Genomic DNA, 72,089 nt, shown 5'->3' with positions numbered 1-72,089 from the left:
TCCTGGCTAACAAAATATAATTTTTGAAATTAAATCTTTTAACATTTTTTCTCTGGTGTGAACGATAATGGGTATTGAATATTTGGTAACTGGATTTTGTGCTTAGAAAATAATACCAGGGAATAATGAAGTTTTTTTTCTACTTAAATTAAGTTTGTGGTCTAAAAAAAATGTTGTTCGCTCAATCATCTTTATCCCATGTTTTCTTCGGTCAGAACGTTTTCCCTCCATTTCTTTGCTTCTGTTATTCCCCGAAAAATTAATTACACCACTTAATGTAGTAGTGTATAAATGAGTTGTATAGATTTAATCGTCACGTCAGATATTATCTATTATTCATGCCGCATATGACTCAAAATCATATTTTGTATCCTTTTTTGCGGTGGTAGAGCTGATCCTTGAAAATATTTCCCCAGGACGCAAAAGTGGTTGCCGGGAAATAATCTCTCCTCACCAATGTTTATCTATCATAATATCATGGGATATATTTTTCATGTCTTCTCAGAATGTGACAGCATTAGGGATTAAGATCCGGGTTCATCTTACTCGCAATGAGCGGCGATGTTTTTTTCGAAATGAAAATCTGAAACTTCAAAAGAGGTGATCGAGGTTAGGCGTATTTTTCCTGTGTTATACCTTATTTACATTCTCAGAAAGGAAACTACCCTCGCTTGCATAACCACCAATAGCTTGTGGTGGCGTTCGGTAAAACTTCTCTCAGGTGTCACCTGTTGATTTAATGTTCACCTGTGAAGGCTGAGACCGAATGAACAACGATGGGGACAGGTCTCTTACCTACATTAGTCCATAGAGCCTTTTAAATCGTTTGAGAGATGTATGGTGGTTGTTTTATTTTAAGAGATACTTTAATTTTAAAACATTATTGACCAAATATTAAATATATTTTCGCAATTTTATAATACTGCTCAACTACTTGATAAAATATTCATCAATCGACTTTCAATTATTTATATTCCGGTATTATATTTTTCATTAAGAAATCATGAATGCCTGCTGCACAGCTTTGGACTTCACAAACCGGTACAATGGTTATAATGAAACAAAAATAAATGGCGCTCATTAGAGAAAACGATGGCTTTGACCGGTTTGACCAAGATTCCAATCTGGTGTTCAGATTGTAGGAATCGCACCACCTAGCTGTCATTCTTAAAAGCTGAGCGTTCGTGAAATCATGAAGCACCAAGTCTGTCAAGAGTTTTGGGATTTAATTTGTGCAACGTAGCTCCGTTGAAGTGCCTGCTCTAATTTCGATCGTTAAACATGGTTATTTGTTGGATATGAGGGTAGGCTTTAGCGAAAAAGCACGTATGGATAAGGAAAGGGCATATTTGTAAATACCAATGCGCCAACGGTCTTCTGGAGAGCTCTCTTCCGACGGAGTGTCTGGAACAAATTGCATTTCCTCCCTTTCTACCATGAAAAAAAAACATTCGATCTTATCACCCCTAACCTTCCATAAACCTCGTCCTGTTTTCCAGCCATTTTGCCTAAAGTCTTGGAGTCTTTTCGGGATGAGCTAATTCTAGTGATATAATTTGAGCTGGGAATTGAGTGCAGGGCGAAAGGGGAATATGCATCCGCCCGGAGGTGGGGAGGTAGCGGTGAATAAATTTGGAAGTAGACATGAGATGGGGTTTAAAATCAAATGAGAAATACGCCATTTCAGGACATTTGGTAAGATTGGTTTTGTTTCTTATGTGTACACGAAGTGTTAATTTCAGGTACCCCCAAGCATTAAAAACCATCAAATGTAATGCATGCGAGAAATTCTGTGATTCTTCTGGACCTCACATTTTGACAATCCACCCGTTAGATTTTTCTAGCGCTTAGCATTTGATTTAGAATTTAGGTTTCTTAGGAAGAGTCCAACTGTCTACGTCTTTGGGGTTTCAAGATTTCCTTTATTTTAAGTGAAAGCCTATTTAAAGGTCATCTGTTGGACCTATACAGCCGATTGTTATTAGTATTGATCTTGTGTATCTCATATATTAACTGGTGCAATACTTGCAGTAAACATGATCTTTTGGTCAGATGTGTAATGGGCATTCAAGATTTACCATTACCGTGCGGGAAATGGATATTTACATTTGTTGAAAATTTTTTTTCACCGCATTCCACGAAGTGAACTTGCTCCTTGGTTCACTACGTGGGAAGAGTAAAAAGAGCAAGTGAAAAAATACGCGGAGATTATAATGAAGAAATTTGATTTTCTTATCCTTACATCCTTTACACCCATATTCGTTCTAAGTAAAAATTGGGCATGACTAGCGGGGGCTATGGGTCATGGGTTGGAGATTGATGAAGGGCATAATGGGGGGGGGGAGGGCTATTGCCTCGTGATGGCGGGGAAGGGACGGAAGAGGCTTCGGACGGACGAAAGGGAGCCCCAGGTTTCAAAGGTTTCGACGCAACCTCCCCTGGGGAGAGGGAGGTTGGCAATAGGCTGACATCATTTTGGTTTACCAGAACTCCTCTGGGACTGTCCTTGGATGAGTCGTCCTGAAGGGGATATCGTATGGGACGAGGTGAAGAGGAGAGGATCAGGCTCGGGGATATACCTGGAGAGATACGAGAAGGTCCGTGAAGGCAGATAGTTCTCACTCAAGCTATTACTTCTTTTGAACTCCTTCCTCCCACTCTATTGTGTGTGTGACGTTAAAAGTTTCTTTCCACGCCCGAGTTTCTAATCTCAGGGCTACACTCATTAGGGCCGGGGTTAAGTATATAGAAACTTCGAATCTCAATATATTTTAATATATATTCGGTCAATTAATATAAACTAATATTTAATAATTGACTGAATATTTTGAAAGGAAACTCTTTCCCTCTGTGGACAAGATAGGTAGGCGACGAGGAAAGGCCGCGTCTCAGTTTCAAAATATACTTGCATCCGTCCATTTTTTATGGAACCAAATAACGAAATAAACTCCAAAAAATGTTACTTTTAGACTTGTTATTAATCCTTATCTTTCTTAAGCGGGAAATCATACAAGCTTCACCTTCATTTACACTCATTTACCTTGTTAAATTTGTTGTTTCCATTTTCTCCGGCGCGGGCGGAAAGAACATCAACAGTCACTTCAACTGGTAAAACGCTGGACCTTATGCCCTATATTATTTTCCCGTCAGATTGAGGTATATTAGTTGCAGATGCCTTAAATGTTGCTTGATATTTAAATGACTCAGCCGAAATCATAAAAAAATATTTTGGTTTTTTGAATACTGTACCTACTTTGGCAGGGAACATTTAACGCTGCTTATAAATTATCGTTTGCGTATATGAAAAATTATCTGTGCTGTAAGCATTAATGGTTCTTTAGTAGAACTAGGTAGCCATTTCGTCTGTCTTTTTTTCAGTGACAGCAGTGTTCTGGATTAGTAGGTGCCTACTTATTTAAGGGGCTATTAATTTTTCCATCACGTCATTTAACCATGATACCGATTTTGTCTTACTTGATTAGTTGATTACTAGATAGTTTATTAACTTATTTGTATGATATATATCAAAGACTAGCTGACCCGGCGAACTTCGTATCGCCTAACAATCAATGAACTTAAAGTTTACTTACACCATTTATAAATCAAGAGCGGCTGTATCGTTTTTAATCATGTTTAATTTATTATAATGAAATAAGGATACAAATTCAATAAAACTACGTAAATGAGTACCAAAATTGCTTGTCAGAAGGACATTTTCTTTATTGAATCTATATAGGGTGGATCGGAGCACGTCTACGCGGATATTTTTCAGCAAATTTATTACGTTTTAGCTTAAGAAATGTTGGGCATTGTGGTTTAATAAAGCAGTTCATGAAATAAAAATTATACGCATTCAGTTGTTGGCTATTTGCGTTATTAGCTGTAAAAAAAAATGTTTTTAGGTCCAAGTCTGTTGCATACACTTGGCCCATTCAGGGGGGAGGTTGACACAACCCCAGACCGACGCTTGACTGATGCTCAAAATCGTGCAAGAAGAGCCCCTATGAGGCAGCATTCGCATTAAATGACTTAAGGCGCGCCAGTTTTAGTATTTCTGTTTGAAAAAAATGCACTGCGTAAACGTACTGCATGTGTAAACGCACCACGGTGAGCTCTACACATTCGGGTTTAATTTCTTGCGTCAAGCACCTTCTGAGAAACAACAGTTTTTGTTTTGTTATCAGGCGCAAGATGAAGCGGATGAAGCTAAATAAATATAGCGAAGCAAAGCAGTGACGCAGCGAGGGGAGGTTTTGGGGGATAAACCCCCCCCCCAAGAGCTTAGAGAATTTTTTTATGAAAGATTTTGTTATTAATATTAGGGGGACGGATGACTAACAAACAAAACATATTTAACTATTCACACAGACGCAAAACCCACTATTTTGAACCATTTATTTTAAACAATGTCTGGGGGAAGTGCCCCCACACTTCCCGCTTACCTTAGCGAGTTTTCTATACCCTACAGACCCGTGGTATTAGCTGCGCCCAAAACCCCCTATCCTAGCTACGCACTTGAAGCGAAGGAAGAAATACAGAGGATGGTTTATCGACTCGTGAGCATAGCACGCTAAATTAACCATGAGAAAATCATGGGTTTTCATTAGCACATGAGCACAAACAACACAAAAACTGAAAGACTGACCATGCGATTTTTTAATCGTTATCACGAATGCAACACGAATTGGAAATTGAATACGTTTAATCTCAAAAGGGCATATGAGTTGAGATAATGGAATCTACGGAATAAGGACTTCCTCACCTTTGAATTTTCCTTTGAGTGAAGTTGCGTGAATCACATTCATTACCAATTATTTAAACACCAAACACGTTCCGTTGGATAGTTATGGTTGGTTTAGGCTTCGAAAGATCATGAACACAGAAACTACATTTTTCTGTAAATCGTGCCTTGGTAAGCTAGGTATGTCCAAGGACTTAAAATATTCAGATAGATAGTTGGTGATTTCGTCTTCGTTTGTTACACATTTAAAAGATTCGAATTCATGCAGAGTACGAACTATTTGAATTTACCTTGTTTTAGTCATCCGCATCTTCGTTCTTGCTCGCTAAATCAACCATCTTTGATTCTTTTGGTGATCAATCATATTCTGGAACTCTTTGTTGATGAGCTCACTGAAACTTATTTGCAATCATTCCAAGGAAATGAGTTAAAACTACTCGATTCCTCGACAGGAACACGGACATTACCGTTTGTCAACAATTGCTTGGAGATTTGTTTACAAACACGGTAGTGAAGTGTCAACTCGAGCTTGGCCACGGCTGGGCTTACAATTAGCTCGAATTAAATTTTTTAAATGTAATTTCAATTTAATTAATATTTTGAATATATTTAGTAATTAAAATGTTATAATGTTACTAAATTCAGTTATTAAAGTGGTAAAAACAAAACAAAATATTTAATTTGTAGTTTTGACCGACTTATCAATTGTTGTGTTACTATAACTCCTAAAAGCATGTCCATAAGAAAGAGATGAATTTTTTTTGTGAAATTATCCTTTTTTTAATAGCCTATATGTTAACCCCGCCTGAGACGAATCCAAAGAATCAAATCTCATTGAAATCGGTGCAGCCGTTCTCGAGTTATAAGTGTTCTAACTAACACGATTTTCGACTTTCTTTTATATATATAGATTTACTATTTTGGGACTGGAATGAACTATTTGTGCGTTTTCTCTCTCTTACATTTAGCTTATTATTGTAGAAATTACTCCGCCATATATGAGAAATATATTTTATTTTTTGCCCCATGTTACGTGCTATCTTTTATAAATGCGTATGATAATTACCTCTTTTTGTATTAGAATCATTATTATCTTCTTCGGTAGACAATTCGTATCTAAGGATGCATTTTGCATAATGCTTTTCTTTATGTACTAACTATCCATCTCTTTTCACTGCTCCATCTCTTTCTTCCTCAATTATACGTTGATTTTTCTTTGAATACATTTTCATACACCCTCATTGCGCTTCAGTCAGTCATCCATTTTTCTCTCTCCTTTGAATACTCTTTTATTATTCCTGTCGCAAGTGATTGATGTTTATTTTCTTCTTCTTTTACCCTCACATCTCTATCCCTGGGCTATTTCGTGGTCCCATCTTGGCTGTGACCACGTTCGTAAACTTTTGCGTTTTATTTGTAGTCGTAAAAAGGAATTTATGGCACCGTTATCCTTTAGAAATGGGAAGGTCTGAGACAAATTTATTTCTCAAATTTAATGGAAACCTGAATTTCGGCATTATTTATTCCTGGAAATTTAATGGAAACTTATTGTTTATTCCTGTATTTTTTCGACTGTCTCTCTGCCTATCAACGGTCAAATCTTAAAGTTTGATGCATGGCCTTGCTTCGAAAAATGCCTGCCGCAATGATGCCACTCAAGTATTTACATATGTAATTTATTTCCATAGGCATATGAAAGGCATTATTTTGTTGTTTTCCGATTGTAAACAGTTTAATGCCTTTCTTGATTTTTGCAAATCTTAAAATTCAATGTAGGCAAAGCATTTGATTTTGTACTAAACTAATGCTAGAAGCGCATAAAACAAAATGTTGCTGTGACAATGTACCTGCTTTCAGCAGACTCAGATGTGGTAATAATGAAAGAAAATCTGTTTCAATTACTGCTTAAAATTGCTTAAAATACTTAATTCTAGTCCGATAGCATGAAATGACTCATCCAAAGTTAGCATACTTTTATGCCACTATCGCATATTAAAAAAAAGAGTTGAATATGAGATGAGTTAAGATGCATTCTGGATCCAGAAGTAAATGCACGTAGTTCCGTGGTTACATTTTTTATTCTGGTTCACCAAGGTTAACTTATGTTTCAAACGAATTTTCAGTGATAAAATTCTCGTGTTTCATTCCCTGACCGTCCTCTTCGCAGATTGAATCTATACCAAACTCTCATCCCATCCGTTCCAATCAAAATCAGGGATTTAGTGACTCTCTTCCAAATCCCTTTTTTTCTACAGCCCCTTCAGATCGGACTGCCCTTTCATGGCCCCTTCTCTCCGCGTGCCACGCCTTCACATATCCTACCCTAACCCCAAATTTTTCCCTCTCCAAGTCATTTCTCCTGAATTCTTCCCTTCTTCTCCATGTTTCCTACTTTCCACAGGCCTGATCCCCTCGTTCCCCTGTTCTTACACCATAGGAATCTACGAGTGACCATTTCCCATGGAATCACAGGGCCTCCTGGTGTTCTGGGGGTAATTGGAGTTGCCTAGATCTCACTAGATACAATCATGTATGAAGGTTAAACTCAGAAGATATTCGCCTCTGTCTCTCATCTGGAACAGGTTTGGTGACGATCACGCATGTGTGCTAATTTATGAAAAATGTCTGAATTAATGCCAGTACCAAAATCTGCCCATCTTTGGGGAATTCCACCTTACGGTTGAGATAGAGAAGATAATTGAGGTGAAATCAAAAATTCACAACATATTGTGGAAGAGAAAAGTAGCAAGATGCGGCCGCGGGAGCAAATTTGTAGGATGATAAAGGGTAAAGGTTAGGGAAGGAGGATTGGGAATGGAGTGTGATTGGGTTAAAGTTTTTGGATGAAATGAGATGGGGAAGTCATAAACACGAATAAATATTGACAAAATATTTAATATATGGATTCTGAAGGCACGAATTTCTAGACTTATTGTTTTATGGGCCTCATTGGTAGCCGCGTTGCTAGATATATCTTAGCTTCATGTCCGAAAGACCTCCCTATAGATACTTGGATGTGTTGTGGCCAAGATGACACGCAGACTAACATTTTTATTGTTATTTTCTCGTCTGTTAAAGGGCAAAGTGAACAGCATAGCCCTGGGGTTGAGGGAAAGGGGGAGGGAGAGCAGCCGGCCGCATCAGTTTCTGCTTAGGAGCTGGGGATAAGGGATTTAAGGCGGAAATGGAGGAGTCGGAAAGGGGAGACTGGGCTGGAAATGGGTGTAGGTCGTGACCAAAGAGGACAATGAGACGTTCGGAATAACCGTATGTCCGGTATATTGGCTTCTGTATTTTCTGGCGGTTGGCTTCTCTAAGCTGCAACGGCCGTTCTCCGCATCTGATTCATGTGCGATTGCGCGCAAAACGAGGTATACTCTAAATTATTTGTAAGATTTGCTGATTCATTATCATCCCCGGAGATGTATTCGCTCCAGTTAAATTGTGTTAAAGAGTCACGTGAAAGTTTTAACGCCATTGTTCTAATTTGGCAGAAATATGACTTTTAATAGAATTGTTCGCAGCGGCCGATACTTTTATTGGGTAATTTGTTTCTACCCTTTTTGGGCCCCGCTTACTTTCGAGAACTAAATTCATGTATGTTGAAAATCTCATTCTAAGTAGAATTACCTTCACATCAACATATATTTCTGCTGGCTTCATAAGAATTCCATCCATTCCTCTAGTTATGGCTCGCGATGGCGCTAATACGATTAGCATTTTATATATTTCCATGGCGATGAAGCAGATTTTAAAACAATTAAGTTAATAAAATTTGTGGTGACGAAAAAAATACAAATAAGTTAATGCTTAGGTATCTCATTTACCTATCCACATTTTATGATCATTTGTTATTACTATTCGTTAGTCATTAAACTCGGGCTGGATGCCTTTCTTTCCTCCGGTTCTCTCCTCCCGTGACTCTGGATTCCTATGATCACCTCTTCTATTCTCCCATCATCTTTTTTCTATAACCATATCAGTTTCTGAACTCCTCCAGCCCTCCATCGCCATCTCCATGGTCTGCTGCCTCTCGTTTCCGCCCTCTGCATTCTACACGCTTCTCTCACATGCAACCAAAAAACTACCACGGTTATTCATTCTGATGAATTTACCCATCCCTTTTTATTTCTCTTTCTTTATGCTCTTGATACAGATCCATCACTTGTCACTAGCCTCTCGTTCTCTTGCTAGCATCTCAGTGCAGCCTCGGTGAAAACTTTTTTTTTTACTTCCAATCAAGGTCCGCATGGCTATTCATATTACGTAACTTGATTTCTTTTCCTCAACTTCCTTCCATACTTAATCTTCCCTACTTTTATTTTTTAATTTTAATACACATTTTTACTGCAGAACTCATTCCTCCAGGTTAATTGGCTCGAATTCAATAAATTAAGCCTGAGACTTCACCGAGATGTCTACACATTACCCACCTGGAATTCGTTACATTTCTCCATTCAAAATTATGTTCCTATCCTATTAAATTTTATCGCTACCTGCATCGCTATCTTTCATGCTAGGTGTCTTCATTCCCCCATCAATCACCTCATTATTTTCCTCAAATGAGTTCTACCTTGCTCTTTCTATTTGTTCATCTGTAACTACGTCGCCTTTTCTTTTACCTCTGACTTTTTCCCGTACGCGCAATGGAAATGCCCTCACCCGGGAGCTCTCCCTTGTCTATTTCTTTTTCCGGCTTGCTCAGAGTGTATTACTCTAATCATGACCGTTAAATATCTTCTGTTTTGTTTGCTTCCTTGAGTGGTTTCCCTCAGCTAACCATTTTTTTCCTTCACATCCTTGCCTATTTCAAAATATTTCCCTGTGCTTAGTGCATATGCCGCTTCTCCTACTCCCTGCTGCCTTGTCCGTAGTGGCATCACCACGTGCCTACAATAACCGAAAACATATATAAATCACTTCTTTACTTAAGTGATAAGGATTCTGCAGCTGTAAAGGGACCTTACTCATCAACTATATTATATTTGAGTTGCTTGTAAAAGATGCTTTTATTAATTACTAAAAAAATGGGATTCTTATGCATTTACTTGACTGTATTATGATATTGGTAGTATAATTGGTCCATTATGCTAGATGTATTTAGTAAGTTTTGCCATGAAGAAAAATACTAATGCATGCCAAAATTTTCTCAAAGGAAGGGAGCCCATATTAATAGTTAGATTTATGATTGAAGTATATGAATTATGGAATGTACAACTAGTGCTGCACTAACAGTAGATTTGTTTTAGTTGATACTAATGCCTACTACTTGAAATTGGATAATATAAAGAAATTAGGCAACAGTATAAAGAATGAAAATTGATTTTATCTATGGAATATGTGTTCCTTGAAATGTGTATGCAAAATCTGTGCTGGTAGTACGAATATATTTCTCAGTCTCAGCATTGATTTTTTCCACGCCTCTTGATCAAAAGTTCCAAGCAAGGGTAACGGCAAAGTTTCTTGCATATTTTGCACCGTGAGTTATGCAACCTTCGCAAGCCACCCGCATTTATTCTCTCTGCATGATATTACTCCATTGCGATGCCTTGCAATTGAATACATACATTTCCCCATGAAGGCCTCGCGGGAGAGGCTTATGGCAGGCAAAATGGACCCTATTTTCCTTCAATTTCCTCATCCCATTATTTACAAATATCCCTAAAGGGTTCTCATACACTCGGGTACAGTAAAAGTTCTTGTCACTCGTACGTGCCGCTGCGATGTCATTATCCTCTCTTCCTGTCCCTTCCTCCCCTGCCTCTCTCCTGATGCCGCATACCAAGTTATTGAGGGGAACAAATATACATTTAACCGTTTTAAAACTTCCTCGCTCCTTCACCTTGCCAAAATAATTTGTCTTATACTCATTCGAACTCTCATTTTTCATTGACATTTACGTAGAATTCGTATGTTCAATACATATAACCATGAATCGTTGTCCGATGGATTATTTTTTCGGGTTCAAAAACCTGGGAAATAGTCATGTAAACGCCGCCGCAAATGCTTCAAATCTCACTTTAATGGAAGGAAAATTTTGATACTCAATTTTTTCAGCATTTTAACACACTCGGCAAGCGGAGATTAATTTTTTTATGTGCACGTTATGGTAGGCTGTTTCCCAATCACCTTCTATCATCTTCATAACACTTTTTTTCTTGAAATTCTTTCTTGATATAATACACAGCGTAATATTGCTTTTGGTTAGTTGTTCCATCTTTCTACGTTGATATGATTCATCGGAAAAGACTCCCTTATATTGGCTTCCATCGTTCACACTATCCGATGTATTTTCTTCGGATGCACCTCACAGGTCGCACTTTCTTGTTCATCTTCGCTCCATCCATCAAGTGGATACCACATACTTCTTATATGACCCTCTCATTTCCAATCATTGCGATGACTCTTATTGCTCCCTCTTGACCTGATTTCCCATGCCTTCGTTCGACCTCTCGTATCCCATCGTCTTCTTGATCTCTTCCTCCACGCCTCGCTGTTCTTCATCCAGCTGAAAAATTTCCACCTTCATAGTGCAAGTTTATCTACTCGTTCAAAACTTTTTTTTCCAAATGCCTGAACAATTTAATTTTTATCATTTCTAAATAGGCAATTTTATTTTTGCCGAAACCCAAATATTGAATATTCGATCGAAAAGATTGTAATATTGTTACAGATACTTAGTAAATATATGAATAGAAATTATTTAGTAAATGAATGATTTTTAGTTTAAATTAACATTCACGGGTAATATTTATCTTGTTTTGATATCTCTCTATTCATTTGAATCTTGACAACTTGGGCTTTTTTAATTCTATTTTCTATTCACATTTATCTGTATTTCCTTGTCACATCTTCCTACAGGCCTCATCATTCCTTTATTTGGCGCTCTCATCCACCTCTCTATAGCTAAGGTTGGAGGCCGGTCATCCTTTGATATTTTCACTTTTGGTTACCATTGATCGAATCACGTTTATTTTTCGGGGCGGATTTTCCATTGCTTTAATATTTTTCTACTCATTTAAATCCTCACAAATAAGGCCTTTATGTAAATCCTCGTTTCTTTTCTACGAGCCATTTCTCGTTCCATCATTCCTTTATTAGGTACTCTCGTCCACCTCTTTTTAACTGAGATCGGAGGCAGGTCATCCCTCAATCTCTTCGTGCAGGTGTCACGCTCCATAGACCTTTGAATAGTGTTGGCTAAATATTCACCCAATATGCCGTGGGAAATCTAGTAAGAGGGATTGGCGAAGCAGGCGGACCGGGGAAAGATTTATTCGGATGAAATTGACACCATTAACTTCCCTTCCTCATCTTCCGTGACTCACACGGAAAGCGGGAAAGAAGATGAAACCATCGGGCGTGAACATTTCCGCCATTGGTGTGGGGTTTGTTGAGAAGACGCAAGCATGTGCTAGCACACACCATAGGGTCTCCAGGGTGGGGGATGAGAATAGACTGTAATATTAGGCAGTAATAGGGTATCAGTGAGGCGTCGCGTCGTAGAGAGGTGATGATCTCGGGACTGAGAATCTAGATTAAAAGTACGGTCACTAGATATGGAGTCTTAGGCTATTAAAGGGTGCGTTGCTGAGGGCGCATACCACGACATACGTGCATAGGCGTGTAGACGGAGGCATGAGGGTTGGTAACAGCTCGAATTGATGGAAGCTAATAATGTCGCCTGTACGACGAGAAGAGATAATGAAAGTGATGCCGAGCGTGGCATTTAGTGTACTGATGAGGGAGCGATGTGGTAGAGAGTGTGCCAGTGTCTTGCTTGCCTATAGAGGATGTTAGCTGCAAGGGGTGCTTCTAGAGAAATATTGATGGGAGAAAATATTTACTGAACCGAAAGATAATAATTATTATTTGACAGCCTATTTATTTGAAATTTAAATATTCAGGTTCAATTCAAGTAATATTATAACAAATAATTCCAGTTTCACGGCAAGGAGAATAATACCTAAGTTATGGAATTACCGAGTGCGCTTTTAACTAGGATTAGAAGGTCATAGCTCTGCCTACGGATTTGTGCTTTCCTGAATGGTATGCCATTGAGACAAATTACAAGGCGTAGTAGCTGCATGTTAGTCAAGGAGAAAATTAGATGAAATCTTTAATCTCATGTTGCCGAAAGGTCATATAATTTTTTGCTATTATATTTTCTGCAGTGGCAAATGATTTTGGATTCACCAATATGAGAGTTCCCTATATTGACAGAATTTTTTAGAAATAAAAATGTGGTGCAATGCATTCTTTTGGTTCACATTTGGTTCAGTTCACATTATTAAAGACCATTTTAGTAACGGTTTTAATTTCAGCTTGAAAAACCCGTTTTACTCATTAAATATTCTGTCTAATTTTATTATTCTCAAATTTGGAGAAAATAAAATGCTTTTTTCCCTCAGTCTTGAATATTATTCGAAAAATATATATAAAACTCTGATTGTAAGCATAAGTGTGCCGCATATTCTTTCCGTAAATTATTCTCCATGCTCGTTTCATGGAACCATTGCGCAAATATTGCCATAATTACGATCTTTATTTCCATTTGAGGAAACGGGGACGTGGAGCTATATACGCCTTCTGAATATGCATTCATCATCCTTGTGCCACAGGACCAACAGATGGTGAATAAGTGACGCCACTTCTTGGAAGAAAAGGGGACTGGAGGCTCTTAAATCCAAGCGTTCAAGTAAACAGTATTTCACGTCACGAGTTTTGTGCATGCGGCCTGGCACCCATGACTTTTGGTCCGAGATATGTGAACAACGTTAAATGGCATGAAAATGTAAATCTCGTAATGAGGACTTAGCGACCTCTTTATGTGATTCACAACTTCAATATCGGTTGCCAATAAATCTTACTGACTGCATTTAAAACAAGAATTGACTGAATTGAAGGAATCCACTTTTGTCCTAAATTAAATTACCGACTTAAATTTTTAGATATTCCACTATATTTTTGCTGATAATTTATAAATATAGTCATTTAAATGCAACAAGAAGTCAAATAATTTTTAAGAGCTATTGTAATTCAAATGTTGGCTCTTATAACAAATGCTTCGGTGAGGTAGAATTAGAGAAGGTGGTTGTTATAGGATATAATCTACAATAGAAACGAAACGAAATTGTTCGTTATAAATCTTACTGACCATATAAAAATGACAAATTGCTTGATTGAAGTTACCCAATTTTGTTCTTCATTAAGTTATTGACTTTAATTTATAGAAATGACACTGTTTTTTTGCTGATAATTTATAATTGTAATAATTTAAATATAATAATTGATGAAGGATCATTCTTCTGCCTTTATCAAATGCATTTTTTGTTTTATCTCATAAATTTTAGATTTTACATTCCTTTCATTCTTGAGAAAATTTCCAAGATGTGGCTCATTCTCCTATGAACTTTTTCATTTTGTTTATATTTATTCCACGAAAACGGTTCTTATTTTCTTTACATTGGCCCTCATTTTCAGAATTTGGAAAGCTTATGTTTTTTCTAGTCCCAAAAAGATGAAAATGAAGTATATATTCACGTGTTTAAATTTAATTACTTCAAATTACAGGAATCCGGGATCATCGGGGTAGATTTATTTTCAGCCAAAAATAATGATTTTGGGTCTTTCGTACAAAGGGACTTTGGGGATCGATTTCCTATTATGATAAAGAATAAAATTTTCACGCGTGAGTATAATTCATATCAGTAAATCAAATAACAGGGAAAGAAAAATTTTTAAAAGCTTGAAAAATTAGACCCAGCCTATTGTGTACTATATTCGTCATGGTAAGGTTTTAGCTATACCGATGCTATTGGTGATCTTCTGTGATACCTTTAGTGACAAAAAGTATCTTAAAGTTTGGACCAAGGGGTGTGAGACGATAGATTGTTTCATGAAGCTCTCAGGGTTCGTGTTTTCCATCTGGATGTGCTTGTCCCACTCCTTCTATCGCCTCTAGTCTTTGGCCCCGTGTCTCCCCCACTCTCATTCACTTGTCTTCATTCCTTTGGATTTTATTCGGGCGCGGAGCGCATAAAGTTTATCGCATGTGTGCCTATGCTGCTTTTTTCGTGTTTTATGGTTTTGTTCCTCTGTAACCGTTTCTTGAACGGCATAAGTCTTCCCTTCAGTGTTCTCTTCGCGCCGTTATTCGTCCATATAATCTTATAGTGCTCATTGACTCTCTCACTCGTATGTCCTCATCGTATAAGTGATTTCCCGGCCAAGCGGGCTTCCTTTTTCTTGCTCTTCCCTCTTTCTCTGTTATTCGTAAACACATTCGCATACGGACGCTTCCTAAGGCCTCTTACGACTCGTTCAATTCCAAGAAGGACTCGTGGTTTACGACTTTGAACGTCAGGAAAGGTATAAAGATTGATGAAACGTGAACTCTACCATCCGCCCTCCTTTCTATGCCATTACCACTGAGATAGTCTTCTCTGCCTCCGCGACCCTTTCTTCTGTCTCCTTTTTCTCACAAACCCCACCTCTTACTCCACCTACACATATAATGCATAGCGTGCTTTCGGTGTTTATTGAGCCACGCTTAAACTTCAATGGGAAGTTTCAATTTGACGGGGAATTTAATTAACGTTTGGCGTTTCAAAATATTATTCTTAATCTTCATTCAATTATCATCTGGAAATTTCATTGTTAATTATCATTCCTTTTATAATTCTTGATTATAGAAATAATTTTAAGGATTTGATTCTTGTGAATTTTTTAACGTAATGGTGTGACTTGCTAATAATTTCATGTCTTTGGGACGCCATATTTATAATATTGTTAAAAAATTGAATTTAGTCCTTGAAATACAGTGTAATTGTTGTCAGCTATCAGATTTTGGTATTTTTATCTGGTTACTCCTTTTTATTTTATAGGCATATTAGGGCTTATTTACTTTTCTGGTTTCATTCAAATATAATTTAGTGTTCTTGTCTACAGGTTTATTCATTACAGATAATAACAAGACCTTAAAATTTCGGGTAAAATTCTCCTAATAAACCGTCGTATTTAGGCATAGAAATAAGATAATACGGACTTAAAATGAAAACGTTTACATTTGTGGCTGAATTTGGGTTTCTTGGTAAATTATGTTGATTGATTCATGAGAAATACGTAGATTTCTTATGAGGTACTTTAAAATTGCTGGCACTAAACTATGCAGTTAGTTGTTCCTAATAAAAGATACCATATAATAAAGAAGAGGATCCACTATATTATTGTGGTAAAGGTATCAATTTCTAGACCGATGGTAATGAAGTGCTCATAGTTTTAGCGTATTATCGGCAAAAATATGCCATTCTTGTTTTAGGATGGTTTATGAATGGATGCCATTATGAATAAACATAGCATATTCCGTTTATGCTCAATTTTAATGCCTATTACTACAAAAACATCAATTTTTTAGTGCGCCTACCAGCCACGTTTGTATTCTTATTGGCGTTTACCCATGACTATTTCGTATTGCCGGTAAAAGCGAATACGGTATATTGAAGATCGCAGTATTAAGCAAATGATGGCTAAGTATAGGTTGCCATTTGAGGGAGGAAGTTTCCCTTTGATATTTCGTTCTTCCAACTTTCTCAGGTTACTCCCCAAGAAAGCCTCAGTGCTTATATTTTCATTGGAGAACTCACCTTCCTCTTAGCGTTTGCAGTCCCTGCCTCCAATTTTATTTCAAATGGAAGTCGTTCTGTGAACGTAATTTTCAGCAAATTACAAATCTCTTCTCATGCCTTATCCAGGGCTCTCATTAGAATAACATTATTTTTCCACCCCTTTTTCGAGGAAAAGCGCCCCTAGCTGGTGTACCCAAAAATTATGGCCCACCCGTACTTCTTAAAATGGTAATAACACAGATTTAAACTCTATTTTTCCATTTTCTTACCTAAGGGCAACTTTTTTCATTATGATAATTATTATAGTAAATTTAATTCTAATTAACCTCTTCATTTAATAAATGATTGTTGTCACACTAGGCCTAAGCCATTTAGGTTCTTCAAAATCAGCTTGGAAACGTCAATTATAGGGATATAATAGATACGCTAGTTTACTTTTCAGAACTAAAATCTAAAAATAAAGAGGCCGTAAAAACCAGCTTTAAAGTTCCTCCAAGACCTTCCTTTTTATTTGAGAGGTAAGCATTTAGGAATCCAACAATTCTCAACGCACATATTATTTAATAGCCTCAGTTTCCTTCACAGTAGGCTATATTCACATATACCACAGAAAAAGCTTGATGTGATGGCCTGATGGATTTCAAATAGGTATTCTTGGCCACCAAATCTTTTACTCTTCATTTTCCTCCGTGAATTTCATGTACTTACCTATTGTTTTCCTAACATTAACCAAGGCAGCTTTGAAAGAACCTAAAACTCCAAATCAACAGTTCCCTCAAAAAAGCGTTAAGCCTGCTTCTCAAAGCCCTTTGCGGGTAATATTTAAATTTCCACTTCATTGTAACCGGTTATCATTTTTAAAACCTTTTGCTCTGTTTTTTTTTCATTGTGTTTCTTACGCCCAAATGAGTGAATGAAAAATAGGAGGTCGAGTATATTAGGATGGGAAAAAGAAGCCAAAAACTAAATCGGCAGAATTGGAAATGTCTGCCTGCGTACGTTTGTTCCTCTCCTTCAATCCCATCTTTACGGCGCTCGAGGCAGGGGTTGAGAAGTAGAGTGGATCGAGAAGATGACTGGCCTGATCATCAGAGGATGGGCAACGGAAAGTATTTGGGCGATAGTGGCATTACGGAAGGAGAAGGGAGGGGTTCGGGCTGAGAATGTGTGGGGGGTTCCGAGGGAGGTTTTCGAATGAGATGGCATGGCCGTGCACTCGTGGATCAGATTCGCGCTCGTTTGCGGACGACGCAAAGCTGCAGAGTTACCTATGCAGTTCCAACATCAGGTTACCTGATAATAAAGTATAAAATTTGTTGTATTCCTCGTAGTAGTTATCGAAACCCAACCGGTTTCGACCTTTTCAGATCATTATCTAGAGGTGAATTAATAGATGCATAGACAGGACGGAATATATACTTATATAGGGTCTAAAAACAATTGGAGGGGGGGAGGAGAGAATTTAACAGACAGTGAGGGTATAGTGATTGGGAAGCTATAAAAATGGGATGTAAAAATACCGACCAATCCGTATATCTTTTTGTTCACCTCTTGTTAATGACCTGAAAATGTCGAAACCGGTGGGGTTTTTTAAAAAGTACTGTGGGAACATAGGCGGATCAAGGGGGGGAGTCACGGGGGCACGTGCCCCCCCCCCAGACCCTTAAAAAATATGGAAGATTTTAATACGGTCCCATTATGATTGCATTCGTTTTGTATTACGAGGTCTCCTTGTGCCCCCCCAGAATAAAATCCTGGATACAGCCTTGCTTGTGCCCCCACAGAAAGAAATCTTGGATCCACTCCTGGTGTGGAATGCAACAAAGTTTACTTTTTTCATCCATCATTGCAAGATTCCACGAAGAAAACTCGCAAATCATAGATTTCATCGGATTATCTGACCTATTATCCTAGGAACCTGAATTAAAACTTTAATTTTTGGACTTAAAGTCCGCATAAAGTAGCGTTTTGCCGCACTGTGCGACGGTTGAAGGCATCAGTCGGGATTCTTCGATCAGGGCGCGTGACGACGCGACACTGGTAACAACTCCGCCCTTTCTTCTCTAGCGGTCTCCTCTTCACCCTCGCATTTGCCCGTCTCTTTTTATCACTGCCTCCGACTCGCCGCACCCGCGCTCTTAACTCCTTTGCTTCAATATCGCACGTCTCACTTCCCTTGTAGCCCCCATTTCCCATATTTTTACCTCCCCCTATCCCTCAGTTACGTCTCCTCTTGCGTCTCAACATCATTCATCTCCTGAAGCTCTCCTCTCATTTTTTTCTCGTCACTCTTTCTCGTAGAAAACCTTTCCTTCTTTCGGCCATCTATAGGCTTTTCTGCGCTTCATCGGTTCTTTCTCATTCCGTAGACGATTAAATGCTTTTTCATTCTTTCGTTGAAAATGTTTACATTCTACTCAATGTCTCCGTCGTCTTTTTCTTGCACTCTTTAACCAGTCGCAGACTTCATTGAATCTACATTCATCTATCAGGAAACTTTGTGTTAAGAGCTCTTATGCTGCCTAAGAGCTGACTGCTATTTATGCATATTGCTTCATAAAGTATCCTTAAATCTAAATAAGAAAAAACACACAAATAGTTACGCTGGAGATTTTTAGGTCTCTACAAGCGCGCTGCTAGTCGTTTTGGACAACTCTATGATTTCACTACAGTACACGACTAGTTTTCGGGAATGAAGCGTTCAAAGCATCTGGCTCGCAAGATATTCAGCACTCAAACTGAGCGGTAACGTAGTGATTGCATTTTGAAGATATTCCTAGGCTATACGCGAAAAATTTTTATCAAAATCACCTTTGAGCGTGCCCAGTTTCTCACACTTGTTCAAGATTTTAAAGTACGGTTTCAATTAAATGTTTATTTTAATAGACTTTGCTTTGATTTTTCTTTCCTCAAACGCAATTTGCGAACAGCATATAGCATGCATGCGATCTGCATGTACCATTCATAGTTCATGTCAGCGTATATGCTGTTGACGTGCTTGTTCCGCATAAGCAAGATTAGCGTCTGCATCCTCGATTTTATTTCTTTCCCTAAGCCTTAGCTCGACATTGACCCAGTTTCTGCGTGAAGCGACGTGGGATGTTTGCACATCCTACTGCGAGACGTGGTCGTCACTTGTCGATTTGGAACTCGATTCTTCCCTCTTGCAACGAGAGGCAAATTCTGAGTTGCAAGTCGGACGGAAAATATTGTCACTGCGTGAATTTTCTGCACGAGCGCAGTGATATTTAATCCGGTAGCTGTTCCTCTGTCTTGTGTGTTTCCTCTTAGTTAATCACTCAGAACGAGTAAGTGAGTTGATTTCATGATTTTATGTTATTTAATTTCTATGTTTAAATCTACTCTATGACATTGTACAAGCAAATTGTTTTTTCCTTAGTGGACAAGTCCTGTAGCAATAAATTTCTTTCTAAGTCTTATCTAAAACTTAAACCACCTTCATATTAAACCCGATGTCTCTTCATTATCATACTCTTAAATATGCTCTGTCATTGGGTTCTCTGTATCGCAACTTTATGTTGAATGCTTGAGTCATTTATAAGAAGATTAGAAAATTATCATAGTGTATTATTTCCCCTCTGCAAGAACTTTTTTCATCAACATCCATCAATATTGTCTTTTTCAGAGAATATCAATTCGTCTTATTCAATGTTTGTTTTCCAAATATAATTTTTACTCATTTTATAACCGAAATCGTAACTACGTTTTTTCTTCTTGGTCTTTTAACCAACGATTATATACTCTTGGGGAAAGATTAGGTACTACGTGTAAAAATTCGCGTAGTAAGTTCGACTCTTTACTCGTGGTTTACATATCAACGATTTCCGGGAATGACGACAAAAGTGCACCTATGATTCCCACGTCAAAAATTTGAATCTAAACTACGATGTAATAGCTTAATAACATTGCCTGCCGTGTTGTTTTGAACTAAATTTTAGGTACAATTATTAGTGTGCACCGTCATTACAAACAATGATGCGTAGTTCGATTACTTCATCTCTCCGTCGATGGGCGTAAAGAATGAAAAATATAGACTAATACTTGGTTGGAAGAAGTAACTTGGTTGGTAGAATCTTCCATTAGCTTGGTTCAATTGAGCAGGAATATAAATGTGCGTGTTATATAAACATGTTATATGTAACAAGTTACTTGTAATATTTGTTCTATTTAACATTTGTTTTATAACAAGAGTCCAGCGGGGCCAAAAACGCAAAAACAACATGTTACAGATTCAGTCGCAGCACACCCGTCAACTGGATATCCCCACCATACACCTCATCTCTTTTCTGTAACATGTAACACATTTTCACACGTCATGCGGGAAACCAAAAACCTGTTACATAGCATGAATTTTCAATTTGTAACACAATGTTGCGTGTAACTTGTTTCACTGATTTTTAACTTTTTCGTAAAACATGTAATATGTTACTTGTTTATATAACGCTAAACACAGAGTAAACGCACCCTAAGGATTGCTTGTTTCAAAGAATGTTTAAAACAAGCGTCCGCTCACTTGGAGTGCCACGTTGGAGGGCATTTTTTCTGAGCTAATGCGATTCTTAGAAATGAGTAAACAACAAGGAGCTGGATTTTATATTCTCATTTATTATAGGATTACGCATGCATGAGTACTGTTTAAAACTCGTATCGTACCCCTTAGAGCGTATTATAATACATTGCTAGTAATTTTAATGAAATTTGGCTGACAGACTTAGTGAAATATTTTTTTCAGACATGCTTTGCACTGTTGTATAGCTATGTTTTAACTTATTTTTTTTGGGATTTCAGAAAAATTGTCTACTAGCCCTCAGCTGGCACATTGTTTTCCCTTTCGTGTCATGCGTTGCGCCAGCTCCTTCTCCCAATATTTGGAGGAATCTCTCGTGTCAGAGCACGCACCCATGTGCTTTTATTCACTTCCTCCAAATTTCCATGTTCCATCTTCACATTCGATTGCCTGCCGTATTTTTCCCTTTTTTCTCCTTTCCGTCTTATCTCCAGGAGGGGAGAAGTCTTCTCAAATCCCATTTGAAAGGGCTCATTCCGATATATTATATCTTTTCGAAATCATTATTTTTATCTCGCCTCGTACTTAGACTTTTAACTTTATATCCCTTAGTCTTCTTCGTTTAGCTACTTGACTAATCAATCGCTGTGTTGTCTAGAAAATATTCAGAATTTTCTCAGTAATGATTAAATTATTTATTTCTTAATAGGGTCAATTAAGGCAAGAGATAATTTTTAGAGGAAAATCTACTTTGTTTCTCAGTATGAATGAAATGGGTAGGCGTTTTCCAAAACATAATTTGTAAATTTGAAACGTTAAAAACCGGCTATACTATCATGCAAGGAAAAATATTTAAAACATTTCAAGAATTTTTTTAAGCATGCAACTTTTAATTCAATATTCGAGGAGTGTTCTGTTTTAGTGATAGTGATAGACACAGGGTTAGTGTTGGGGCATGATAAGTGAGGAAGGAGACTGATGGCCTGAAATCCCTCGTCCTTTATTAAATGCTTTTCGGACACTTCGATGGATGGGCGATTCAGGCAGCAATAACATTGTGGGGATCAGGAAGAAAGATCATTGTAGGAATTTTCTGTGGAGGATAATCATTGGCACAAAATCGACGTTATTGGCACATATTTCGATATGATTCCCTTCATCAGAATGTATTACACAACCCAATACCATCTACTACCCAGATGTTCTCCCTTTCTCAATCGCCATTGTTCCGCAGATTAAGTTTTAGCTTTTCCGGCGAAGTGTTCTCTACACTTCTACCGCTTACCCACTCATACGTCTCCCACAACTTTTATCGACCCTTTTACCTCGACGTTGTCCAAGAAGAAGACGTTGTAGAAGTTTGCGATCGGTGAGGTCAAATTCCGGATATCTAGAAGACGACTCTAATATTCAATACCCTACTGTAACCCAGAGTACTATGCATTCGATTTTTGTTCTTATTCCGTCCTATGAAGGCCAATTTGTGATATGAGGCAAGACAATAGCGCTATTATAGATAGATATTATTTTTTTATGCATTTAGAATATGAATACAATACAACCTATCATATTAAGTTCGTGATAATATTCAGGCCTCCTTCATAACCATGGGCGCATAAATTCATGTTAGCCCATCTTTGAGAAAATACAGCATTTACTTTAAATTTTTGTGATAGTGTTTAGATATTTCTTTAATTTTCATCATGTTATGATATCTGGATGTATTATATTTTTATTTCAGCGTTATTATTGTGAAATAAATATTTCGTTTTAGATGGACAGATAATTAAGACTTTTAATATCCTGTGTGTGTTTTAACATCGCATAACAAAGTTTTACTTATTTTATGCGATAATTAGGAAAATGAATCCCTTTAGGCCCTAAATGAAGTTGTTTTCAGGCAGAGTTTTTAAAGTTACTGCAATTTCACAGTTCAACAAATGTAAAAAATATAAATATCCCTAAGGTTTACCTTTCCATTGATTTTACAGTTATCTCATCTAAATTCAGGCCATTTTTATTGCTTCTTTGGTTATGTATGAGTTGTTATCTCCAATTTCAGTTGCATAAAGTAAACTTTTAATTAACAGTCAGCACTCAATTTTTAAGTTTCAATTTACCCATTCACCAACCACCCTCCAAATGAGCTTGTGTGTAGTTCGAATGAGATTCTCTTGACGAATTAGCTAAAGTGGTGCGAAATCACTTTCGACATTTTCATATTTCTGAAAAACCCCTTGTACGATGTATCGGTCTTTCTCCTCAAGAGCTGGCGTAACCGCGTGAAATAATCCGCGTACATAATGATCCGTCGAAACAAAAAGTTGGAATTACTCTTAGCTGCGAAAATTGCGTTAGGCGGAGATGACCTGATGTGATAAAGCACACAAAGAGATAGGAATGTAAGATGCACAATATAAGGGCGGTGGAAGTGGGATAGGAAGGAATAGTTTTGTGTAATAATGTACAAAACGGTGTGGACACCGTCTCTTTGTATGACCGACTGCACTTCCGGAGAGGTGTAGATGTCTCGCAGCAATTTTTACGCTAATGGCCGCCTCTATCAACCGCGTCGTATCGCTAGCTATTAAATAGTGATTTTCTAGTGCAGTACGCATATATATTTCACAACGCTGTGACGAAGTAATGCTTAAAGGCATGAAATAAAAATATAAGGGTCAAGTCATCACGTGACCGCTAATGAGGAGTGTTTCCAGTGTCCGTCGTTCTCTTGAGTGCCCTGTGTTCTTGACTTCGCAAATATCCATCCATCTTCTTTTCCACCTTTATCCTCATCGTATTCGTCCCTTGTGAACTCTTCGCAGCGGCGTGCTAATTGGTAATTGGAAACTTTTTAAGAGATAACGAGCTCAGATGGGTGACGACACTGTTCACTCTTCCAGCGAAAACACCGCACAGATCTCAGCGATACTTGAGTCACAAATCAGGTCAGCAGGTCGCTTTAAACCACATGCTTTATCGTCTTGCATTATTTGTTGTTTTGCATGTTACTATTTAGGTAGTGCTATTTCCATAATCATGTAATGGTGTTTTTAACATTATCAACTAACTCTTGAATTTATAAATTTACCAGGGAAACATAGAAACACTCTGCAAAGCTCTATAGATATTAAAATTGCACTACGTGATGTTTTAGAAAGAGAATTATTATCACGCGTTGTAATATGGAAATTAAATCTGTTAAAACACTGTATGCAAGGTTTAATTTTTGCAGTGGTTCATATTTCTTCTTTTCTTTACATTGAGTTTCCTAATAATGCACCGTTTATTGTAAAATTTAAAATTAAATTATCTAGAAGCCATTAAAAATTATGGAAATATTTTCTCCACCTATCCTCTTAAAAATTTAATAAATCTGAAGTCTGATACACTGTTAGTTGATGAAAAATTATAATGAACGTTGAATTCATTTAGTCTGGCTAAAACTGTCGATAAAATAAGGATGGTGCATTAGCACACATTTTCAGCACAATAGCCAACTCATTCTTTAGCTGAGGGAGATCTATTTCGTGTTTTCTAATTTACCTGCGCACTTAGTTTTTGTATTGCATAATTGTATACTGTTTTTTATATTATATACTTATTTATGGAAATCAACATCTATTTCGCCTGTGGAGACTGTTTGATTCATGGTGATACGTCACGTTTTGGGATTCTGCACGTATTCACTCTAAACCCACTCAAATGGACTGCTCAAAATGTTTCTCTATCTCAATGCATGTAATCGTCGTATAAATGAATAATTTCGTTGAAAGGGTGAAGAAGGAGTAATAAATGAGAAACTTGAATCACTCTACACCATCCACAGTTGGTGACAGATGGCATGGTACTCAATCATAACTCTTCTCGTCCTATATATATCTTTTCTCCGATGATCGCTAACATGGTTTTCAAAATACCCTCCCAGTTCAGTCCTACCCCATCTACCCTATCTTTACCTCCTTCAGGAGATTATTCTCCTCAAACACCATGTCTACCATCCATTAGTTAATTTTCCTTTGTCCATTTCTTCTCATTCAGTGTCATCAATATCCAAAAATTGAACCAGCGAAATTCCCGCCCTCTGCGAAGTTGCAGTGATTTTTTTAATAATATCTTTTGAGAGATAATTATAACTGAAAGTAATTTTTCGCTTGATTGGAGTGAACATGAGGGAATTAGATTGATTATGCTATGAAAACAAGTAGAAATTGAATAAGTAATACAAAAAGGGAATGAAAAATGAACGAATGTAGAATTAGAAAATAACTAAATATTTCAATTCATCCGAAACAATATTTATGAACAGCAGGCAGTCGTTACCAACTGTATATATTTATTGATGGCTTTGATAAGAAAACAGTTAAAAATACCATTATATGCAGACTGTTCTATTTACTCCTATTTCCTATGTGATTTTATTACAATAATTAATCTCATTTTAGATCTTATGTAAGAGGAATTAGAATAGAGCTTATGAAAATTAAGTAGAATTGTAGGTAATCGGAATACGAGATCAACGCGAGACTTCTGTAAAAGGTTTTACAATATTTTTATTTCTTCGCTAGTGCAGTGCTGAACTGAAAACTAGATAAAAATTGACTCTTTACATCATATAAACTTTGTACTATTACTACTACTAGGTACTTACTATTTTCAACTTACATGAATTGAGTAAAAATGCATTTAGATTTTTTAGACTTACTCTAAAAACTTCGAAAAAAATAATGATACATAATTGGTCATTAGATGATAGGACAATGGATGTAATTTATTTTAACTATTTAAAAATTTATTGGTTAACAAGGATACTCAAGAATTTAATGAGCAACCCACTTTGTTCAATTAATGATTATTATAAGTGAACTGTTTATTTTTTTACTATAAGTACCTTCCTTATAAAATAAGCTGCAATTTATTTTATGTAATAAGTAGCTCATACGAAATGTAATCAGAAAGTCACATATTTTTCTCGCTCAATGATAATGATCAATCTAATATACCAATCCCCTTGCAATTTCGATTCATGAATCGATAAAATTGGCAATGGAAAATATGTGAAAAGAATTACTTGATTTTTTGTCGATCCTCTATCCACGATTATTAATTTACAGCTCCTAAAGACCCCATGATATATTAGTCCGTTATACGCTCCTGTCATTGCGGGCCAACGCCGTTAAAGTTTTTTCTTCAATTACATCCACGCAGCATGGGAAATATCTGTATGGCGTTATTTGCGACACGAACCCGTTCTCCCTTTCGAGGTTGTGTTCTTGAAACTTCGAACTTCTCCTTTCCCGAACAATACCGCTCCACTCAGTCTAATGGAATATTATAGCGCTCCCGATTCACTTTTCTCGACGAACTGCATCGTTCTCCACCCCGTACCGTATTTACCTTATCGCGGCGCATAAAGAGAGGCAATTTAAAAGATCTTATCGAAAACTCTCTGGACAATTATCCTCATTGCCGCTCGTTGTCTCTGGTTCCCTATCCAGAATCTACCCCATTCCGCCCTACTTTCATTCTCTCCTCCCATTAACCACCATTAGTACGCGTCCTCTTTATTTTCCTCCCTATTCCTTTTCTCTCTTCTATTCTTAAATGCCTCAAATTTCAACCATTTTGCCGCAGATTTATTTGTTCTAGCCTTAGTTACGCTTAAACGATTGGCAGTCGCCGTATTTGATGATATAGATTATTATGCCTCACGACTAAGATTGAAAACAACCAAAATGATTCAAATGATTGAAATATGAATCTGCAGAGAGATAATGAATGGATCGACTTAGTGATTTATGAGGAAGTTTTGAGAAGAATGAGAGTACTAGAGGGTATCGATAATGTGCACATATTGATAGTGGCTGTGCACATAAACTATCAAGGGCATCGGAAAAGTAATAAGCATTGCCAGAGACACTACAGTTTCCATTGTGACTAACCCAAAACCTCGATTTTTAAGTTTGGAAATTGGAGATTTTACCTTCGTTATATTGTTAGCGGAAATATACCCCTCGCCTGAGGACGACGCGGAGCGTCGAAAACATGATTGTGTAATAATAAAAATATTCTGTGGAAAAAAAAAGTTTAATTTTTCATTAAAAATGAGTAAATTCCATAAAGTATCACGAAAAACCATCAAGTGTAGCTATCACTTTGTATCAAACCTTTTCTGCCTTTTTTCCTTGATTTTTCGGTAGCTAGTCTTTCATGGATGATTATAATACAAAATAAACGCGGAAAAACGGGTTACAAGGCATTAGAAATCAGCATAAGTACAAAAAATGACCGCATTTCAAGAATGCCGATTTCTTTTTCTGGAAAATCCACATAAATACTTGGAGTGTTTCAATATTAATATGAAAGTAACTAAGTTGCTGGAAGTAATTTATGCAATACAATTTAGTTCAAGTAATTTAGAACTTATTTCTCACTGCACATTTCGATACCTTCTAGTGGATTAAAATATCTGTATGCATTTGTTTATATTGAGAGTTAATGAATTACATTTACTTTGATGGAAAATATCCAGCATGGCTATGTTCGTAATTTTAGGCTCTGTTCAACTGAATTCACTATCTTCTTTTCCAGTCGCATTCCTTCTAAATGTTTTGTGCGAGGCCTCATTATGATTGCAGCGAGTCCATGTTCTTAAGGCGCACGCATTTTGTACCCAAGAATTTTTATAATTCATTTTCAATTGCTCGATCTCCGCGCCGTTTTGTCGCGTGCTTATTTCCGTCACCTGATAACTCAGTGGGATCAGGCAGGTGCATTGAAACATTTCTGGGTTCGCATGCGATTAACCGGGATTCAAATCAGAAATTTATTATCAATGCTTGTGAAAACATGGTTTTTTGATCAATGCAATCGATTGTATGGGGATCCTTTGAAGTCATATTTTTCGTCTTAAATATTCCTCTGAATAAGACCTGCAAGTTTAGAATTGATTTGTACGGTAATTTATGTCATTCTGTACAAGTTTTTATGTTGAATCTGCATTGAATAGTGATGAAAATGACTTGTTAATTATGCTTATTTTCGCTTTAATATGTTAATATATTTTATTTACTTTACTTAAAATTTACTTTTTTCACTTTCCAATAGCAATGTTCCTGCTTTTTGAAAGAGAAAGCTACTGTATAGTCATCGTATTTTTTTTTAGCCGAACTTTCTATGAAGTAATAGTACAACGTGTTGTACTTTCGCGACATTGTCTCACCATATTTTCAAAAACTAAGACGGTCTATTTCTGTCCTCCGTCGTGAATAGCTTCCAACAACGCCGAGGTATTTTAGTGAATGTGGCGTCTATATCTGATGCCATTAGTGCAGGTGGAGCAAAGGACAGGAGGCTTTTAATTCCTTTTTCCTTCACAATTCCAATTTAACCCACCGCACACTGCTGTTCTGCCGTTTTACCCTGGGAATATGTTCTGACACTTCGCGCTATATTACATCCTTGACCTCTTTCCGGGTTTTAGCGATCAAACGAGAGCGAGTGATTTCAGCATACTCTCTCAATGCAGTGACATTACGCCGGGCAAACTCCGCCGTTCTCACTTGAGAATCCATTGTGCGGCGATTTTGGTGAAACAAGGCCCAAGGGAAACCCGGGAGTGACGTGTCTCCGTGAAGTCCCCTAAATGTTGTACGAATGGATTTTTTCGCTCAGCGTGATCTCGATATTTATGAAAAAAGTGGTTTCGACGATGACATTTATTTTTTATTTTTATCGCAGTCAATGGAGCTTCGTCGCACAATCCCTTTCAGCTTGGATTTTTACTTGCAGGTCAAGAAGACATCATACAGCTCAGCATTTTCATACAGCTTTCAAGTGGTCATACAGATTCACGGCATGCCTCAATGAAGCCTTCTGTGTCCCTAGGAACCGGTAAATTTTTTTGTCATTTCACTTGTCGTTTCAACTTAAAAACTCGAATTAGGACCAACACGGAGCTTACGAGTCCTTAATTTTTCGTAAGCGCAGTAATTTCAAATATGTGGAATGTGTGGCATCAAGCATTTACTGCCATCTCTTATGGAATTGAAATGTTGATAAAATGGAAAATAAGCTTTGTGTCAGAATTGAGTTGATAATTATGGGCTAATTAAAACAGCAAAGCTTTTGAATGGACTTGGCATGTTGGCGATGTAGGAATAATAATTAGGAATAAAAACTAATTATAAAAAACAATGCATTGCAAAAAGTTGCATGAATTAGTATACATTTAAATTGAATTGTAGTGGTCAAAGCTAAGATAAGTTATCTAAAAGATGATTTAAAAAGTAACCTGCTTGAGAGTGTTTTCATTCTCTTCCGCCACCTATCCAATAATTTTCCACCAATATTATTTTATGTAACAGTCAATAACCGCTAAGGAAGCGATTTTCTCAGTACATGACTTCTTTTGTAACGCCAATTCCTCTCTAATGAAAGTCAAGGAATGACATGACTCTGGCAACTGTACCGAAATTTTGAAGATGTGTATGCGGGGTGTTACGTGAGTAAAACGAGGCAGTGGATGTCACAGGTTTACAGTATGCTTTGTCGTGATATTCGGGTGTGAAGAAGTGAGAATGTTTTAAAGGGTCTATAATATAAATTTAGCAAATTCCTATGAAATTGCTTTGAGTTTCCCAAACATACCCTTATCCTTTTTCCATCTCCCACCCTTTACACCCAATATGGCCCCAAAAGCGCATTCACTCCAGGAATTTCAGCCGTCAAACCACTCCGAATCCAAATCCTCCCCCGTCCAATCTAAACAATATTACTTCCCTTTGCATCTCTGTTTGTCTTTTAAACTTTCTGATGAGTGTACTGCGAAGATGCTTACAGAGCACACCTGCACTTGGATCACGAATCCTGCCTGGACTAATCTAACACTTTACATACTGCGTTTTGTGATTACAACTTATCTCTTACTCCTGTTTTTACATAAATACTCCATACGAAGCATGCTTGAGGTATTGATGAAGCAGGTATAAATTCACGTGTGACACAGAATAATATTTTTACATCAAGCGGTATTTGACGATCGTTTGGCTAGAATTGATTAATTTTAGAGGAATGTATGATTTTACTCAAAGATGTGGATTATTTTGATTTATAAGCGCGATTTTGTCGAAACATACGACAAAGGTAATTAATGTTTCCTGCTTATTATTTTTTTATTCCTCATTTTATGTATTCATATCAATTTCACATGAATTATTGCTATTGCGGTTACATATGAAATTATATGCAGATTATTTTTATTTATTAACGAAATCAAACAGCGAATTTATCAGAAGGAGAAGCTAATAAATTTGAACCCAATCAGGGGATGGAATATAAGAATGTAGCTATGGTTGTGCACCTTTATTTGTTAGTTGGGTGGCGTTTAAATTGTTTATTTATCTCGTAAGTGCCCATTCTCGCCTTCTGAAAATACTGCTTCTGACCCTCTCCATCTCCGATAGAATTCTCCCCTTATGCATCAGCACTTTGGTCTGTGATCGTTTTCCATACTGCTCTTTTGCATTTGGCCATCCTATCCATTTTGATCATCAGAGAAGTCCCCCTTATCTCACCTCACTTCTTTTCATTTTATGATTATGTTTGATTAGTACACATTCCGTTTGTTTCTCCATGCCCTAAACGAAGTTTTGTTATTCATAGAAGCAAGAAGACCCCTGTTGAGCATCGATTTGCAATGATACCTCCAATAACGGGGGACTCTCGCCGGAGTGTTTTTTATCGCATCCGCTTCGTTTTGAATTCGGATACGAATGAAATGGACGTGCCATTACGACGAGCTGGTAGAGTACGCTTATATTTTATCCTGCCCGTATGGTTGCAAAGGAAAGTAATGTTCTCCTTTAATATTTGAAATCTGATGTCTGTGTGCGTAACAGACTTGTTTTGTTGCTTTACTCGTAAGCTCGCTGTACTCATACTCGTTTGTCGTTTTAAAATTTGTTATAGCATATTTTTACCTTCTTCTCTCACACCTACTCATGAGTGGCTGACGCATCAACTGCGTCCCTTGGCTCATTTTTTTATTATATCAATGTCCCATGTATCTGAGCTTTAAAAAATGGGCGATGACAAGTGCTATGCAATAACTAATTGAAAAAATTCTAAATATTATTTTTCGTTGGTATTACCTTTGTTTAGAAATGAATCTAGCCCTGTAAGCTTATAGTAATTATTGAAAAGATGGTATTGTGTATGGTACCTCCGCACCCTAAATTCAAAATATCTATTTTTATTTGAATTAGCCAGCTTTGTTTAGAGTTTTGCCCTGCTATGAAAAAAGAGCGGTTAGTGAGATAAGTGCAGGGAATTTTCTTGCAGAGAAAAGTGTGAAGAAAAGGGGAAAATTTTATCAAAATTGTCAAAAATCAATGTGCCTCTCTATTTTGTGTATCTCAATCCAATTAAAAAATTGTCGCTTTTATATTATACGTTCGAAAAGTAGTATTAAATCGCATGTTACTACTGTTGAGCTAATCTTTGGAAATGGGAAGTTAATTCCCTGTATTTAGCTATCTCTGGAAATACCCTTATGATCTGCGAAGAAGGGATTGGTTTAGAAACTTATGATTAATTATCTTCAAACATTTTACTTGGATGCTTCTTAAATATGCATCGATTATGCATTCTTATTTTAGTAGGTTTTTATTTTGGTTGCATCTGGCTTTGTATTTTTCAGGACTTGCTGGCTGAGACGGTGCCGGGGACTCTTTATTTTGCTGTTTTGATTACCTCTCGCATACCTCATTACACATGGCTAGGCTAGAAAAAAATCTTTGAAACATTGAAACATATGTAAAACGCAAAATTCTTCAGGATTCGAAGATACCTCTAATGGTCTTGCTTAGCGTATTGTGCTCAGCACATTCGCTTGAATTCTATCCCTCAAGTAGAAATTAAAAATAAATCCATAAGTGTCCCCTATTTCTTGTGTAGAAAAGAGTGATGAAATCAGCGACACGCCGCATGGGATGTTTTGACCGCACAAAAAAAGAAAAAAAAAAGAAAAACGAATCCCTTAGCGCTCAAGCATCTACCCACCGGAGCAGTGAAGTGAATCCGAAAGCCCTCTTCCTTCTAGGATCTTATTTTCTGCTCTTCCTTGCAACTATCCCCTTTTCATCCACTTTGAGTCTCCTTTCGCCGCGTTCACCCCGTCACTCGACTGAATCCACGCGCCTTCTTACTTAGCTGCGCGCGGGAGATTGCAGCTGGAGCATAAAGCGGTCGACGGGGATGCTAAAAGGGGATCGCCTCGTTGCTCTCTTTTTGTTTTTTTCCTCCGTATCTCTCCTTTCTTTTGTTTCATCTTTTATGCTTTTTACCATGCATGGGATAGCATTGGGACATCGACCAACCCTTGCCACTTCAAAGCATTCCCGTTGCCTCTTTAACTCTCTTCTCTCCTTCCTCTCCTCATTTTCAAAACCTTACGCTTTTTGCCGAAAAAGGCCCACCTTTTTTCCTTGTCTCCGCGAATACATCTCTTCCTTCTCTTTTTTTGTGAAATGTTTTTGTCATGGGCTCCACCCCTTGTTTTCAGCTTCCATCTCTTACTCTGACAAGGTTGGCGTTTTGTAGATAAGAAGAGGTGGGTCCATACTTCTGAATTGAGATTTTCAGATTTTCTCACTAAAAATGCGATAGTTTTCCCGACACACACTATGCACGTCGTAAGGCTTATGCTTCCTCAAGATACTTCGTTTTTTCTCATCCATTTAATCGTATCTTCTTAGATAAGAGACTGCCGACGGCACGAGATATCATTCTAATTATGCATCTTGTAATAAATACGAATATTTGAACATTTCCTGCTAATTCATTATTATTATCCATTCAATTCTCCATATCATAATTTCGCCAAATACCTTCTGGACTTATTTACTTTAAAATTCATGTAAACATTTATAATGAATCGTAAATATAAAAAAAAATAGAAAATCATAGGTATCAGCTTCTATGGATAATGTAAATGCATGTGAATTTGATGGCAGGGATATCATATTTGGTTATTTTGTCATTTTACAAAAATGTCATCAGTTAGGTTTCTTTATTTGCAATAATTTTCTTTACTTTCGAGTGTTTATAATTTTCTTTACTTTTGTGTTTCTCAAAGATTTTTCGTCCATAAAATTTCTGGATATTGCAAAGGCGTTACGGAAATTCATAAAATCAAATGGATGCTATGAATGGGACCTAAATAATATCCTTATTCTTCATGGACGTCTTGAGGCATGAAAGTTGGTTTTGTGAGGAATGCCATTGAGGGTGAAGATGTACCGTACCTCACTCTTTCAGCTACACGTTCCTTGTGAATAAACATACGAGTAGTCTTGATCGACTACCCTTCTACCAATATCTGTTCATACTGCGCAGGAGGCTGGAGTGCTTTGAACTTTCAAATCGTGCGCATAAACTGTCATTCTGACGGGTATTGGCCTTTATAAATAGAAAAGTGGTATAACTCCATTTTTATATGGATAATTTTAATTATATTTTTACAGAAAAGGTACCACAAAAATGAAGAAAAGCCAGCAAAAAAATGGGGATGACAGAAGAAAAATTCAAGGCAATATTATTTAGTAATTAGGGGTCGCTTGTCAAAAGAGGTCTGGTCCGTCTTTTTTTAGATGTAGGGAAGAGGGAAAGAGAGCCAGGTGTTTATTCAAGCTAGCAACAGTCGGAAATAAGAGCAAGTTTCCTAGCTCCAATGGAAATTGATGCAATTTGGGCCTAGTTAAACACAATTCCCGAAAGAAATAACGACTACTAAGGATACTATTACGTTGTGTGGCATCCTTACTTGGTAAAGAGGCATTAGTGAGCTCTGGATATTGAAAGAATAATATACTTGAGAGTGAGCAGCTCCATATGGTGAGGTTTGGGGAAGGGAGGATTCCTGACGGCAGGGATAATCATTGCGGAGGAATGCGGAGAGGGATGAGCGCGTTGGCGATGTCAGCTGGATTTACGGCGTCCATTGAATTGAGAGGGGCGAGAACAATGCTCAAGGGGAATGCAACAAATCAACTTGGAATTCGAGAAGGGGAGATTGTCTTCCATGGAGAAAATCGCAGTATGAATAGAATGAATACATATCTGAGAATATTATTCTTTTATATTCCAAAAACTATTGTGTAAACTACCGTACGTTACACTGTTGCATGCCATAAACTAATGTATATAATTCTCTCTTACTGGGCCAAACACTAACCAAAATTGTATTTGGAAAAATAAAATTCATTTTTAACCACAATCAGCTGATAATTTTTCCGTAGGCATCAGCGAGGGTCGATTTTTTTTCTGGAGTTTCTCATGCTTTGAGGATGATTAGGTTCCTAATTCAAATTATATTTTCTATCAAGTTCGTAAATAGTTATCCAAAGTTCAATCGGGATCTTATATTTGCGATTAATATATAGTAAATCAAAACGCAATTGAGTCATTTGGGAAAAATTATATTACTATCAAGATCCACGACCTCGATTCATAACTGCTAGACATTTATTATTGATTAACGAACATCAAAGCATTTTTTTTAGATATCTACTTTCTACTACAATTGAAATGCTCAGCATAACATTTGAATGGCATAAATTAAATTGTTGCTGAATCAAATTGGATAAAAAATAGGTACTTATGTCATCAAGATAAAACTAAGGTACTTTTTCGAACCTGATTTTATTAATTGTTTATCAAATATTCCAAATAATTGTGTTGTGTTGAATTTTCTCGTTTATCAAGGAACAAATTATCTTGAATATATTCTTTTGCTCGATTTTATCGGCATGATAATCCTTAGTTTGTTAACCACTGCTCTAACGGACTTGAACAATATTTTGAGTGCAAATTAATTTGTAATGAATATTCCTTGAAGTCCGGGAAACCCGGCATTAAGTGTCGTGATACTTTAAATAATATATTATTCTATGGTGTTTTGGGACTTAAAACGAGCCCTGATGACCATGGGTCTTAAAATGAACACTGATGACCAAAGTTATAAGGTAAAGAGTTAAAAGAAAGTGTAACTCATGCCAATTAAGCACTGTTTAGCGTCACAGGAGATCCATGGAAGGGGAGAAGGAGAATGCAAGGGAGCTGTAGAGGGCGAATGTGTATGATCTTCATGCGGGAAATCGTACTACTGGCGATGGTCCTAAGTCACCGTGGGAGTGAGGACTTGAACCCGGATTAGATCCACTGTATTATAGATCTTCTACCCCTCCAATTCGTCATCTGTACTGTTGAAGCTGGAACGTGGTGCAGCCATATGGAGCCAAGTGAAGCCTAATTGCCGCACAGGGCACCACTCGGCGTCATTACCTTTTCCCCCACCCCATCACTCCCTCCCTCTTGGACAGGAATGCGAATCGGTATTCCATCGGGGGTGGCATCAGCCGCTTGGGTTTCCATCCTCGTCCCCTGCTTTCATTCACATCCTCTCCTGGCGAAAACCCTGCAGTCATAACTACAATATCCGAATTCCATAATTGAAGCATTGCGACAGATTGGTTTTTTTGTCAAGAAAGTCTTTATTGAAGAAATGCCCATCAATGAATCAATATTGAAAGATTTTTACTACCGATCCTTTGTCAGATTTAGTCGCCTTCCTGAACTTTTACGAAGAGTATTAGTAAACTTAAGGAGGAATTTAATATTTTTACTGTCCTGACATTGGTTCAAGAAAATGTTAAATTTTTTTTACAGAGTTTTGATTCATGGAAAAGTTTGACAGAAAAATTTTAACTAGCTATCTTTTTCGGCACGTGTTGATTTGAATTATTATTTTGGCAAACTCGGAATTAAGATCTTCTCAGAAGTACTTTATTTGTTTTTGGGAATCATCTTGCTGTTCAATAAGTTATGCTTCCTCTACTTTGCCGGATTTATCTATAGTGTAAATAGCTTTAACGATTAATTTTACCGACCTATTGGGGAGGTGCTAAGTAAACAAGGTTGTTGTACGCTTATCCTGTCAGCCATCGGAAAGGAAAGTAAAAGCCATTTCTTAGCTGAAAGGTCTTCGCTGCTGTTGATAGAGGGATGCATTCATAATCATCGATGGCCATTATAATATTTTGGACGAAATTCGTGAAGTGTTTCGTTTCGACCTGGAGCTAAACGAAAATAAGAGGCCTGGGTTTAGTGTCTTTCCCGCACGAAATTAAGATCATCATGGAGTTTAGTTTCGACTCGGGACGAAACTTTACTCCTGGGAACGAAACTAAATTAATCGAACTCCGCTGCCCATATTTAAGTTTTGATCCCAGAAGCTGAGAGGAGGGGAAAAGGGGGAATAGCTTCTACCATTTAATGACAGAATGGAGTATGGTTGAAACATTGAGCTCGATAATCGACTCATCTTCGTCGTTTTGCAACTGTGTACTGCGTTGCGCATCCATTCTTGACGTCTTTGAAATGTATTTTACCGTTTCGTAACATCAGGAACATATCAACGGCTTGGTGGCCAAGGAATGTTGTTTATAAGCACAAAGAAAATGAGCGTTTAGTTGTATTTTTATGAAATAAATTTCATCGTTGATGGAACTGAAGAAGAAGTTTTCGTAATCCTACATTATTTCCGATTCGGAACTATTAGTGAAACCTGATCAGAATGCAACTGTAGGTTTTGTGAGAAGGAAATAATGATATTTGTATTATATAAACATGTCTCCACCTTAGCTCGACACGGGATAAGAAGAATGTAGAAATGAAATTTTCCCTTAGTTGACTCTCATTGCTACTTATATCAGAAATCCGGATATTGCAACATTCAGGTACTTAGAATTCCTCAAAAGTAACAAGAATTTGTTGAATTGGATGGGTGAGGCAGATACTTTGTGGAGATCCATTATGAGATATGAAGTGAAACACTTTGGCATTTCCACATAAAAAATTTATAACACTAGAGTCGACATGTTTCGCTGCACTGCAGCATTATCAAGACTAAAAAGTCTTTTTAGTCTTGATAATGCTGCAGTGCAGCGAAACATGTCGACTCTAGTGTTATAAATTTTTTATGTGGAAAGTGCAAAGTGTTTCACTTAATATCTAACAAGAATTTGATTTGAAACTTAGGTAACATATTCTTTGATAGAAAATGCAACGATGATACGTGACTTATGTGAATGTTCAACCGAAAATCTTACACTGAAAATATTTAACTGCTACTTGAATCTGCAAGTTTATAGGACATGCATACCATTTGGAAGATATTGGTTGGACGCTAGAAGTTTAGACGTAATGAAGCTTTTTAATGTATTTTGAATAATTTTTAGAAGTTAAATGTGTGAATTAAAACTTTTTTTCATTTCATTTTATCTCAATCTTTGCATCAGGATAGTCAGAGAACTATGAATGAGAAAATAGAGCAATACTAAATAAAATGGAACACAAATAAAAGGAACAGCATGTGAGTCTAACATCTGTAAAATAGCTCCCCGATCGAATCCTGGGAGTGATTCTGTCGGTATCCTGAAACATCTTTTCAGTACATGCATACAGAGTACATGTGTTTTGGTAGCGTGAGAATCCAATTCAAGTGCATAATGGAGAGGCATGTTTTTGGCCATGTGTGGGATAGTGGTGCATTCCAATATTTGCCCTTCGATGTGGAATTAATACGATGTAAAATTTGCACCTCGAAGCGACGCCAGATGCAAAAAGACCTTTGTATATTTCGAGAACATGTAACAAGCTTTCGCTGTGTCCAGCGCAGCTCTCTGGGACACAGGATGGGAACTACCTGCAGCCTTCCAATCTTTGATACGGTTTACCCTGCTTCCCGGCGTAGCATGCGTATCCACGTGTTATGAAGCTGGGTGATAATAAAGACCCAAACCAGTATCATCCGCCCAAATACATTTAACATATTTCGTCCAACTTTGCTTCCGATGTGCTCCAAAGACATTTTCTAAATATAAGCTGCGCCATGCAAAGTCGTATCCAAACTGCTGCTGCCTTTGTTTTCACTTCTATAAGTTCTCATTTTTGATCTCGTACATATCTGCGTAGCGTGGAAAAGGCATTGTTTTTTTATGAAATTTTGAACCAAATACTAATGCTTGTGTCTCACAAGCAGTTTATTACAACAGAGAAAGCCTACTTCAATGCACGTTTGGGAAGCATCATGTTCAGCGGACGAAAAATTTCTCAGGATTCCCACCGGGTGTGGAATTGGGTTAATTCTCCCAACGTTTCAATGGCTGAGTCTGCCATCGTCTACAGGGGTTTACTCTTAATGGTACTTTTTACGGTACTTATTTATTGAAAATAACCCAACCCAATGCCACACCCGGTGGGAATCCCGAGAAATTTGTCATCAATCTATACGCCGGGAAAACCTAAAATTTTACATCATGTTCATCTGCTTGTATATATCAACCCTTGTGTATAAAGGCGAAGTTAGTATCGTAAATCGAGGACTTAATTTTTATAGTCCATTTAAATATTATAATGAACGTCCAATCATTCCATATTTATGGCTGATTCGCTCGCTAAGAACAGTCGAACACAAAATATTAACTTTTCGTGCGTAGTGCTTTTAAATTTCTCTTGAGATATTTTACCATGCAGCTGTAGGTCAAATAAAATTTTATTTAACTAAATAGATTATTACTAATTAAAATCTTTGTGATAATGAGCTATTTGATAAGGAATTTTACTTTATAAGAATGGGTATCTCATCTCCGCTATCCCATTCTTAGCCTACCGTCGGTTTTTTGGAGCTAAGTACTTCAAGCTTTTGGAATTTAGAATCTTGATTTCAGCCTTTATAGTACGTCAATTATCACGCAAATAATGAATTAATCTGGCAGTTCCAATGTCTCCGAAATTAATTTAATTATCATCGAATTCCTGTACATTCAAATTCCGTTTTTTCCTTGAGCGTGAATCAACCTGACCACCACTTCCTCTACAGTTACCTCATTCTTCCCTACATCAGATCATTTTTCTTGAGTTTTTCTCTTCTCATTCTCATTCCGCAGTCAATTCCATCCTTTTGGCCAGCCATGAGACCCAATAAATACCCTTCGACCTCTTGTAGCCTTCCCAATAATACCTACCACTCAAATCCAATTCACGAAACCTCCCAAATACCCGCCTCTTTCGTGTCTCAACTATTCCATTCCGGAACTCCCAATTCTGTGGGACCACGTACCATCTCCGATCACTTTTCCTCTCAACCCTATGAAAGCCCCTTTGTGAAGCCTTCTTACATCATCCCTGCCTCATCCCCGATGCTCATACCGATTGCTTAGGCCGTTAATATTCAGGGGATGAATCCACATCAAAGAAATGTTTGTGGAAGGGTCCCTGCGTAATTTGATGACACCTCTTTTCTTATTACCATCTCCTTTTTCCTCCCACTCCTTTCTCCCAACCTACGTCTGGACTCAATATTTTGCATATCCACCTCTCCTCATCATTAAATCTCTCCTCTTTTAGCACAATCTCTTTCCTATCGCAACGCACTACTCCCTTCCAATCATTTCTCGATTGCTCCATTAAGCCACCGGCGATTGCTACCTTCTCCACACTCGCCTAAAATAAGACGGCATCTTATTCAAACTCCAACTTGCCTCCTGCTTCTGTTTTTTTTTGCTGAATTCTCGTCTTCTCCTCCCATCGAATTAAGTTGACGGTATCTGATTTTTTGTAACTCGTGTTCCAACTTTTACTGAAGATATATTGGCATTATGGATTGGTACCTTATATTTTTTGTTATTCCAATTTGAATAGCGGATCTAGATGGAATTAGTTGAGAGTATTTTCAAGGCCTCGACGTGTCGATGGCTCTCCCTTTTTTTGTTTCAATCACCCCACTTGGGCGTCCATTAGCATCACATATTCTAATTTCATTAATCACCTTTATTTTATCATTTCAATGGCAACACTTGGAGATGGTTAAAAAAAGATCTATACTCACCACCTCCGGTTAGGACCTCAGATGCTTCAAGAAGGATTATCAAGTATTAAAAATTGTATGCTTTACCAATAAACCAAGGCTAAAGATGCGAAAATTGGTTTGTCTATTTGATATGAGGATAGAATGCTTTTTCGTACTTAATCGGTGTCCTCCAATCATGGCAGGAGTTGCAAGCTAACCTCCAAGTAAAATTTGGCATGTCAGATATTCTAATCATGTTTTGAATATATTAAAGGCTTTTCAATGACATAAATCTAAAAATGAATTTCATTGAGGTTCCCAGAAGCTCCCTCCAAATAAGTTGGAAATGTAAAACTTAGTTTATTCACCTTTTAATAAAACTATTATCGCGTAATTCTCTCTCATCAAGTGTTCTCTCATGTTGGATGTCTTAGTGACCGTTATTTTTGCCTTCAAAACACCCCTTAAATATTAAAACTTCACTTCAATATGAATGTAGTTTGTGTAAGAATTAACCTTATTTCCTTAGGGGAGAGTATTTTACAATGTCTATAGCTGTGCTTACTTGAAATAGACGCATTAGCATTACCTGAAAAGCACCAGCTTATGCGTTCGGTATTAAAATATGTGTCGATATTCTCTAATGCGTGGCTCGACGCCGCCAAAATATTGATGTTTGATATTTTTTTAGAATTAAAAAATATGCCAAATTTGGTACTTATTTCATCTTTTTAGGAATTCATATTCCTAATTGAACCCTGTCATCCTACATGGTGAAATAACTATAGACCCCGAAGACCGATTCGAATCTGGTACTATCCTGTAGTGCAAATTGTGGTTAAGGCTCCACAGATATTTTGAAATGAAGTATGTCCCGCGTTTCATCTGATCAAGCAGTCAGCGGGCATGTGGCTCTAACCTTCGTTGATATTCCTATCTAGTTCTGCCTCAACATGGATTGAATATGCTGCATAGTAAATCAACTATTTCTGAGAATCTTAGATACGAGTAGCATAAAATATTCAGCCGCGCGTAACTTTCCCCATGTAACTACTACACATGTTTAAAGTAGAGAAATATGAATATTTTCCCTTGTGTGAAATGTAAATGTAAATTTCTACTCAATTCAAATATTTCAAATATATAGGTACTCATTTTTTATTCGCTATCTATTATTCCACTTTCCTGTTGCTGTTTTCACTTACTCTCTCAGTCAAGCGCTTGTTCCTCTGCCCACATCATTTCCTCATGCTTCCCTCCACCGCTTGTCCTTTTTTCGCGTACAGCGAGAATTACTTCCAGCCTACCGTCTACGTTTCCCCTTCGGTTAAAATGTTACTTCAATAAAGTCGGGATTTATGTTTCGTTAAATATGCTTAAGTCACCATCACGGGTCCTCCATGTTGCAGTAAACAATTTGATGTTCATTTAATTTTTGCTGCGCGAAACCCTGCCACACAATCATTTCCGTCAAAAGAATTTTTTCCCTTGAAATATTGACGAATATTTCAAATGAAAAAATTGGCTCGTTCACACATGCGTTCTTCGTGTTTTTGTACGTCAAGCTGTACCGAGTTATCAAAATGCAGTGTTTGTTTGCTCAGGCAAATGGGATTTTTCCCTTTCATCACCGAATTTTTAGTTTGGAGTAAACAAATACGTGCTCTCTGGCATTTGGTTCATTGTATTATTTATTATTGAAACGTTACCCACCGAAAGGCAGAACTTGTTTGCATGAGTCCACCTGCACCGTGTTTTGGTAAAAATGACGTTTGATTGTCCTCTTATTTTTTAACCGTCATCTCAATTTTACCCAACTTCCTCTCCTCATTTACTGAATTTAATTTTAATCGATTTTGAATTTTTTTATCCATAAAGTTTCCAATACGTCGTGAAAATTTATAACGCCTAAAATCTTGATAGAAATTCGAGGGTTGTGATAGAGTAATCACACTATTAAGTTGATACCAAATCCAAGTAGCGGTTATGAATCATGTCCTAAAAATTTGGATAAATAAAGCAAAGTAGAAAAGTAAAATTCTCATGCCAGCAGTTCATTGTCCAATGAAACGGGGACGTTAATGCAGTAATTATAACTGTGCTTTGATGTATTAAAATAATAGTTTGTTTGTGCTAACTTTTTTTCGCATGCTATTTCTAGTATTTTTATTTTTCATCTACGCATATTGCTACCTCTAACTTGGCAATTCCTACATATTATTCATTTATACCGTTTCTTTGAGAAGAAGGATTTTTTATTCCTATTTCCAGCGTAAACTACGGTTTTGTGTTCCTTATGCTGATGGGAAAAAAACTACGTTCTTGAACGGAGGCGCAGGTAACTTCCTCCTTCCTCCATGCAATACGAGAAAGAAGTATAGGTTTAACCTTGAAAAAAGGTGGAATATGCATTCCGTCCGTTGGAGGAGGTATCCTTGTCGGCCATTCATCGTTGAAAAACGTCCATAAAAGTCTTCGTCGGCAGAACTACGATTCTATCTCATGCCATTTGGGAACCGGGGCGGGATACATGTGTGGAACCGCTGATGTACGTGGTTTGTATGGCGAGGCATAAGTAAAGGTCTCAATTTCTACTGTCTTTCAGCAATGGAGCAAGCCCAATTTGGATGAAATTCACGAATAGTAACCACTGTGGCTTTCTACCTTCCTTGACTGAGTCGGTGAAAGGACGACGGGGAAGGTGAGTGTATTCTAGGAACTCTAAGACTACTCTATTGGTCAATTGCAGCTCGGAACGACTTTTTTACTTCAGAAAAGAATTTTGGCCATTCTGCTTGTTATTGTTCTTTCCACACCGTTTCCTTCCCCTAAATACCATTTATCCTTTCAGCTCAGCTGATTTGGAGGCGTTGACTTTGGTGGGAATTGTATTTTGCTCACGTCCATGCTGACTACACATTACCTCTGTTTTTCCTTTTCCTTCTTTGGCACTAATATCACTTCATATGCTAGTATGTTGTAATGGTGAGTCTTTGTAGCATTTTCAAAGGAATTATTTATTAAAGTGTAAAGAAGCGGTGTGATTTCGGCGTGCTGAAACTGAAAATAAAAATGCAATAACTTAAAGCGAGGCATTATTTTGTAGAGTAAAATCACTCAAAGTTTGGAAGTGTGGATAATTTGTAGTTATTTAAAATTTTATCATTCACTAATGAGATATTAGATGCAGTCATAAAACCATTCTTTTGACAGTCAATGATTATTTTCCCTAGCCTGGGATTTGAACTCTTATGTCCCAAATCCTCGCGACGTTTTCTATCACTTGAACCACCATAGCATCTTGCTTCGGCGTGGAGTTTAATATCGGAGTTCTGGAATCGAATCCCAGTCAAGGTAAACGAATTTTTCTTTGTGTTCGAATTTCTCTCACTTCGAGTAATCATGCGGGATACTCAGTAAAGTTTCGCCGTTGGCTATCCACATCAATTGCATTACATAGTGTTAATGACTTGACCATCAGTTAATTTTATTCACTTTCACTGAATAATGAAATAATGTGCTAATATACTATCTCTACTGTGTCGTAACTCGCTTGTTGCCTGCAATCTCAATGAATACTAGTGGTATAAATTTATATGTCTACAGTTTCCGATGCTTGGCACACAGCAAATGTGCTTTTTGCTTTGCTTTTTACCTTCTTATTAAAAAAATCATAGTTACTCCTTCACTTCAATCTTTAAGTTATTCATAGGGATTTTTATGTTGACATTTCGCCATCTGCACTCTTCGTTCATTTCTCTGGACTTCATTTTTCTCAATGTGCAAAAAATGAATTTGTTGTCTCTTATTTCATAAACTGCTAAAATTTCTGCATTTTTCGCTTAAGTGACCGCCGCAGTACTCCATAATTGTTTTTCTAGTTTTAGTTAAATAAGTTAGTCAAATAGGCATTTATTAGATTGCCTATTCTGTTGGCGAGAATGAGAATACTGGCTAAAAATGAGTGAGAAGTTCTAACATGTGTTCAATGTGAATAAATTATATCTAAATTTTAGTAACGGAAATTTTATTAGCGGAGGAACTGCCGCAAAGACTACTCATTCCTAAAGAGATATTCTTGCGTATTTATCTTTTTCAAAAAGTATATCTTTACTGGATCAAAGGAAGCTTGCTGTTTGTGTGTTATAGATACATTCTTTGCGTGAAGCCTAGTAATTGCCAGGGATAGCCGAGAGTTATCTTGTGCTGTTACATGCATGCATGCATGTGTTCACTGGTGGTTGTTTCTTCATCTGTGTCTACTTTTCAACAATCACTTCCTTCGTTACTTAAATATTTTACCTCCGAGTAGAATGCCTTTAATTGAGGTGATAAATTATCCTCTTCCCTCGTACTATGATGTCATTTTTGAGAGAGGAGCCTCATAACTACACGTTTATTGTCCCACACGTCCAGCCGGATAATTTCCCTAAAATCGACTATTTCTACGCGTCGGGCGTTTTAGGCTGAACATGCCCATGTTTTATGGCTACAACGGTCAACATAATAATCACACAGACCTCTCAGGTACAAAATATTGTAGGACATATCCTGCAGAATTCTAATGCATAATTCGAAACTTCCTCGTAAAAAGTCGAATGACTTTTGGCCAGCTTTTTTCGATTTGGGACCATTATGCGCCGTTGGTAACTTCTCAAACCTAGCTTTTGGAGAGATACCTCTCCCGTTCCTAGTCAATTATTTTCTTCTGTATAGTTGGAGCAATTTTGTGTTGTCTTGTTTCTTATTTTTCCCGCATCATGAATGGGTAGTATTTTTACTTGATAATGGCTTTATTACACCATGATCCTTTGCAGAGTCGCAAAATGTTTTCTCTAACTTTTATACCATCTAAGAGCTGTTATCCTGCATCGATATTGATAGCACTTATGTCTCTGGTCACATTATATGCGCTTCAAGGAAATTAAAACCACATCTTTGTCAATAATTTGATTTTTCCTCACACATCTCTTGTCTTGAAATATCTCAATATCTCTTGTCTTGAAATAGAAAAAAATTTGTATCACCATTATCTAATTTCCAGAATAGTTTAATCTCTTATAGATTTTTTCGTACTCGAAAACTATGCATGACATAATGTAGTCACAGCCTTAGTCATTCTATTTGAATTATAGCCACTCTCATGGTCGCATTTTAATATGAAAATATTTAAATGTATTATGCGGATTATCCTTGCTTACAACGAAAAATTCTTATTTCTTTCTGTTATTTGCCATTTGAATAGATAATTTATTCGTGAGCGGTAGCACCTAACTTTCCATTTAAATTTTAAAATTACCGTTCCATTTTAAATTTAAATTTTACTTAATTTAAATGGAACGGTTTTACGCTACGTTTTGCAAAAATTAATGGATATATTGTGATATTCACCATAATCTGGACCTAAATGAAGGACTAAAAATCCTGGAGAAAAGATTTATCAAATCAATAGGCAGGGGAAAACCATTCCAGTAATCACTTTGTGCTTGTAGGCGACGACTGTCATCAAGGCATTGAAAAATATACTTCATTGCATTATTAAAGTAAGTATAGGGTTGTTATTCAATGGCTAATACTAATTCGTCTTATTGATCGTTTAGTATGTTTGTTTTATAATATTTTGCAAATAAAACATGTGAAAGCGCTCTCATGGAGATATAAAACGCGTCATTCTCATTATTTAAATATTGTTCTTTGATACTCTCGGGCTAATTTATTTTGAATCCCAATGTTTTAGAAATATTGACGAAAATTTTAATATTTTCAATACTAAATCTTCCGTAACGGATGCGTTTTGAGAATTTAGACCCCACCGATAGCCATTGTGACCTATTTAAAAGATGACTACACAATGCCATGAAAAATTGCAATAACGCCTTGCTAAAATTATGCTTTATATTTTTCTTATAGCCGGAATTTTCTGTCTTGCAGGAAGTGTTTCCATGAGGGAATTATGTCGGGTAATGTAGCATACGACCATTACTGCTCTACACAATGCTTGTAATGGAAGTCATCTTGGAGGACTTTGGAACGTACCTACTTTGGAACGGAGATGAATGGCGTGTGCCACTCCGTTGAACAGTAACTTTTTGTCTTTCCCTTCGTCGGGAAATAAGGAAGCATAGGGTAAAATGAGACAGCGCGTCCATTCCCAAGATTACTTCTTCGCTTAGTCATGTTGACAAAACTCTGACTCTTATTGTTCACTATGAGTGCCTGCGAGGGGCAATATTTAATATCTCACAACCATCTTGCTACATTCTTCATTTTTCGTAAATGGCCTCCTTTTCATTTCTCAACTCACAGATCTTAGATAATGTCCGAATACTGTCTGTTGAAAAAGGGTTTCAAATACCTTTCCACAATAATCACTTGTCAATTCAATCTTGCTATATTATTTATACTTCTTGCAACTACCTTAAAACATATAGCTTTTACTCGTTTCACAGCTAATATCCACCTCATCACAAGTAGGATGGCCAAACCAAAATAATTATTACAACTCAAAAGAAGGAGGTAATCCACCTTGCATTGGCTCATGGTTCCAAGATTATATTTGAAATATCAAAAACTGCACGTTAACAAAATATCCTGGCACAAGCCACATATTCAAAGACAAATGAAGGGTGCTTATCAATGCCCACCCTTAAAAGATAATTCTTTGTCTTTAAATTTTCATTAGGTACAACAAAACATACAAAATCTGAAATATATGATATTGAATTTATATCACTCTGATGCCATTTGCAAAGTAGATGCGCACCAAGTTTTTGATATCGGTATCCATAAATTTTTTTTATCATAAAATTTCTTTAATTTTATGAAATTTAATTAAATTTTACAAAATTTATTTTATCATAAAAATTTACTCGTGTGACCCTGTGCCAGAGTGAGGTCGTTTACTTTCCTCTTTACAGTTTGCATAAAAACGTGGGTTTTCAAATTAATTTTTCATTTATGGTATTTTTTCTGTGCAGTGCCGTCAGCTCTATTTAAGTCATCGACCAATCGTGAAGTGTGGCTCAATTTCTCCTCCACAGTTATGTATTCTGCGTCTCAGGCTCCATGGTTTTGTGGGTAATAGTTCTTAAGACACGGAATTCTCAATTGGAGGAGTTGGGCGCAATTATCTTTGAGGACTTCTTGACCCGCCAGAGGAACGGCTAAGGAGTAAACGCAGAGAAGAAATTGAAGAAAGCAATTCACAACTATGTTCGAAAATAATTGGGTCAAGCATGCTATATTTTATTCTCAAAATTGCCTTACCGTGAATAAAAACGGTATCTCATAGTGTCCTGCGGCGTGACTACGGTTTCCGTGCAGCGGAAATTCCGCCTTCAAATTGCTAAATATCTGTCCTTGGGCTCAACGTCCCCTAATTTTTCCGAGTTTATTTTCCACTTTTATCCCCGCGTCTACGTTTTCTTGGTAGCCTAGATACTCTTGGTAATGGAGATGTGAATTTCAGGCCATAATTCTCTCTGTTTATTTCGAAGAAGAAAGGAGCGCACTTTTTATTTTTCCTTAGGACGAATTGAGGCAAACACTTCTTGAGAGCAACAGTGTGTCTCAACCATTTTTATTTATTCCTGATGGGTAAATGAATATAATTGATATTTTACTCCGCTTTATAATTTATTAGATAAATAATTGTTTTTCCCTCTTGGATTATGATCATGGCCATAAAGAATTCATAATCGCAAATAATTACGGCTTTAGGCATAATGTTTGGTTCTTTGAAAAGGTGCCACCGAACACAAATTCAGATTACGTCATGATTAAATCCATTACATTTCGTTAACTGTTACAGCCAAACTAAGATCATGGAAGCGTATTGCATTGAATATATTTCCAGAAGGAGAAGAAGTTTTATTAGCGCCATAATGAGTTTTCCTCAATTTCAGTTGTGTTATCCGTGTGAAAAATGAGGTCAACACTGATTGACGTCTATAGGAGGAATTGGGAGAAGTTGATGAAGAGTGATGGGGTGGCTGTAGGAGTGAGAGCTGTACGGTGCCTAGGGATCCATCACTGGCGGCGATGATAATCAAATTAATTAGCTTAATCGACAGTAAATACGAGCCCAAAGGATTGTGAAGATCCATTTTGAAAGAAGAGCTGAGGGTGAAGGGGTGAGTTGGGTAAGAAAGAAAAGGGATATAATTATGGGGAGGCTGTAGGAGAGTTCAAGGGGTTGAAGGTGGGAAGGGTTTGGATGGAACGGCGGGGAGGTGGTTACGTCCGAACTCGAGAGAGTGCAGAGGGTAGGCAATGAATTGCTGCGGGAGTTCAATGGAGAAAGGACCTTGAGGAGTGAGTGTCTTGTTCAAGGGGACTGTATCGAGGAGGCCCAATTCCATCCCACAGAAGGCTAATTTCTGTTGCCACATAGGCCACATTTTAATCAGCTTTCATAAATGTACGCGCCGCTATGATGAGTGCAATGCGATCTACTTTTTTCCAATATTTTGCACTGTGGTCTTTGCAAATGCAAGGAATTGCATGGAATAGTTATGAATTTTGATGAATCACTTCACAAAGAATTTAAATATATATTGACACCCCTAAGTATCCCTTATTTCCCCAAACTCGTACCAATTTTTCCATCAGCGACCTCTGTAATACCACTTAAATCCGCGATATGTGACAAAACATTTAGAGGCAAACTTCAGGATGCTCTATTGCAATATTCGTGGTCTTAACGCTTACATATGTCCTCTTTCGCGATTTCAATAATGTCGAGCCGAGGTGACGATGGGATCGGATATAGGGTGGAGGGGAGAATTACACCGATTGTTGATTGTGTATTGTTTTCTATATTCGTATGCACCCCGTGAGCGACTAACTCGATCCATAAAAATCTTGATACCTCGGCGTGTCCGTTGTGACTTTTTCGGCTCACGATGTCATCAGGGCATCGCGCGTCTAAATAAAAAATACGCAGCGGACCCCGTTGGTCAGTCAGGCAAGTAGACAGAGATAAATAGAGGAATTTACGCCACATCAGGCGTGGGCACACCTCAGGAATAGGAAGAGGAAGTACAGGAAACAAAGATATATACGCGCTGCGGAAGGTTGTTCTGCGATCTTATTGTATATTGTGCGTATAGATTTTGTGGTACGTTACTCTAAAACCGATTGTTATAAATGTCTCACCCCTCCGCTTATTATTTCTCATAGTTCTATAATGTACATTATCTTATTTTATGCTCGCCTGGTACTTAGTATTTGACCCTTGGTCAATTTTCTTGGACATTCCCTTGAATATTTTTCGTCAATTAGCCTTTGCACCAATATTCATTAATTACACTGCTCAGTCATCCTATTTTTGATTGTTCATTCCCACGATTTGACGTCGTTGGTCCATGTGATTTTAATCAAAGATAACGCGTAAGTTATGAAATTATTGACTGTAAATTATACCTCGCTTTAAGTATTTTATTACGAGAGTTGCTCACATTTCAGTGTAAGTTGTCAACTTGAAACTTTCCGGCGTTATCTCAAGTAAGTTTCCATGCAAATAAAGTGATTTTGAAGGGGCTCTTCGTCATTTCTTATTTAAATTACATTTTATAACTCCATCAAACATAAGTGAAGTGAATTATTGGCGTCTTTCCTATAGGTTTTAATCAACTAGAAAAAGCAGAAGGATTGCCTTTTTATTTGATTGGATAACGGCTCTTTTATCTTCGGAAATTTTGGGAATAAAGTTAACCATGAAAATGTTTCATCCTGGCGATTAAAATGCCTTCATCAATACAGTTCCATCAATATCTTGCATGTGTTTTAGTGCACCTTCGTTCCCTCATTAATTGAAAATTTTATGAACATGCTCGTGACTGCATTGTTGTTAAGAAAGAGGGGCATGTAATTTTGTTTCTAATGCATAAAATTCGTGGAGAAACATAATGAAAGGAGCGTCAAGCAGATGTTTTCGAATTATTTTGACAAAAATGAGCCACAAGAAGAAACTGTGTCATAAAGGCTCAAAGGTTATGTGGACTTTAATACTGATAAAAATACCTTATCTTACTTTACTGAAGTTGATGATAGTCTTTAAATATTAAGAAATTTTTATTATCTATTCGTTATCACAGCGAATAGGTTATTCATGTGTTTTTCAGACAATTGGACTGGTTCCATGACCATTTAATATTAATAAATGCAATTATGCGTAATTATTATTCTAAATGGTGACCATAATTTTTTTGATGAAGCAACATGAGTTAACATAACTTAAACTTAGGTAAAACCTAAAGGTGTATCAATATTCGGAAAAATGCAGACCTCATATCAAAATTTTGCACATTGGCAGCGTTCGTTTTCAAGAAATTCATATTAGTTCATTTACCTATTTTTACAGGAATTCTTCAGGAGGTGTGTCGTCATGAACATTCTAAGGTCTTCGAAATTTGAGCTGACACTGGAATCTGCAATCGCCTCTCCACCGTGAATTTGTGAATTTCACTCTTATGAGGCTTATCATTTGGTGGGTAATATCCTCACTTATCAAAAACAGCTTTCGGGGAAACTCTGAGAGAGTTATTTGGCTCTATCCCTTTTTATACGCTTACGTGAAACTTCAACTCTCTTATTTCCTTTTGTTTGTCTCCACATCATATGTCTCGACAACGTCGTTAAGCTAACAAAGATTATTACCCTTATTCGCGTTTGTTTAAAATAAAATTGGGTCATATGGTGACCTTTATCGATTGGAATCAAACTCCTTGACGAGTCAAACTACCATTGCTCGAAGTAGGCAATGGAAGGTTTACGTCGATGAAGATCTTGAGTGATTCAATACGACTTTTCGTTTGCATTTCTTATGAACGCACCCGAGAAGGCTACTGAGATGAAACTGCAGACATACAGAACCCAAGCATTAATAATGCATGGCGTCATTCATTGCCGGATCGCGGAACGCAACTGAGGGAAGTGAGATATTTCTACGTCACGGTGGTAGACTTCCTGCAGAATATTTCTTTCCCGGGAGACAAATGATCCTTTCCTTCTCTCAAAAACTCGTTTTCTATTTCTCCTTTTTTTTCAATTTAAAGCTTGCATCACTATACCGAGAAACCGTTCGAGGATAATTTTGTGGAATATTTGGGACTCGGTTTAACACACTTCGCGGATACTCGCGGTTACATTCCCTTTCGTGTTTTATGGACCACTCATCGCATCGGATGTAAAGTGATCAGCAGTTATTTCCTAAATGATTAGGCATGATAAAAACCTTTGATTTACTCCCTTTTAAACGGGACTAATAATTACTTGCTTACTTTACGGGAATGAATAATTTTTGCATACTTTTGATATCTTCTGCAAAAATTGCTGATGTGCAAAAGGTCAAATTGTCTTCACTTGTTGGCAGTAATAGAAGCTCTCATGAAGATCTTGTATGCGCCCCAAAAGTAAGGGTCCTCATCTCCAGAAAGTGGAATGGCTCGAGATGGTTGCTCGTAGATAAAGTTCCACATTCGGAAATTCCTCTTCTCACAATGAATGGGATGATCGATGGTTGAATATAAAAATGGGGAGAGTACTGCCACGCAGTCACCGTCTTCAATATAATTCTCTAATTAAAATACACCATGCTGACATTTTTAAAATAATTCTCATAACTTTCAACAATATCACAAAATATATCCCGCCCAAAAACCAAAGCATTACTTTCAATTATTAAACCTCCATTCATAAAAGCTGTATTTATGAATCGATTTCAACCAGATAAGTTTTCAAACATTTACCTGATTATAGCAAGCTTTGAAATAAAATGTCTTTGTATAATTCCCACAACTTCCAGTAGTGTAACAAATAATGACCCCTTCAATGTCCAAAGCATTACTAGCGAATATTTGACCTCCACTCATAAAAGTTGCATTTGTTAACCGATTTTCACCACATAGGTTTTGAAAAGGCTTGCTTAACCATAGCTGAAGCAAGTTTATTGCCGTGAACTCATATTTTTTCTGCCTCCTTCCTTCCGTGACATATTTTTGGGCTCTGAAGTTCCATGAGATCAGAGCTGGACTGTTTCCTGCTGAACTGCAGTATAACACTCCTCGTGAACGTATGCAATTCCCATCCCTTTTCTGGATGTGATCCTGTTCACCGCAGTTCACGGTGAGATAGCGCACATGTTTGGGTTGGGATCGTGGTCGTTTCTTTCGAGGATAACAGGAAGATTTAAAGCTCGTGCCTTTGCCCCGCCACAGCCCGCTATAAATACTGGAAGCGTGGTCTATAAAGACTAATGTTGAGATTTCTGTGAATAGAGTTATTTATAGTTGTATTTATCCCGTAAAATTTGGTCTGATGGTGTAATAGGTTCAAATTTGTGTCTAACAGACAATTAAGGACCACATGCATTTAAGCTACTCCCAAGCATGAGAAAAAATCTGTAGATTTTTCACTGCGGTATTTAGTTTAAAAATATGTCCTTGTCGTATTATGCCGCATTTTTACTGGCATATTTATAGGATATCAACTAATGCATTGCCTATTATTGGACAGCGTAGCCTCGGAATTATAATCGGATACCCAATTTAGTACGTTTGGAATGCGAAAATGAGCTTGCTCCAGAATATTCAAATCAAGACTTACGGAGGTAATCAGGACTGCGTAACAGTTTAAGTCACAAATCTACAGTTATTTTAAGTACCTAACGATCATCAATATATTTTTTTACAAATTATTGAGTAGTTATTACTTTTTTATGAGATAAAGTTAATTTTATTTTACACAGTGGTCTTAAGTAGTATACTCGTAATTTGATTTAAACTTATAGAAAATCAAGGCAACGGAATAGTAGGAAAAAGCCAATCTAACAAGACGGAATTCCCTGTTTTTACATTTTGAAGATGTTGAATTTCCTGCAGATATGGAAGGGAGAGGGGGATGAAATAGTTCAGTGGCGGGATAGTGGATGGAGGAGAAATGTCATCCATTGCGTGCTTCGCTCTACCTGTGTAATTTCCACTCGAGCAACCTCTTTCGCGGCAATAGGTGTCGTTTGCGAGAAAATGACTTGTTCATGGAATGTAATCTGTGGTCCTGAATAAAGAGAATTTTTCCCTCGCAGCCACCGCTGTCGCCGCCAGTGCCTGTCTCGTCTTCGTTTAAAGGAAGCGCAAGGTAAATGTCTCCAAAGGATTGACGAATAATTTTCACTAAATAAAGAGGTTTTTAGCAAGTTTAAACGATCCATTTCCAAGGGTGTACGTGTTGTTATGAATTTTCTCTATTTCTGTGGCTTAAATTTTGCATGTCGTGATTAACAACTGCAATAAAGATTATTGATTAATAGGATAATAGGTAATTGGCCATTCACCGGTGAATCCGTGATGAGGTGTTCAAAAATTTTATTGTGATAATGAATTCATGTTATTGGTAAGGCCTACATTTTTTACTTTTTGGCAAACCGCAAGACCTTTTGAAATATATGGATGTTTTAAGTATGGCATTCAAGGAATGTACTTTGGAAAGTATATCTGTCATAAATGACGACCGATGTTGAACAAAAAGGCTTATGGGAGAGGTAGATGACGTATCAAAATAGAAATAATTTTTACTTTATTATCTGCTTCTATATGGACTACCTCCACTGCGTTCTTGCTAAAAACCCACGTATGTTTGCAACTAAGCTGCCACTATGGAGATATCCACCATATGTATCAGACGGCCCTTGAGGTGGCATAAAAGTATCAGGGGGGTAACTGCAACATAAAACCTCAAATAATTATTTTACTTTGGCCTCCACTTGCATGAATGGTTTTACGTTGCGTATTCCTTGTAGACGTGAGAACTCTTCAACAATTCATACTTTCTTAGAACGTTGATAGACAACAAAATTCATCGTGGTATAAAAAAGCAGTCTTTTGTTAAACAGTTTAGCTACTTATCTGTTCCATCATGCTTATTTTTGCGGAAAAATATGCCAGGCAAGGCTAAAAGTTCATTTTATAAGCACAATAGGTCTCTTCTCTTGCACCATAAGTTTTTGGCGTAATAATGTACATTATCTCCAAAGTTCTGTCGATAGTAGTCCAATGAGTGGCGTATCCTTGGCGATAGCTAACAAATGCCGCGTAATGGAACATGAAATCGTGGTATCACATACCCGTAGCTGTATGCATTCTGAGGAGAAAATATCTCCTCCTTTATTTGTTTGCCCTTTTCTTATTCCCGCCACTAATCCCTGAAAAGGATGGGAGGGGTGTCATAGTCTATCTGACCTTCTTGTTGCCTATGCATCCTTACATTTTGTGCCATTCCTACCTCCTCCTACACCTCTTCGCTAATTGAGTCCTGATTGTATGCACTAATTCTTACCCTAGCTTATCAACCTTCCATCAGTCATTACACTTCTTGACTTTGCACTCCCACGATTGGAAAATCCCGAGCGTTGCATGCCAAACTTCAGTAGATATTTCTTCGTCCGATTCATAAATTATTCCACGCTAGGGCAGTCCAACTTTTGTCATCCTCAGCTATCCAGAGGCTATTTCTACCATGGTTCATCGTTAGATGAGTCATGCGGATTTAGCAAATAATGCACATTATAAAAAAAAACTAGCTCCAATATTGCGCGCACTATATTATTTTAAAAAGTCTTCAGTGGATGCATAATTTTTTCGATGAAATGGTTATTTATTTTCCTGACATTAAATAGTGTTAAAATATGATTCTATTCATGTTGACCATTAATTCTAATAGGATCTTGACTCTTGAGTCAGCAGGGGAGGAAAGGTCAACCTTCGAGAATAAGAGCGGAATAATAAAAGGTTGTTGTCGTTAAAGAAAAGTTGAGTTTTCTTCACAATTGGCGAATTCGAACCTTGTGTCCAGAGGAAATTGATGCGGGATCATTTTCATTCTCTGATTCGCATGATAAGACCATTTGATATAATTTATGAATAAGTTTTTTTTTCGATTTCTTTTTTAAGAAAAGGCAGAGAAGCTTATTAAACTTATAAAAATACTTCAGTATTAGCTTCAGTAAAAATGCGGAATTGGATCTTGGACGGGTGAGAATTAGTTGAAAAGTTGCAGTAGACAATCATTGTACCACAGAGAACTATTAAAGTGTAAAGCTTCTCATACCACGGCAATTAAAAATAATGAGTATTGAAGTCTAGGGAAACGAATTATTCCTGACGTTGGGAAGTTGACTTGAGAGTACCTGAACGATTGTAGCAGTGGAATCTTAAGGGAAATCGAAAGTTCCAGCTAAATATTTCGCCAAAAATACTGTGGTAGTAGTGGATGGAAAATATAATTTGCACATGACAAGTAATCAAATTTTTAGTACGGTAAGGCTGAGGACAGAGCAATGAAGAGGTGTGAAGTAGAAGTAGTCCAGTTAAGAGGCTACCATTGTATATATGGGTCGAATGTGCTGTGGTGATCTATTTCCTCGCGTAAAAAGACATTACTTCAATTCGAGAAACTTCCGTATCTTCTCCGGCATAGTTACATTGGCTTCTTGCCCCACTGTATTCCGACCTGCCTCCTTTCCATCCTCAGGTGAGTCCTTACATCCGCGTCTCCTAAATGGGCTGACAACTTCTGTTTGTCACTACTGACCTCATTTATCGGTTTTCCGTCTGTGTACGGTTTTTATAGCAGCTGCTAAGTGAAGGCTTGGTTTATGGTGGAAAAAATTTGACTATCAGAGTTACAAGTTCTCATATTTATGTCTCACGGTCAATTCTCTTTCTTTAACTTAATTTCAGAAATGCATAGGTTTACAGAGGCTCATTCAGGAGTAAATAGAGTACAATATTCTGTTTAAATTTCGTCGTGAATTGATGCTGTAAATTGTGCCATTTTGGTCACATAATCAGTGATGTCTTTTGTCGTAACTCCAGTCTTAGTTCAATTCAACAAATTTCAGCGTTTTTTATGAGAAAATGTAACCTAAATTATGAATGTGATTGTGTGTTCTTTTTATGCTGGAAAAAAGTTATTTATTTTCACGAAATGAAACCTTGACCTTTTTTTGCTGTTTCAAACATTAGAAAATACAAGGGACGGTTTTTTATGCGAGCGGTTGAATTGACAATAGCAGCGAATGCCACTTCGCTACCCTGCATCGGAATTCAAACTTTTATATGCAATGTACCAATAAATTTTGTCATGACTGACGTAGAATCGTTTATTCAGTAATTTAGTTTAACTGCAACATCATTTCCTCTTTTTTTGGCCTTTGAAATAGCTGTACTGAACGTTCTGGCATTATTTACCTTGTCTTCCTACATCTCTTTGCGTAACTTCTATAATGCAAAATGCTTATAAACTAGAAACTCACCTTTTCATTGTATTCAAACAAGTAATTTCCTTGTTTTTCATCTACCAGATTCTAATGAGAAATTTGAACATTTGCATGTTTTTTTATGTCAAGTTTTACACAAGCTATAGAGAAACACTTCAGTTTTATCCTTAATTATTGAAACGAAAAAAACTGTGTTCTCTATAAAGCAAATGTCGTTTTGATAACTCGTCGTTACCTTGTTCTCCAATTCACACTCTTCATTAAGGTATACGTTGACATGCTAAACTACGCGCGCTCGTAGGCGCTGCTGGGGAGGCTTTCTCATTCACCGATCTTGTCTCTTTTAATAGGTGACTTTGATTGTGGATATGGATGGCCGTTCGTTCGATGGCTGACGCGTCAAGGGTACATTCCATTGACAAACACCTTTCCTTTCCCTTTTCCCCTCAGAATCCACTACGGCTCTGAATTATTTCCGCGCTGCTAGCCGTGAATCCTATGCTTGGCTCACCATCTCATTTTAAGGCCTTTGGCAGCGCTTGCCCCTTCAGCATATGCTAATCTTAGCGGACACAGACTTATCAGTATTCATACGCCTACCTATCGATACCGGTTGGCCAACGATATGTCAATCATAGCGTTCATCCTCGGATAAAGGATTCGTGTTATATATGCTTTTGCGTTAGATATGTGACTTCAAAAGTAAATCCTGTGGAGTGTTTGGTATTTAAAAATGAAGGTAATAGATCATAATCCGTCGAAGGAACCCATTATTTATCATGGAAGTTCAATCGTCTTGCTGTCAAAAATTATTCAAATGCCTATTAATTTTCTAACTTTCTGTGACATGCTTTTTCCTAGACAACCGCAATATCAATACTTTCATAATCCCCCAGAGCATAATGACCATCACTCCTTCTACCACGGACAAGTGCAACCCCATGCTCATACAAAGATACGTTCCGATTTTTTGTCATAAAAATATATATCTTACGATAAAAGGAGATATTTTCCAGGTACAAATAGTAACTTTAACCCATAACATTATCTAGCTAAATTGATTCCAAATCTGTCACAAACGGTTCTATTGTTAGATGATCTTATTATGCGAATATCAGTGGCAAAAAAGGTAGAAATTCAAACTCCAAGGAAAATAAATATTGATGTCCAAGTTTGATTTTTCTACCTCCATTTAAGTAAGTGGTGTTTTGCATAATTGAAGGCAAAACTAGGTTGCGGGTAATAACAGATTAAATTGGTGTTATGCTATCACTGAGAACAACGATAAGTATTCTCTAGCACTTTATACTCTATTTTGATGCAGTTAATTTATAACTTATATTTAAATTTCATAACGTGTATGCATGGATATTGACATGCTTTCATCGAGTTGAATATTGATCGGAGGTAAGTATGCAACTAAGTATTTATTGAAAACCTATATTATGATTTTATTTGCGATATGATACCTTTTAATGCAAATATTTTAGTGCACTTTGGGGAATGCATTATAATCTATTATTACAGTTATAATTGTTATTTTACAGGTAGGAAATGTTGAGATTAGCTATTTCAGATATTTTCGATCAAGGTAGGTATAAAATACTTACTTTGGTAATAGTACTACCTACTTTGGCTGCATTGAATTGAATGATTAGCTGTAATTGCATCTTGTGACATTAATTTAACATAATAGATTTAGTTGCTATTTTTGACAAAATTATGAATAAGTATATTTTCGTTGCAATGTATTCGTTAATTACTTTCATGAAATCGCTGGTATCAAATACGGTTTGTAACGTTTCGAATTGGTATCAAAACTTCGAAGTTTTGCACTTAGTGCAAACAATTCGAACTTCAACTACTCCTGCAGAGGCTTAAGCAATTGTATCTTGAATCGGTCCATTTATCTATGCGTTGAGCAAATAATATGCTCCGAAATATATATGCATCAGTTACCGATATTTTGAGGTACTCGGTGACGATGAGTGGCAGGATTATTATTGTCTTTTAATTAACAATTAGCAAAACCATTTTAAGCCCATATATTGCTAAACTAACTAAACAACCCTGGTGTTGAATCACTATATGAAAGGGTGAGTAATAGTGCTGGGAACTATTCTATTTATTCCCAATGTAGGAAAGTGTAGTGAAATGATGAGATGAATATTTCCAAGGCTGAAGCATTCACAAATATTTTATATAATTTAGATGCAGTTTGACAAATATCAACAACTATATGCTAGGATATCTACGTTATCGATTAGTATAAATACTTTAATTCGGTTATTTTCTCTGTAAAATGTGGATAAAAGATGAAAGCTAGTAGGCTTATCTAGATGGATGACTCTGACGGGGGAGAATATTGCAATGGCATATTTAGGTGAAAAGAAAAAGAAAGGAAACGAGGCCAAGTAGGTTTCATGAAGAAACGTCGGGTTCAAACTTGCAGCATATCTAGAGCACCAATAAGGTCTTTAGTGAGTGGCAATCGAGACAAATAGCTGATCAAAGCATTCATTGCATTAGAAGCGAGGGGAGTGCTTGGTAGTGGTACTGCGGTGGTACCTTTGTCACTCCTTTGAAATCACTGCGATTTCCCGTGAACGCTGCTCGTGTTCAGTGGATTCCGGGAAAGACACGCTTTGGTGTTTGTCGGAAAGTGCTGATGCTTGATGTGGAACGCTGAGGACGTATCAAGTAGAGTGCGATCGTGTTACCTTTCTAGAGGCTTGGTGGGTGGCCTGCGGAATCTGCTGTAAATTGAATGTCTTTAATGATTGCTGGGAAAAAATATGCGTTCAAACCAGGAATCCCTGGGGATCGCTTGCTTCCAGAAGCTTTTTTTTATCATTCAAATGCGTGGGAGTTTTAAATGCATTTTTATGCTCTATATTTACCCGTCCCCTATTATTTAAAAATTTATCTATCCTTATGTTCAAAGTGGCACCTGCATTTTTCCTTCATTATTTTTTAAAATTATTCATTCCTCTTCATTGACGTTCTTTCCTATTTATTCTTAAAACAATTCATTTGGAATCATATCTGTCTCAAACATGAAAGGTTGACTGATCAAACTATATAATTTTTGAATCTATGATAACCTTACCTTTATGAATATCGTAGTAGAAATAAAACTTTTTTATTCAACACTGTGCAATTAATCGATAAATAATGTTGTAGTATCTATTTAAAAGAATAAATCTATCGAAATCATAGCTTTTAGTAAAAAAAAAATTTTATAGTCTGTTTTTCTCTACTGATTTGAAGCATTTTGTTTCCTGGATTAGTTTTCCTTTAAGTCAGGATACCAAAAATCTATTATTTAATATAACGATTTAAATCTTTTATCGATTAATATTTATAGGTCATGCTAATGCTTCAGCTATATCACATGTTAAAAACCACCATGTGACTCGTTTACTAACGGAGCCTTTTTTTAAACGGAGGCAAATTTACATGATTTTCCCATTCCCATCATTGAGAGCAAAATATCTCTCCAAACCATACCCCAGAATCCGAAATGTATCCCAAATCTTAAGTCACGCCCTTGCCTAAAATCGCCGCAATCGAAATAATAATCGACCTGCCACATCTCATTCACTCGTACCCAGTATCTAACAAAGATGAGAGACACCCCAGTACCTCATTCACCCAAACCTGCTAAAGGCTCTAAACTTCCCCCCCCCCCTAATTCCCTTTCACCTTCTTCGTCCCTTTCCCTGAGCTTTTCCTCTAGACAGAGCAGATACGAGGGGCGTTCAAAAAGTAATGCAGCACTTTCTTTCCGCAACAGAGGCTGGTTTATACAACTTGCAAATACACCTTGTTATTTCCCAATCTTTTAGATAAACATCACTATTTTTTTAACGTAATCTCCATTCAATTCTACGGCTAGACACACCCTTGAAGGGAGGGCCTGCATGCCTGCAGAGTATCATTGCAATGGTCGAAGTTGGAGCCAACTTCATACTGCGTCAACAACTTCTTCATCATACCCGTAGCGGCGATGATGAAAACCACGTTACACAACAACTTATCGTGCTTTTGTCTACTACCAGATCACTGCAGACATGCTGCAGACGTCTTTAAATATCTTAGATACCTTGATTTTCCGCCGTAAGACAATCACTACCCATTGTTTGAAACGCACCTCTGTTATAGATGCCATTTAAACAACTCCGTATAGCGGCGTCACCTATTGGGAGTCGATGCAACTATTCGAGACGAAGCGTAATTTTTTAAATGTTCCACAAGAAATTATTTTTTTCAACCAAACTTGGCCGTCAAAAATATGTGTTGTGTTACTTATTGAACTTACCTCGTACATATTATATTCATCCCCACAATTCTGTTTATCGACTATTCGCCGCCAACCACATCCACCTGACACCCTTCCCTGCTGCTTCTGCTCCCTGCGAACGCTGCGTTTTTCCTCCGGATAACCGTTCACGACATCTTGAAACAAAGCCCTCAAGGCATCAATCCTCTCTCTGATCACACTTGTCTTCTTTCCCACCAAAGACATGAGCACGAGGAGGCGAGTAGATGCTGGTAGCGATTTGTAGCCGAGCAACAACTCCTGAATCACTCTCAAGATGTACCTCTTACTATTCCCTCCTCACTGAGTTCTCACCAGTGGCGTAACTACGGGCGGATTTTCCGGGATACAATAGCCCCTTGAACCTTTTCAAGAGACGCCATAAACGAGTAAGATGGCTTCAATAAGTAACTTTTAATAAATACTCGTGCAACAATATTGTCTTGGAGTCCTAACCATCACGTGTTCAACATCATAAATCACAAAATTTTCCATGGAAGAACCCCATTTGTCCTGCGGTGTTTTCTATACACCACGGAAGGGCCCCGGAAGGTCCCCGAAATTTCCGGTGAACCCCTCTCACTTCCAAATCGTGGCTACGCCACTGGCCCATACAAACTGTTTCCATTGTCACTCCCGTCCGCAATCGAACTGTTCTCCCCACTCTCCTCTCCTTCACACGTATACATAAACCCGCATTTTATCTCTTTACCTTTTACTGACCATTTCGAGTGACGTGGTCTTTTCTCCTCAGCCATGGAAATTCTGTGAGCGAATGGAAGGAGAAGAAATACTTACATTTAGGAGCAGCCGGCATAGGTGGCGGCGGGGTAAAGTCCTCGCTTGCCAATTCGGTCTTATGTTCGAGTCCCGTCTGGGTAAGTTAACCCTTTCTAAGGCATTGTTGTTTGAGTACGTTTAATTGTTGTCATGTTAATAATCCCGTTGCAAAAGGCCGTATAAAGCTGTTTTTGGTTGTACGGAAATAAATAAATAATTGGGATAACTTTCACGACGCACCTTTAGATATAGAGATTTCGCAAACCCTAAATCTGACCTAGAAATGAAAATGCAATTCAGAATCTGTTTTTGTGTTAAGGTGATGATGTATTTCATTTTGGAAATAAAACGGCAACCTTGAATATAATTTATGATTCCACCTTTGTATTTGATATTTTCTGGAACCGAAAAAATACTCAAAAATTTCTCTACAGAATAATTTTTCAATAGTTTCTACTTGAATACTCTGCCGGTAATTTTTTAGTAAACTCAAGTAGAAAGTAGATATAAATATATTTTTCTTAACCTGATTTTTCATGTAATTTTTTTACTTGGAAACTCCATGTGGCCCAAATTTTTTATCCGTCTCTACCTTTCTCTCTGTCAGAACATGACTGTATCGCCTTATTGAAGTCTCCGTTTATACTCGAAGTATAAGGTTATTATTTACGTTTAGCATAAACGGGAAACGAACTGTGATCACTAATTCAGATTTGCGGTGCTATGAATCGGTGTGCATTACATTTAGTAAGACCTCCTCTGGAGGACGCATGTAATAGAACAGTTTTGAATAGAAAAAAAATATATTTCCGAACGTGAAAATTTCTTAAATAATATCAAGAATACAATTTCATTCATAAGAATACAATTTCATTCATAACCAGGGAATGGTTGAAAATTGAACATACCAACAATGTCAGAGGTTAAGGTCATAGATGTTTTAAAGATATGCACATCACGTCACTTCCGTCTCATTTGCAATGTTCGTAAACTTGATTTTACCAATATTTTGCATGGACTGACCAGGTTCAAATAAAATATTGAGTAACCCAGTTCATACTGCATCCAAGAACAACAACTGCGATTCAACAGGTTTCATGTGAACCTCTTATTCCTCATACTCTGCCGAGTGAATTGCGAGTTCTTCCTCTCATCTCCTCTCAGGTTTTAATCGCATGAATTCGTGTTAATTGGGCTGAGCGTGATTCATTCGCGCTCCCCTCTGAAAGGAGCGCGAGTGCACGTGTGTGTGTGCCAAACTGCTGTCGCTCACTCCAAATGAACCAATTCTTCTCCTCTCTTCTTCTCATTTAACATCACCATCGTTGGATCTACCCTAATTTACGTTGCGGGAGCACCTAGGATAAACTAGTATGCAGCCTCTCTATGAGCTAAGAATTCTGTCGTTTAATAATTCCTTCGCCTTCCTTCTTCTTCTTTTCCGTTTACTTGCCCTCTTTATTTATATTCTCAGCATTGGAATCGGGCATCCAGGGTGGGCACATAAAATTTACACTCCTGAGGGCCGGGAACCGAGTGCGATACTTTTGCGTCCAATCTTCCTCAGGAGGGGGAAGACAGAGGAAGGAAAAATTGTAAGGAGGTGCGGCCACGATATTGAGCCCAACGACGACTCCGGGTTGGGATAGGAATAGTAGGATTGGGATGGAAGAAAACCGCGCTGTCATTAAGGCGGTGTGGCCTACCACAAGCGAAGCCAAACTTTGCTATTTTTACATAAATGAAATATTATTCTATAGTTAAGAACACTCCACAGATTTCACCGTATATTACATTCCCAGCAGTTTTTATATTATGCTCAACTCCCTCTTGCTTTACATTTTAATTTTATTCTTAACTCCCTGCTGCTAAAATTGCTACTCGCCTCTCATACTACCGATAACTTTCTCCCAATAGGGTGGCTTCCTATTAATTTATTATTGCCTAAATCGAAAGATTATTACTCCTGGAGTACGTATTTCAAGCTTTTAGATTTTTTAATGACGATATCTATTTTTCGCGATTAAATGAAATGTGAAAAATTTCAAGCGCACGAAAACGCGACGGCTAAGTATGAATCCTGGAAAAACCCCGTGTGACCTCATTCATGTTCCCGCTGTCACCGTGTGAGGTGAACTTGGGGCGAGGCTTTTAGCGCTGATACTATACAGGCTGCTAGCAGGAAGCAGAGTACCCTGCTAGAAGGTAGCGCTTGGCTTAAATAAGGATTATTATTACCCAATCAAACGAAGAAAACTTTCCGACCTTAGGCATTTTAATAGGTGATTATTAAGAAATTTTTCCCTGAGTTCTGTGCCACATGCATGAATTGGTAATCTCAGCCCTATGTATGCAAAAACCTATGTATCTAATGTAAAACTCCTATCTCCTCGTATAGAAACTAGGTCCCTGTGACGTCACGTGGAGTGGCATCGAACAGGCGCCAATCTCGGCTTTTTTCAAATGCGGTTAAAATTGAACATTAACATTCGTCTAAACTGGGAATTGTAAAATCAAATAATTTTTATAATAAATTAAATTAAAATACACAAATGGTGGGTAACGAATCGCATTCAATGTCTTTCGTTTTCTTTGATAAAGGAAACTGCCCTATTCATCATTCAATCTTTATTTCTAAATTAGCTCCACATTCTCTAGCCTAATGCTAATCTTTGTGCTCTTGACTTCTTGGTGATTTTCTGTAAAATGCACAGCCCCTACCTTCATACTCAAACATTAATTATAAGCATTTAGATGTTGAAAATTTTCTTGTCTTAGGTATGCATGCAGCGAGCGACATTAAACTCATTTCAGGTTCAGCTTAATTTTTTTATTTATCACTTTTTAATTATTCCGTGTTTAATTGCTTTGGTCTCTAAAGGACGGACGAATACTGTCCGTGTCTAAGATGGAGAATGGAGGAGGTTTGGAATGCTTTGTTCAAAAAACAATAAAAAGCAGTCGAATATGTGATAGGATTACTTTGAAAAGTGGCAGAGAAGGAGTATGTCATTGTTTTAAAGACTATGAGAGTGCGAATGATTTATGTTGCTGAGGGTGGGCGAGAAAAAAATGTGATCGTGCAAGTGGTTTCAGACGGGGGATGGTGAGAAGTGTTGGGGGATGCGGTTGGACTGAAGGGGCTTGCATCTCCTGGAGTGCTCTCTGAAACAGAGGGGTGAAGTAGGGGACGAATTGTGAGAGTTATGGGAAGAAGAGATTTTGATTTGCCATCCTACCAACCAGAGCCCCTTCCTCTTAGCAACGTCGAAAATTTCATTGTCGAATGCATTATATTCTGCATCAGTTGTACCTGAGTTTATTTTTCCAAATGATGCAAATGAAGCTAAGCAATGGAAACATTTGCTTATTTTTTAGCTGAAATTGCAATCAAGATTTAAGATTGAGCTGTGACGCAATCGTTAAAAATACATTTTCGAAATAATTGCGGCTAAATGCAAATTCCCGAAATATGATCAAAACTTTATTTTTTGTAATCAAAATGCACAAAATGGTAAATTTATGCATTAAATACAATCCGTTTATGGAACCGTCTTTTTATTACATTTTGCTTATTGGCTGAGAGGATTCCACGATCGTGATGAATATTCTACATCGTATAACTCTTGCAAATCATGACCATTAATTTCAGATTATTGTCACGTAGGTCACAGTTTGATTTGCATGCTCAAAATTAATGAAACAATATTTAATCAATCAGTCAAACATAATTTTATCGAACATTTGATACTCTTTGGCCTCATTCTTCACATAGAACACCTCCTATTTTAATGATTATGCATCTTTGTAAAGCGTAATACACCGAACTGGCGTCAGGCATGAATACGTAGGCCTTTTGCACCAAGGAAATCTTAAATAATAGTTAAAAATATAAAGCTTATTGTACATTACGTTCTACCATGATTTGCTAGTTGTGAACTATTGTTGTTTTCACACTAAATTTCCCTTGATATAATGGTATTACAAATATTCATTGTCAATTTTCATCTTTATTTCGGGTTTTGACCGACTAGAACAAATATGCCGGTGTACATATCGAATGATTTCCGCCATCATATTCTCATTTTCGTTGAATTACCGCTCGGTATCATCATATTATACTACACCTTAAATATTCCAGCATAACCAAGGAGGCGGTACGGCTTCTGATAGAGTTGCTTTTGGCAGACGGATGTAACCAAGGGAAGTGAAGTAAAAATAGGCAGAGAAAAGGCAGAGAACACCTTTTTTGCAAAATTAGTTACGATCCATGGTGTGATTTATAAATAATTCTTTTCATATTGCCCCATGTGTAATGTTTGCAATTTTTTAATTGTATTAATAATTTTATGTAAAAATTCAATGGTAATCCACTTACCTCATAGCCAGGACAAATGCTAAGGTGCAATCCATGTAGGTCACATTTTATGCTTCAAAATTAAAATGGAAAAAGAAAATCACCTTAGAACGTAAATAATTTGGACGCCCTCTTGGGCCTAAATCTAGTTTGTATTTAGAGATATTTGGAATGCGGAAGCACCAGTTACCTTACAAACATGCGTTCGGATATAGATCACTCCAATTTCTTTTTTTTCTCTAGTTCAAATATCAAAAAAATTTATATTGAAATTCATGCATATAATGACTAGTTTGCATTGTTCCATTTTCATATTGAATTTTAATTAAATGAAAATAATTTCTATCAAGTCAAATTATCTATAGTAGCCAACATTTCAAGCTGCGACTTGGGGCTCATCCCCAGGTCTGCTATAAACAAATGAAGCGACATTAGAGTGCTGAGTATGAACCCGCGTCATAGCTTGAAACATAGATTGTATGAATAATTTAACCCGGAGGGAGTCCCGGAAAGAGTTTACCCACATCATTTGCCAGGAAAGCATCAAGTCAAAATAATATGACACATAAAACAACAATATTTCAATACTTTCATGTCAGTTTATTTTACCTGAAATTATTTCTTTAATTTTTTATGCATTGCTTTCTTAGCAAGGCCTTGCCCTTTCGTGTAAATTGGCCAACCTCAATTTATCTCTTGCGTGAGTTCGTGGGGTGAAAATGAGTCGTCATCGCTTGAGAAGAGAGTTCTAAGGGAATAGTAAGATCAGGATAGGGGGAGTGTCTGTATAAAGTGTGTGTGTGGTCAGTGCAGAAAACGTGAGTTTACATTACATCAGAGTCGTCTTCATCAGAGGAGAATATTTTATACCCCTTTTTCTTTCTAATCACCCTTGTTTTTAACCCCAAAATACACTCCTGAAAATAACTTCCTTCCCTCTCTCCTACCACATTGTCTCTGCCCAACACTTTTTCCCCCTTCTGTACTTGCAAAACTTGTCCACATCCTGATTTTCACTTAACTCCACCATCACTCAAGTCTTCAAATTTCGCCGATTCCCCTCATCTAATCACGATTTCTTTTGTGTTCTGTGATACCGTTCGTGGTCCACCCAACTCTCATCCGCATTTTTTCTTCCTCTTCCTTCGTCGTGATAAACTAGCTCACTTATTAAACAAGTACCTGTCTTCTTTTGGTGGTTATATTTGGTGGTGAGTTGGAAACACATCATAAGAAGTAACTCATGCAAAGAATGTTAGCATAACTAATTTTATCTGAGTGCAAAAAATGAATCAAGCGTGTTATTCTCAATCTCTGAGAATAATATTTGTTCCTCTCCATCAATTAAAATACCTTTACTTATAGCTTAGTAAACACTTTTTTTGCCTAAAGTTTTATTTGAAGAGTAATACTTGTAATTTCATTTGAATATACCAGACTCTATAAAGACCGTAAAATTGTTTTATTGGGCCACCTATAGCCAAGTGACATAACACTAAAATTTAAATACTGAGTTTCTTTTCAACTTCGAATGCCTTCTCCACGCACTTCTCCACTTCTGCTTACTCTCGCTACATTTCCCATGCACCTCCTAAATCATGAATGCCCTTTGTATATTTTGTCCACGAAATCTAGATCCCTTCCCGCCCGTTCCGTCAGCGGCAGCGAAACCTGGTGTCCGTATGATCCATCATCTTAAATCATTTATAATAATTGTGAAAAGTCCTCGGCAGCCTTTTCATGACTCTAGAGGATTTAAATTTTAGCGTAGTTTTTTAGAATTTGCTGCTTCTTACAATCACCAAAGGTTACGATTGAACTTTCGTTGTTATGTACTCAATTTCTTTAACTCCGTTGGTATAGACACCCCGTGAGAGATGGGTATTCTAACTAACATTTCGGATAACCCGTTCAAATGAAATGTTATCACAATTTCCTCATAATGGTTCAGTTCTGAGAAAGATGGCATCCCTATAACATGCCAACCTCGGTGGCGGCGGGGTAACGTCCTCGCCCTCCGAACAAGAGGTTGCGGGTTCGAGTCCCGCCTGGGTTGATTTCCACTGTCCGGGGCATGTTTGTTCGTGTACGTTTAATTGTTAAATTTGTTGAATAACCCGATATAAAATGGCCAATATGAGCTGTATTCGGTGGTTTGAGAATAAAATAAAATCCTTTCATCCCCTCACCCTCCAATATCCCCTTTACCTCTGAGATAACGTTAGTTATATGTTTTATTTATCATAGCGTTAATTATGCGCAAGGTCAGGAATTTTACAAGAAAAATCATGTGTTAATACTCTCCGGAAAGAGTCAATTCCGGTTTTACTAATCTTTTGTTTTATTTGTCATACGATTCAAAGAGTAGGTTTATATTTACATAATAAAACGATGCTTTAAATCGTAATCAGAAACTGCAATTTGTAATAGAATTTGCATGAAGTGGAATCATCATAAAGAATTGGATGCAAGATTTCTTAATTTTTCTTTGATAATTATAAATTTGAAGTTAAACGAGGTCTATTGAAATATTAATCTGTAAACCAACAAAACCAAATCTGTATCTGTTTAATGTTCTAGTTAACCCCTGAGTGTAACAAATTTATCAATCTTATGTATTTTTATTCTCAATCATTTTTTTTACCATACCATGCTCTTAGTTCCACTGACTTGTTCATGTTATGCATTTAAAATAAGATAATGCATGATTCTGATACCTTCATTTGGGTATTACCTTTAACAGCATATCCAACAAACATGGCGAACCCTTATATCTCCTGGCTAATCTCGGCGTCGCTGGTGGTTGGAATTTTGGTCGGATATCCTTTTCCTTCGTTGGTAAAGCCAAAGTTTCAAGATATTCCAATGCAAGTTCATTTCATTCAATTTTCTATTACGCTTTATCTTTTGGGGACCCCTCTTAATTTTAATTCTTAGGATGCCTCCCCCTCCCCTTTTACCTTAAGTGTCCTTCCTATATATCACCAACCCCTCCTTCCTATATATATATCACCAACCCCTCCCTCAGAATTCCTTTTGCCGCGTTTATATCCTATTCATACCTCACAATACGTGGCTTATTACTTTATCATGCCTTTTCCCTGACGCTTCGGCTGCAGCATGTGTTTCCCTGCCACACCCTCTTTTATTACGGTGGCATCAAGTCTCCCCTTCTCTTCGTTTCACTATCTTCCTTTAACCATTTTGTCGTTTTCCTTCACTCATTCGTTGTGTCGTTTCCCAACTCTCGGTAAACAACCACTTCCAACAACAACCACTTCCAGTGTTCCATCCTCATTCCACCCGACAAATATTTTTCGCCTTCCACACGGCACTATTAATAATGGACGCCTTGACTTGAATGAAGCATATTGCAACTGGTTTTAAGGTCGGAAAATACTCATTCATCTACATCTACATAATACCCCGCGAGCCACCTAAAAGGCGTGTGGCAGGGGGTGTTAGGACACCAGCCGTTTACAAAAAAAAATGAAGTGCTCTAACGAGGTTGGGACTAGCGTTTATTAAAGTCCTTTATGGTTCAGGGGAAAAACGAATTCCCATATCTATCCGTTCGGCAAAACATCTCCCTTAATTTATCGCTTCTTTCGGACCTGGAAATACAGTGTGGCTCTAATATTATGTTCTATGTGTCTCTCTTAAAGATATCCATTATCAATTGTTCAAGCAATCTAAGCCTAGCGCGCAGCCTCCGAGTCTCCAACGGCTCCCAGCCTAATTCGCTTAACATCTGGGTAACACTGTCTGTACGCCCGTAGCAGTTTTTGACGAAACGCGCAGCCTTCCTTAGTATTTTATTCAGTTCGCGGATTAAGTCTTTCTTCACCGGATCCCATACGCTCCCTGCATATTGAAACCGGTGCTTTTGCCCATTATATTTTGACGTGGGAGATGGGAGTGCGAGGTAAAGGAAGGCCGTTTTTTTGTTTAGATGTATGTTCGTCAGTGAGCGTAAGAGGGTTTTGAGTGTGTGATATGAATCATTGGGTCCCCATTTGATGTTTCCCCATTTTCTTCCCCACAAAAATGTGAAATTCTCTCCCCTTCCCTCCTAAAGTGTGCAAAACGGACGGTCAAGAAGAAGAAGAAGAAGAACGCGGTTTCCCACCCCCTCCCCCCCGTGTCCTTGGTGAAGTGACCGTCCATCCCCATGTGCATCATTCCTTTGTGCATTTGCATGTGCATTTCCCCTGACCCCCCCTGATGATCCCTCCCCTCAAAGACTATATAACGTGGTGTAGCTAAGAAAAAGGGCTTCTTTTTTTGGCTTTTCCACGTAATCAAAACGCTCCTAAGAGTAGGCGGAGTGTGGGAGACGGCACGAGAGACGAAGTTGGTGGACAGATCCTGAGAGAGAGAAAAGGGTGCTAGATACGAGTAGGAGTTTGTACGGTAGACTCGTTGTACCAAGGAAAGGATCTCCCAACTGTTGCCAAGAGGCCATCTCCCACCCGTGAACCTGCCAGAGAGGACGCAGGGCAGCCTACGCCGCGGAACGGAATCGCCACCATCAACAGATCAAGAGCCCCGAAAATTCAACAAATTGTAAGAGAAAAAGCCACGAAATCCCGTCCCCCCCCCACCCAAAGAACAGAAGAAAAGTCCCACTCCACCAAGTCAAGAAGAGAATTCACTAAAAAGGTTTAAAAAGTTCCCTCGCACAAGTAGAGAAGATGATAGTACTACCCTCTATTACAGTGTGAACTTCAGTGCAACATTTATTTTTTTGTTTCATATTTCCATACCCCCCTTTCCTTTTTTGTTTCTTTTTTTTATTTGTTCCCTTTTCTTGTGGTTTTCGTATGGGTTATGAATGTGAAAACGTGTAACGTGATTTTTTTTGGTCTAGGTTAAGGACCTAAATTTTTCTGTTGTGCATATTTGAGAGGCTGCAGCCTAGTGAATTATGCGTTGTATATTTCATTGAAATCCAAGGAAAAGAAGTTAATTGTTCCTTTTGTTATTGACTTGATTGTATTTGTAAATGATCATATTTAAAACTTATTAAATTTATGTTGAGTGAACTACGCAGTCGAACGGCTTTATTTATCCGAACGCTACTATCTCAGGTCTCGTCACCCCTAAATTTTCCTCTCCTTCCCTTTCCCAAACCCCATTCCCTCGGCCGAGGTGCATGGGATATCCCCGCTACACCTCTGCCCTCACCTTTTGCCCTCCAATTCCCCTTTCCCCGAATGTGCCCCTGCACGAGGGGTTACAATATTTAAGGTGCGTTCGGACGAGAGTGAAATAGCACCTTTCTTTTACTTTCTCATCCGATAATCTTCCCACAATACGCTTAACGAATCCTAATTTCTTCAGGGCTATGCCGCAAATATTCTTTATATGCAGGAGAGTTCAAAATTTAAAAAAATAATTTGATGCTCAAAATGTGTGCCATGAAAGCAATTAAAATTATTAATACTTCGTAATAAGCTGGTATGTTTTTAAAAGTGCTGGTATACTTCTTCCATTTTACCTTATAAACATAAAATATTCATGTGCCCTCAGCGTTTATAAGAGCAAGAGCAAAAACCTATAAAGAGCAATCTCTTTTGAGGTTGCTCTTTATAGGTTTTTCTTTTATTTTGCTTTTCTCAAGCTTTCATTGCTATCCATCCGTCACACACTTTACGACATTTATTTTACTTTCCCAATTCCGTTGCCTTACGTTCCAGATGACTTTTAAACTTTTCTTTTCGTTTCCTTCCTGCATCTGTTTAAAATCTTCTCCTGCCATCTTCTTTCCACTCATCCCTTATCCTCCTTCCTTATCGCTGCGGAGCGTTACATTGCGTTAATTCTTTTCTATTTCCTATCTCTCCTCTGTACTTATTAATTTTTTAATCCCTTCCCCAATGGCTAATGTCTGTTTAGTATTCTTGCCAGAAGGTTCTATATATAATATGCGTTTTTGAATCATAGGATTATGGAGAAAGTTTTCTACACTAAAAATTTGTTGCTTTATCCAAATAGTTAGTGGAATTTGAGTAAGAATCAAAGCCTTGAGTATGGCTTTTAACATTACATTTATACCATTTCTACGTTAAAAATAAATTATTCAAAATAGCCATTCAAGGCAGGCGTGCGATTTATCCATTGTCGGTAGAATCCCCGGTTCGATAACACGAAAATATCATATTCTTGCGTGCTCAATATTAGCGTGATGAGCATCTCACCCGAAGGTCTAAGTTAATTACATATTTACTTTCACCATTCTTCACTTTCTCATAAGTTTCCAAACGTTTCAAATTAAAGCTACAGCTTTTTAACTTTCTCGCTTCTGTAGCGTAATATATTCCATCAGTGGATGTCTTTCTTAGTTTCCATCCTTCTTTGTTAATTCCTCTGCATCCGTCTCGAGTTTTCTTCCTCTTTCTTCTTCTCGCTTCGAATCGTGACTCTCCGTGGTGCTCCTCTTTCTTCCCTTTTCTCTTTCGTCAACCTTCGCCACTCTCTTCGTCTCCCTAACCCGTAGCATTTCCCAGAAACCCCATCGGTCTACGCTCGATCCCTTGTAGGACTCCG

Source organism: Ischnura elegans, chromosome 2, assembly GCF_921293095.1.
Source record: "Ischnura elegans chromosome 2, ioIscEleg1.1, whole genome shotgun sequence".
Taxonomy (NCBI): domain Eukaryota; kingdom Metazoa; phylum Arthropoda; class Insecta; order Odonata; family Coenagrionidae; genus Ischnura; species Ischnura elegans.
Note: the sequence above shows the minus strand (reverse complement) of the source record.